The 72089-nt window shown below is 38.5% G+C and overlaps 1 protein-coding gene across 1 annotated transcript; it reads left to right on the forward strand.

Annotated features, from left to right (window-relative positions):
* The first annotated feature begins 14715 nt into the window (after positions 1-14715).
* Positions 14716-58008, forward strand: MTPN (myotrophin). Its single transcript, XM_076340416.1, has 4 exons — positions 14716-14915; positions 39971-40084; positions 41271-41354; positions 54761-58008. Exons 1-4 carry the CDS (start codon positions 14844-14846, stop codon positions 54845-54847), a joined length of 357 nt encoding a protein of 118 aa, XP_076196531.1. The 5' UTR covers positions 14716-14843; the 3' UTR covers positions 54848-58008.
* Positions 58009-72089: the final 14081 nt, after the last annotated feature.

Here is a 72089-nt window from a genome sequence, read left to right on the forward strand (position 1 = left end):
TGACTTGAAATACTAGTTAGTGCTCTTATTTTTATGTCAGATGATCACAGAGTAAAATTCCCCTAACCATAAGCAAATGGAACCATTACTTGCTGGTGGAATATTGTGAAATAGTACACAGGACTTTCAGTTCTGCTCCAAAACCGCAGTTTACTAAGTCAATGCTTCATATACCATAGCTGGGTCAGTGACCACACAAGGTGCAATAACAGCAAATTTAATTTAAAATGTAATTTATTAAAGCAGTAGTTAGGTACAACAGTGACAGGCTCCAGAGAAAAGCAAAAAAAAAAAAAAAAAAAGAAAAAATATCAGTTTACTGTTACTCAGAGTACATTCCCACACTTTCTCCTATTTGCACTTGCCACTTGCAGAGAAAGCATTATTTCCCTCTCAGGTGTTCAGACATTGGTGCACTGAGATTTTATATCATTACCCAGCCTGGTGGGTCTTTTAACCAGAAACCCCTTCTCAAATACAGGAAGGCCTCTCCTACAAATTTTAGTATCTGTAATATAGACAGGAAACATTAATAGCAGGCTAAAAAAAAAATCTGTAATGTCAACATTTTGAAGCAGAACTGCTTACGTTAAAATCATTACCAGGAGAAATTGATGTATGCGCTGACATTAAACATTCTAAAGCCACATTCATTCTTCTAGGAGAAAAACTATATATAGTGAATCATTTTTTTAGAAGTAGATGCACATTTAACAGCAAGACTGTTTTTCTATTAGCATAGTAAAGGTAGCCAAAAAGATTCTGGATGGAAAACTGCAGCAGCATCTGGGAATTTGGTGGGGTTGATCTGCTGAGATACAAGTCACTGGAACAGCAGTGTGAATACACGCCCATTCATTTATCAGGTACCTGTTGGTTATTTCCAGGTTGGTTATGTCTGTTCTGGTGATTATGAATCATTTATGCTTCATCCATAGTTGGTTATAGCAATTCTTAAGTAAGCAGACAGTTATGAAATGTTTAAATGTATAGAATCGAAACATGACTAATGCACAAAGGCAAAACAGGTTTTGGGACATCAGACTGATTTGCACACACTGAAACAGGATTACAGCATACGGAAATCTGCATGCAGATTCAGCATACAGAAACATGTACACACACATACATATTTGCATAATCTACGCTTACATGCATGCATATAGGTATGCTTCATAATTACCTGCAAAGAGGCAAGATATGTAACTACAATGATGTCTTCATTTGATTTTACAAGCAATAGAGATAACCTTTGAGTATATAGGCACTGGTATATGATGAATACGTACAGAACAATGCACTAAGAGTACACACACCCTTACATAGATCCAGAAGATGTCATTGCTGCTTTATAACATCAGGTCAGGATAGCTTCTCTTTTGTGCCCTACCTCTTTATCACTGGTAAATCAAGTATACCTAAATTAATGAAAAACTTATCCACAGATCTCAAGGCACTTTATAAAGACGGCTAGGTATTATTTCTACTCACAGATGTGTAGAAGATAGGCCTAAACTCATACAGTGAGCTTAAAGTCTTTAACCACATGCAACTAAACACGCCACCCTTCGTGCAACAACCCTAATTGAGATCGGGTCCTGAAATCCCATTTAGTGGCTCTTTGTGTTGCACCCTCCTACACCTGAGGTAGTCTTAAATCTGTGCTCGCCCCTTTCCTGACTGCCAAAGGTAAGAAGTGAACTTGGTCACTCCGTACGCAGGAGGAGACTCAATTCACGACGACAACCACTAGAGGTCAGGCAGGATATAATTCATGGCCACAAAGAGGCGGGAGATTTTTCTGAGAGTGCCGTTAGCAAGAGAAATGAGTGACCAGAGTGACACTTGAGTGACCAGAGTGACACTGACATAAGAAGATTTAAATATTCGCTACTTTTCATGTCAGAAAGCAAAACTGCGCTCTTGAAAACTGATATAGTCAAGGCAGATCACATGCACTGGTATGAAGGTAATGGTGAGGAAATAGTTTTATTAGATAGAAAACAGGTGTGCAGTTACATATGGACATTCTATATAAATAGAAGTTAGTCACAGTAACTATCTCACTCAGCAAGTGTTCAAATCTACCCAAAGTTTACTTGTTTACTGGATCTTCAGTTGCTACCTGAAGCAGTTTTTCCACATTGCTTTCATTATACAAAGGTGTGTGTGGGGAGGAGAATATGAAGTAGAAAAACACTATAATACTCTCTTTTTCTTGGCTGAATGAGAAATGCAGTCCCAGCCTTAGAATACATGCAAAATATCATACTGAAATAGACAAAATAGTTCAGCAGCTACTTCCCTGAATCACCCACTCAATTGTCACTGTTTTGGTGAGCTCCTCAGGGACATCAGTTCCTTCAGTGAAAATCATAGAAACATAGAATCATAGAACAGTTTGGGTTGGAAGGCATCTTTAAAGGTCATCTAGTCCAACCCCCCTCCCGTGGGCAGGGACATCTTCAACTCGATCAGGTTGCTCAGAGCCCCCTCCAACCTGACCTTGAAGGTTTCCAGGGATGGGGCATCCACCTCCTCTCTGGGCAACCTGTGCCAGTGTTTCACCACCCTCAGCGTAAAAAATGTCTTCCTTCTATCTAGTCTAAATCTACTCCCCTTTAGTTTAAAGCCATTCCCCCTTGTCCTGTCGCAACAGGCCCTGCTAAAAAGTTGGCCGCCATCTTTTTTATAAGCCCCCTTTAAGTACTGATAGGCTGCAAGAAGGTCTCCCCAAAGCCTTCTCTTCTCTAGGCTGAACAACCCCAACTCTCTCAGCCTTCCTTCACAGGAGAGGTGTTCCATCCCCCTGATCATTTTCGTGGCCCTCCTCTGGACCCGCTCCAACAGGTCCGTGTCTTTCTTATGCTGAGGGCTCCAGAGCTGGATGCAGTACTCCAGGTGGGGTCTCACCAGAGCAGAGTAGAGGGGCAGAATCACCTCCCTCGACCTGCTGGCCACGCTTCTTTGGATGCAGCCCAGGATACGATTGGCCTTCTGGGCTGCGAGCGCACATTGCTGGCTCATGTCCAGCTTTTCATCCACCAGCACCCCCAAGTCCTTCTCGGCAGGGCTGCTCTCAATCCCTTCATCCCCCAGCCTGGATTGATACCGGGGGTTGCCCGGACCCAGGTGCAGGACCTGGGTGCACGGATGATGACTTCTTGTCACAAAACCAGTAGCACCGCTCAATGGGAGAGCCGATCTGCAGCTGCCAGGGCCTCCCTTGCCTCACAGGCTTTTCCTGTCCACAAAAGTGCTACTTCTGATCAAAATGCCTCTCCCCTCTAATATACATGCCCATATTCCCTTTCAGCCTATGTAGGGCTATAAGCTCAAAGGTTAGGCAGCAATTTCTACTTCACAGAGTATGTTTTAGAGAACTTCCTCATACAATCATGTTTCTTTTTCCCATATACCACTTCATTACCTGGTGCACTCATCATCCTGCCTGATTTGCAGCTGAGTGCTCTGATGGCACTTCTATATTTCTTGGAAGCTCATTTTCTTGGAAGCACTTAAAATAATTCCACCAACACTGACATTAAGGTAGGCTCTGTAATCCAAAAAAGGCTACAGTGACTTTGGTTAGCTTGCTTACTTGCAAATAGCTATGTTTTATCAGATACCATACCCAGAGTGAACGGAAGAAATGATCGAAAATTTGGTAACGTTTACTAAGCTTCACATCTAACTGTATCTTACATTCCTAATTTGGTATAGATCTGTAAATCTATACTTAGATACCTGTTTCTGATCGCTCTGTCAAAAACAGCACATCCACCAGGAATATAATTTTATTCAGGTTAGCCAAAATCTGTATAGGTACTTGCCATCTACTGGACTGTGAGATAGTTAAGTATGTAAGTCCTTAGTAGTATTAGGCAAAAAGTTATACAGTAAGTTTAGACCTACTTGCCACAATAGGAAAAGAAATAAAAAAGGGAAGACATGCATAATATGTTACTAGTTAAAAAAGAATCTGCTAATCTTTTAATACTTGTTGATTTCCAATAAGCCTTTTACTCCTACAACAGCTGATGTCATCTTTAACAGATATTAAAAAATAAGTCCTGCATCTTCTATGCAGCTGCTTCAATGTCAGAATTAGCCTCACACAAAGTGGGGAAAACCAGGAACTGGGAACCTTTCTGTTCTGGATTCATATCTGAAGAGATAAACAAAAATTAAGGTCTAATTGCTACCTGTAGTGGTGCAAACTTGTTTCTGCAACTGTGGCTTATACTGATTTGCTTATTTATAGTAGGAGTGATCTACCTCTGATCACTATGAGTAGGGACTACAGAAGTAAACTGAAAGTTGGTACAAAAGTCTGTTCTGGTTCCTGTGTCCCTATACATTTTATATATGTGACACCGCTGTTTTAATAAGTCTATACCACATGCATAGACAAATACCCATGTATCCTTCAGTTTCCTTAGATTCCTCCAAAAAAATGAAAACAGAGAGGGCCACACACTCATCAGTTTCCATGGAGAGGAACAAGGAAATATAAAGACACAGTAAAATTCACTATTTCTCTCTTGTTTTTATTTCCATCTCCACTGCAAAGCCCTGAATTTCACATCGCACAGCAGTTAGAAATTGGAGAGTCACACCCAGTGGATGGAGAGAGAAATAAATGTCACAGTTTTGTGCACAGGACAGTACAAGCTTTATTATTAGCATGTACACAATGTAATCTACAATTGCATTTCCAATGGGAATTGTGAGAAAACACTCCCAGTACTTAATAAGAAGCTATTAGTGATTCTGCAAGTTAATAAAGACCATATCAGAAACAGAGGACAGATGTGGAATGACACATACACAGTATGTGGTCAGTAGGTGTCGAATTATCCAGATAGGCTGTATTGATACGCTGCTTCTATATTCGATCCCCTTTGGTGGAAACAGAGTATGTATCTTCAGAAGAATAGTGACAGAGCTTCTGAGCATATTGACTGAATGGAGCGAAGCATGGGTAACAAGTGTCTATGCAAACTCATGGTGGATGAGCACAAAGCTTTACAAATAGCTACAGCTGCAGAAATACTCCGGGCATAGGACTCCCTCTCCTTTTCTGTGTTATTTGAGACTTTATAATCTCATGAATCTGCTAAGAAATTAAACAAAGGTGTTCGTTAGCACATGCAGGGTTAATTAAAAGTACAAATAAACTGTACATGGCAGAATCAGGAGGGGCTACGATGCACAGCCTTTTCCATTATCAAGGGTAATGCAGACACTTTGGGGGGCACTGGGTAGCATGGTGCAGAGGCACCTGAGCTGGTTCCACTGCTCCAGCAAAGCATCTCCCAGGATGAGAAAGAGCAATGCAGATGTTTATATGTATAGGGTATATGAGTAATGGAAGAGTTACAGTCTGTTAATAGTACTGATGGCTGTACACTTTGTCACTGTACCTATCACCACAAACATTAGCAGCTATGTTTCTGAAGTGTGACATATACAGAACATAAGCAATCTGACAGAATACACTGAGCGTCACTTAGCTGCCCTGTTGAGACTACTGTAAGGGTCCTGCAGTATTCCCACTCACTGTGTTGCAATAGTGCATGTTACAGGTTTGCAAGGGCCTTCAGTAACTACGCTATTAAAGTGAAAGATATCATTTTAAGCTGTTTTTAGAATGTCATTTATTCCTCCCACCCCCTGCTAAGACCATGGAGAATACAGCTAAAACATACCTTGGGAGGATGGAAGGGGCAGCATTGCAATACAACACTGGTCCAGACTGTACGGTACTGGAGATCCTCACCAAATTGAGAGCAAAATATTTCATAATCCATACAATCCATGTAACAAGAAGTTACACCCACTCAAGGAAGCTACTCCCTTTTGCAAAAGGAGAACCTAGCCCAAACTGTTGCATAAATAGATTATGGTAAGAGCATTACCACAGTTCTGCCTCTGTTAATATGAAGGGATAGTCCATGTATTAAATAGCAAATGGACAAGAGAAAGAGAAAAATATGGGAAGAAAGAAATAAATAAAGAATGAAAAGGACAAAGCTAAAAAAAAAAAAAGTTGTTGCTTTAAACTAAGGAAAAGGTTGCTGATTAAAACTGAACACCAAGTCACATTGGTATCTGAAAAACACTGAAAAGAGATCTCAAGCACAGCATTTTTAGTTGATATATCCTGTCCATATTTTTACAAGAAAGACACAACTGGAGACATGATTGCAATATAAATGATGTAAGAATATGGATAATTATTGTGAAAGAAGAATATTTTTATTAATGTAGAAAACTGAACTTCTTCAGTGCTGTACCAGGAACAAGTATCTGCATTGCGGCTAAGGCCTTTCTTACATCCATTTCCAAACATATTTATTTTTTGACACAAACAGTCTGCAAAAGCAAGCTATGTTCCATTTTTGTGAAGAAATCTGCCTTTCAACAAAGTATGCTAATTCTTTTTTTTTTTTTTTTTTTAAATTCTGCTCCAAAGATGAGTAGTAACAATCATAACTGATTCCTCACACTTTCTATCCTGCATCTTGGCATATGGTTGTCAGGAACAACCCCATCAACCATATAATATTTTTTTCACTGCTATAGCATCCTTCATCTGAGATTCCCAAGGCTCTTCACAATTGTAGAAAAGTATCAGATTATGGATGGGAAAATGAAGACATAGGAAATGATGGTTTGGACAACAGCGTCTCCCTGTGGCACCGTGACTGTTACTGTTATTGCTTGCTGTTTGTTAAACCTCACTAGTGAAAACTTCAAAACCCAAGAAAAAAAAGGAAGTTATTGTCCTTGCCCTTTGATTTATAAGCAGAGACTCAGTTTATTAAACACATTGCAATAAACAAAATATTCCTCAAAATATTAGAGTGTTTAAATCAGCACAAGTATACATAACTGGATGGGTTTTGGTATATTATATCGAAGGTCTTTGGTTTATCCTCTGATGCTCATGGGACAACCAGTGTACTAGCAAACAATCTGCATAAAGCCAGGACCATACTGGTCTGAAATGGTACATCTCGGGGTGGAACCAAAGGTCCAGATTTTATTATGGTATTGAATGGAACATTAACATACATGTTTTATCAGTGTTTCCAAATGTTCATTCAATAAATTCCCCGTATATAATGTGTATGATTAATCTGGACATTCTAAACTTGAAAACTGTGGTTTTGATTAAAGAAGATTTGTTCCATACTTCGTAATTGCAAGCTATGTACTTCCTAGAACAATTATAGCTTACAGTAAACACACAGACTATATACACTGTAAAATCTGTGTACAGTACTCAGGCAGTTGCATTTGCTTCTACTGCTCACAGCTAGATCCATAAATACTGTTCCATAAAACATTCAAAGGGCAGAAATACAGCATATTTCAGCTTTTTTTATGTGGGTGATATAAATACTCATGTTTAAGTTTCATTTTGTAACTGGGGATGCTGAACTAAGGCTGTTCGTTTTGTGATTTGGGTTGAAAGTGGAGGGTTTCAGACAGTGCTTAAATCACTAAAAAAATGATGAGACTGTTCCAAAATGAACAAGATTTGGAAGGCAGCAGTCAATGTCTGTCCTGGTTGCAAAATCTTGCCACCATGAAAAAAAGGGGGTCCCAGGAAATTCTCAGCTTAATAAGGGTAAAGAAACCCTAACACATGCTGAAGTAAACAGTCCATGAGTGGAAAATTGCAGGTCTAACAAGCAAAAGCTCCAGAGGCAGTTTTCTCTGCTGTGTAGAAACTCAAAGGGTTCAGCAACATCTTTGTAGGTTTTTCAGACACAGCTATTCCCTACTAAAAGCAGACCTATGACTATTCTCCAAATAAAAGACTGGAAGATTGCACACAACTGTCTGCTATCTCAAGGCACTGATGTGGATGGAAATGCAAATGGCAGCAAACAAAGGTTTAAGTGTAAAATGCTTTATTCTGGCTTATCTTGAAACTTTTAAACATTGTTTTGTTTGTTTGTTCTACTTCTGGTATTACCCAACCTCTCCAGTTGTTCATTCACCCAACATATAAGTGACACCAACTTACACTTTCTTTCCAAACTGTAACTTTCACACAGACGCCTTCTCTGAATTAGTACAAAAATGCATGAGAAGATGTCATTTTTTTTCCTCAATGGCTGTCCTTTTTTAAAAAAGCAAAATTTTGCTATCTGCAATTCTTCTCTATAGAGCCAAGCAATTTCACTTTTCTAACTTTTTCTAAAATCCTAGAATTTCACCTACAGTATTAGAATTTAGAATTATCTCCATGCAGCTGAGCAAGTTCATAACCATTTATTTTCATTTAACTAGAAAATCACATTGGTATCACTTTTAGCAGTCAGTTGTTTGTTGCTTTAACAACGAGTACTGTGAGAAAAATGATGTTGCTTATGTTTTCTCTTTGTTAGTATCAGTCCCTAATGCACCCAACTCTCATTTGCTTACTAGCAAAAGATTTCACCTTTGTCAGCACTGCAAAGCCCATACTGTTGTGAAAAAGCAAACTGCAACCTATTCAGACTCTTGCACCATCAGCAAAGCTTTGGGCTAAGTTCTCCTGATTGTGATGCTCAGCTATACTGAACAGTCCCTTGCTTTGGAACAGAGGCTGTGTTGTCACTCATGCCAGCGTGAGCTCTCCGGTGTTTAACCCTTCATTGCAACGGTTCTCTTGAAGGCAATTTCAGCCTTCAAAGGAATAACCTGTAATGAGTGATTGATCCTTTCTAGTCATCACTTGTGAGGCTGCAGATGGAGTACTGCTTCCAGTTTTGGGCTCCCCAGAGTAAAAGAGACATTGACATACTGGAGTGAGTCCATCAGAAGACGACCAAGATGATAAGCTGACTTAAGCACATGACATATGACAAAAAGCTGAAAGAAATTGGCTGTTCAGCCCTGAGATGACAAGGTTAAGGTGGGGGAGGGGGATCTTACTGCTGTCTTCAACTACCTCATGAGAATATAGAGAGAAGACAGAGCCAAACTCTTCTTGAAGAGGTAGGTATAGGATAAGAGGTAACAAATACAAAGCTACAACAGGGAATTTTTTATTAGATATAAGATTTTTTTGTTTGTTTTGTGAAAGCAGTCAAACATTGGAACAAGTTGCCAGGAAAAGTTGTGGCTTTGTCATACTTTGAGATATTCAGAAATTGACTGCAAAAGGCCCTGAGCAACCTCATCTAAGTTAGCCCTGCTTTGAGCGGGGATTAAATCAGATGACCTCCAGAGGTTCCTTCCAACCTAAATTATTCTGTGTTTCTACAATTTTATGAATTTAATTTAGAGAAATAACTGAGATTATCAAGAGATTATTTCTTGAACTTCCATTTCCTATGAACTGCTCCTGAAAAGAGAAACAAGGTTATAGAAAAAAAAGTATCTTCTCTTGCGTGAAGGCATAAAGATTTTAGTTCGTTTTAGTCATGGAGACAGTAATAATGACTTACACCCATACTCTTGCAAATAAAAGAACAGAAGGTACAGTACTTAAATGTGAAATAAACAAAGAAAACTATAAAAACCTACTGGCATCTACAAATGATACTGAAAGAGAGAAGGCCTACAGCCAAAAGGAGATTTGTACTCTGTGTTAATAAATAAGCTCAGTCTGGTTATACGTAGGTCATTATTCACCTTCTGATCTTGCTGAGAGTAATTGTCAACACTGATACACTCCTTGCCTCAGTTTTCAGAGCCAGCCCCTTGTTTAGCAATTGCCAAACTGACCGCTAGGTTGTGTTTACTAAATAGTGTCCAAGGAAAAGGCGGTTGCACTCCATGGGAAGAAGCATTTCCACAGAATGACGCCCTTCCTCACTACCAAAGGCTGGTACCCAAGTTACTGCATTACTTTCCAAGGTCCAGCCTCACTGGGATTCATGAACAAGTACCACCAAAGAACTGGAGCTATATGTCTGACTCTGTCTGCTTCCCCTGTTATTTCAAGTACCACAACGAGTACATTCAACAATTGTTGGGTTTCCCTGGCTGCAAGCCTTGCTTGACCTCGGGAGAGAAAAAATAACTCTTATTTCCTTTTCCTTTCCACTCCCTCTTCCTTCAGGCACTTCATATCACAGATGGGCAAAGCAAAACCTGGCCCTATATATAAATTTACTTTTCAAATATTTACACAGATTTTCTAAAGGTTAGGAAGAAATTTATTTGCAGTAATGTCAGCAAATACTAAACTATTTCACCAAAGATTCACACAGCTAAAGAAAGAACTCAGGGAGACAGGAGATACTTGTGTTTCATATCCTGTGCAATAAGGTTTGAGATGCATGGACCAAAATCCCAAACTTTTTTGGCTAAGATGAAGTAAAACTGTTGCTGGATTCAAAAAGTAAGGGGAAGATATTAGCGTTTCTTCTCTGGTAATCTCCATGGCAGACAAAGTGCAACAAATAGTATAAATATGACCAACTAATAAACAGAAAGCTGATCAATTGTCCAATTTTCATCTGTCATTCCTAGATCTCTTGTGTCAGTTCCATAACTTTATCTAGTCTGCTATCTTTATTTTCTCCTCAATAGAATGCGTTCTATGTGATGATATTTTATATTACTGCTTGGCTATTGTTGCTGAACAACATTAGCTGTCGTGTATTAATTGTTTGGCATTACACAAAGGGAATATAGTAAATATGAAATCAAACATGCGTTTTTAAATAAAACCTGCAGGGGTACCAGTATGTATTCCAGTCTCTTTCTTGGGTTTCTATGTTGTTCTTTTTTTTAATTTGGATAGCTAAATTCATTGGATTGTCTTGTATTCTAGACAACTTGTGTACTGCATTTATGATTTATACAAGCATATGCATTATATAATAGTAACTGAATACAACAATGAATTACGATTTCTTTGTTGAAACAGATAAATGCAAAACTACATTTATATGCAAAAGTATATGGGCAAATATATGAAGATATATGCAAAAAATAATGATGTTTATATTCCGTAAGTGAGATGCACTTACAGAAGTGAAGCTCTGGTCAGCAGAGCAGGATGAGTCTATGGGACAGTTTAGCAGTTATGTAAGCCTTCGAAACAGGGCTTAACCAGTAAGCAGATAGATGAATTTCACCTCAACGGGAATAACTGGGCTAGAGAAGGCACAGTTCATTGCTCTCGCAGTCTTCCTACACCTTAACTCATTATCACTTCCTCTCTCCTCCAGCCACTCAATGCATCTCGTGCTTCTTCTCAAATTTTCTGGGGGATGCAGAATAGAAATAACCAGATTTTAATCAGAAAATGAAGCACAGATTCATAAAGGACTTACAAAGATATGTGTCGTGGTTTAACCCCAGCTGGCAACTAAGCACCACACAGCCGCTCGCTCACTCCCCCGCAGCGGGAAGGGGGAAGAGAATCAGAAGAGTAAAAGTGAGAAAACTTGTGGGTTGAGACAAAGACAGTTTAATAGCTAAAGCAAAAGCCGCGCACGCACAAGCAAAGCAAAACAAGGAATTCATTCACTCCTTCCCATCGGCAGGCAGGTGTTCAGCCATCTCCAGGAAAGAAGGGCTCCATCACGCGTAACCGTTACTTGGGAAGACAAACACCATCACTCCAAACGTCCCCCCCTTCCTTCTTCTTCCCCCAGCTTTACATGCTGAGCATGGTGTCATATGGTGTGGGATATCCCTTTGGTCAGTTGGGGTCAGCTGTCCCGGCTGTGTCCCCTCCCAACTTCTTGTGCACCCCCAGCCTGCTCGCTGGTGGGGTGGTGTGGGAAGCAGAAAAGGCCTTGACTCTGTGTCAGTGCTGCTCAGCAGTGACTAAAACATCCCTGTGTTAACAACACTGTTTTCAGCACAAATTCAAAACATAGCCCCATCCTAGCTACTGTGAAGAAAATGAACTCTACCCCAGCCAAAACCAGCACAATATGGTATGCTGACGGGGTTAATGTTTGTTCTTGCTTGTAATACATTTGGCTTATATCTCTATCAAAATACAAATGGCACTTTGTTCAGGGGTCTCCTTAATACTGTAGCTCTTCTGACTTGCATGTTGTGTTGAAACTTCTGCCGATGACACTAAAAAACTATTTTGAAGTGGGGAATGTCATCAAGTAAAGGCTTGTACCCGAGAAGCCAATGTAAACCCTACAGCTAACAGTTATGACTCTCTCAGTGATGAACTAATTCTCCAACCAGTGAACTTGCAGCTGGCCTAGAGCTTTGGCTAGTATGGTTGAAGACAGTACAAAGAGGAGATCCTTTTCACAGACGGAAAGTGATTCTGCTACTGCTTACAATACAGACAAGGTAAGTAGAGATGTGTAAAAGCATCTAGTTTAAGGATTATAATCAAACCAAGTCTCACAGACTTTCTATGTTTAGTACTGCATTTCTTTTCAAATAACTGTAACTTTATAGTGCTTTCAAGAGAAAAAAATTCTGTTTAAGAAATTACTTTGCTAAACGCATATTCACTGCATTTCTTTCACTTTTTTGCTGATTAATATGTCTAAGAACCGAAGTTCCTACATGCACATAGACTTCTAGGACTTGGAACTAAACTTAAAAAAAGTAAAAGAGGGCTGAGGGAGTGCATGCAGCTTTTAAGGCATATATGACAGCATCCCACAGTTAGAAAAAGGTATCAGGTATGGGTTTTTATTTCTGGATGCATGCCTGAGAGATCCAGTATTAGTCACTAAGTAGACAAAAGCCATTTAGAATTTGGGCCTGAAGCTAACCAATGAGTGTACCTCTAGAAAAGGCATGTATCAGGTAGAAGGGGAGAAATGTCCGACTAAACCAAGTACTTTAGGTAACAGAACTTGTAGAGAAAGAGGGAAGTGTGAAAATTTTTCTGCTTCAGCGGTGAGATAGGAGTAAGGATAACATTGGCAAATTGTTGGTAAAAATTGAAAGATTGGATTCACAAGCTAGTGACTACAAATATGGCAAGAGAAGTGCCCAGCAACGTTTTAAAAAATGTGGTCACAACTTGGCTCCTTGATGCATATTCAAATATCTAAGTAATTATCCAGAATTTCAAATAAGTATCCAGAATTTTAAATATGTTTTCACCAGACTTATTAGCTCAGGATTATTTAGTCTTCCTAAAAAAGGAAGAAATTGGATTTAGCTTATTAAAAAAATCCAAACTTGCTTACCATTTCTGCAGACTGTAAAATTAAGCACTGAAAAATTCATATTTATGCATGTACTGGGAGCATTTACAAAACAATGCAAGGACACTTGACGATTTGCCTTTCAGTCTTTTGTTTTCTTTTTCTTTAATGATATTAGGTAAAGGAACAAGGACAAAATCATGTGTTCCAAAACTTCTCAGTTTATAAGTGAAATCAGTAATTAATCCAACTTGAAAGGGTATAGATTTTTATTTCATTGCAAGTAACATTCTAGCTACTTCAACTGAATACCATTTAATCCCTGACAAGAATCTGCAAAGCCCTACATATTTAACATTTCTGTGGTTCAGAAATACAAAGAAAACACAGAAAAATCACGAGCTGTATGGCACCACCACCACCACACCCCCCGTACAAATTTTCTTTGGCTGTATGGTGGAGTGCCCCCTCCTTCTCATTAATAAGAGCATTGCTGCCCTTAAATGGTATCTGTACATTTTCATACTGTTGCCAGACTGGGTACAGTCACAGCAGAGCAGCTCTAGCTCCAAGGGTGTTCAGGATGATGCTTGCCAGAGGGGGTTAGGAAGAGCGGCTGCCTGTTAGCAGTCAAGCGTGATTCACACAACAGGCTGCATGTTCCATACGCAAAACATGCGGTTTCAGAAAACAGATGGAACCACCAAGTGCCAACATATTAATTAATTATCATATACTTCCTTTTCTGTCTCCCCGCTCATGTTTTGGAAGCATTATGATAATTATTCACAGCATGTTCAGTGCCTCGGGTGTTGTAGAACAGCTATTTAGACACCGAGTTCCTCACTGGGAACAGGTACTTAAACACGCAGCTCCTGGAGGCAGGAGCCAGCGGCCCGCCGCCCCCTGGAGCTCAGCGCGGCCTGCTGCGCCCCCGGCATGCCGCAGCGTCCCGGGCAGAGACGCAACGCCCCACGCACATCTTCCGCAGGGTCCCGGGCACAGGGTGAGGCAAGCGTAGGGTTGCCCAGGGCTGAGTTTCACAGGGCTCACCTCCCAGCCCGCGGAAGGCCCAGCGGCCCCGCCGGCGAGCTGGCGAGACGGTTGGCGGGGCCCGGCGGAGGCCGCGGCACCATGGCAACCCCCAGGCAACCGGGGGCGGGGCCGCCGACGAGGCGAGGCCGCGGGAACTTAGAGCGCGTGCGCCGCGCCGCTTCCCCCCCCCCCCCCCGGCAACCGTCATCTCCCCCCCCCCCCCCCCCCCCCCCGCGGTATCTCCGGGAGCAGAGGGACGCTTACGGGGGGGGGGGGGCGCATGCGCACAGTGGATTCGGCGGCAGTCTCCGGGCTGCGCATGCGCTCCGCGCCCCCCTCTCCCGTGTGGGTGTCTCGGTGGGGTGGGTAGGGGACCGCGGGGGACGGGGGAGGGGAGCCGAATGGAAACCGGAAGCGGAAGCGCTGCGCGCAAGTAAGCCGCTTTTCCCTTCAGTCAGGCGGATTCTCCCGTGCTTCCCTCTGTCCGCGTGCCCGGCCTCGCTCCGCGGCGCCGAGCCCCAACCGCCCTAACTGCCGCCGGCCCGCGGCCCCGCCCCGCCCAACCGCCCGCCGGCAGGCAGCGAGCGAGCGAGCGAGCGAGCGGCCGCCAGCCGGAGGAGGGGCTCCTGCCCTCCGCGCCGCCGCCCTCGCTCCGTGGAGGTGCTGCCGGCCCCTCGCCGCCTCGCCCGCCCGCGTCTCTGCTAGGCGGCCGCGATGTCTGACAAGGAATTCATGTGGGCCCTCAAAAATGGAGACTTGGATGAGGTGAAGGACTATGTGGCCAAGGTAGGAGGCGGCGGCGAGGGCTTGGGGTGGGCGAGGCGGCGCTGTGGGCTGAGGAGGGAGGGATGTGCTCGGAGCCTTCAGGGCCCTCCGTCCGGGGGTCGGCCGGGTGGGGCTGGGGGGGTGGCAGGAACCGCGGCCTGCCTGGGGACAGACTCTTGGAGAGCTTTCCGCGGTGGTGAGGGTCCAGGCGGTAGGGTGCGCTTCCCCTCCCCCTTCGCGGCCCTCTCGGTTCCTGTGCGTCCTCCTTTTCTCACCGGCCGCCCTGCTCCCCTCCTGCCCCCCAGTCGACCCTCGTCCATGCAGCTGAAGTTATTATATGTCAGTACGTGAAACTTTCTGGGTTGACAGCCAATATCCTAGTCCTGCCTCGCCGATGTTATGTGTATATGCATATGTGTGGCCTCGGTTTGGTTATCCTTCCTCTCTGTGCCTCAGGGCTCATCCTTAATAGGGTGATGCTAAGCTACCGGGTGTGTTGAGGCTTAATTCATTAGCCTTCTGTGAAGTGTTGTGATGTGATATCTAGTTAGGGCGAGTGCTACAGGAACAGTAGACACCTGTGTAAGGGGTGAAAAGTCTTCAGGTACATTGTAGTATTTGGAGGCTGGATTCTGTCCTCATTTGCTTTCACTTGTCAATTAGGTTTGTGGGAAAAGTGCATGTACATAAGGGCAAGATTCTGCTTCTGTGAATCCTTAGTGTTCAGGGATATCGTCTAGAAACTGTTACATCAGAGCAGAGGCTTACATGTAATTTAGCTATAATTACTTAGATCTCTGAACAAGTTAATGATTGTCTTTGGGAGGTTAACACATGCTGACATATCTTGCTGTGATGACTTAAGTTCTTCCTACTCCAGTTGTCAACTTTGGTTGAAAGTTACCCAAATTTGTAGTGCTCTTGGCAAAAAGAAATGTGTGCAAGTACTTCCAGCTGCTTTAGTACAAAGTCCAACAGCTTAGCTTGAATAGTCTTCTCTGACAGTTTCAGCTAAGCTACTGGACTTTGCATCAAAGTGGCTGTGCACTCACATGCTCTGCTCTGTCTGTAAAGTGCTAGAGGTAATAACTGGGAATAATATAGTTGTCCCACTTCAGCTGTTTAAGTGTCGTGTACCTATGTCTATGTAATAAAGTTGGATACTACATTGATATGTCTTATTTGTTCTCAGCTTTGGGGGCCTCCAGAGTGTTTCAGCAGCAGATTTGGATGCTTGCTACAGCTTTTACAGGAATTCCATATATGTCTAGAGAACTCACTGCACACTAGTGATTAATGGATCCTTGTGTATCTGTTGCTGAGGCAAAAACTTCGGCAGTAACCATCTTGAGTCGGTTTATATCTAAAAGATCACTGCAGTACTAATTACAAAGCTTTTTTTTATATTCCCACTCTTCCCGAGTGGCACTACAACTTATGTAGCAAATGTATTTATGCGATCACTCTTCATCTGCTTCAGCGCAAAGTCAAATACTTAGTTCCATCTGCTACTGAAAGAGGCTTGAGCCAGCCTGGATGATGCTATAGTAAAGAGGCTGAAGGGCATAATCTAACTGCACTAATGAGGTAAAAATCCTTAAAAGAGAGATACTGTCTGTGGTTAGAGGATTACAATAAAAGAAGCCTTGAACAATCTTACATTTTAGAAATGCTTCTAATGTAGAAGGTGAATAGACTGTGGGAATTTTCTGCTTATTTGTGACCTAATCTTGTTCATTCTTTTCCCCCCACTTGCAAATATGCTTTCTATCATCAGCTGTTAAGCATCCTACTTACCAGTAACACAAGAAGACTGATGTTTTCTTTTCAGTCCATGATGTTTTCGTGACAGATTGTGGGCTAGTAAACTCTTATCCTGGTTTCCTGTGGAAACAAAGTTTATATGAGCAAGTTTTGACTGACTCTTCCTTCCTGATGGTTTGTTAATTTTTTGGCTAATTTTTTGTAAGTTTACAGGGGTACAGGTAGATACTGGTGGGTTTTGTGAAACTAAATGAAGTAGAGGGAGGTACATTCAGGGAAGATGAGCACAAGAATGAGCTTATGTTTTACTGCACAACAGGAAACGTGCATTGAGGAGGAGCAAGAGAACTCTATAAATCCTCTGACTGTAGGAGAAGCCTCAGTTGGAACTTCACATTCTTGGCTCCTAAACTAATGAAATCTGTGAGGGCAAATCATGCTTTGATAGTCACAGTTCTCAGAAAAGTATCTATTCCATGCTGCATGTTTTCTTTTGACTGTCTTCCTTATCAGTTATATGGCTTCTGCTCCCTGCTGCTTTCCTGTTCTAAGTATGATTTCATGTTCAGGAATTTTACTTATATAAACTTTGCAGTAGTAGAAATTCCCTCTCCCTGTAGTGTGGGAGGCAGTCATATATCTTCCAGTCTGCATCTTCATAAAATTCTTACTTGTCTGTTTTCCTGAAACTTTTGATTTCCAAATTCTCATTTGTGTTGTTTCTTGTTCTAGTCTTGTTTCCTCATTAGTTGATTGGAAACAATACAGCTTTTAGCTATAATCTTGCAGTTTTGCTGCCAATTACAACATAAAGGGTTTGACCTTGGATTTTGTTTCATATGTGAATGGCAGGGCTTGAAATGCTAACTAGACCCTGGGCACTTCAAAAATAATGGTATAAATGGATGTCATCAGTGAGGCTATAAGAGTTGAGCTCTGATAATCATTCATGGCTTTTCTTCACTTGTGTGTAATAAGCTGTGGAGGTTCTGTCTTTGAAGTCATTAGTATATCTTTTTTTTTTTCATCTCGGATCTGGTTAGTAGGTACCAAGAGGAAGGTAGCTTAATGGCTCTCAGACTTTGATTCAAACAGCAGGTGAAACTTAAAGTATAGTGTGAAAACCTTTCTTTTCAATGACATGGTTTATCCTCTTTAAGTAGAGAAAGTTTGTGCCACTTCAACAGTTCTTGGACAAAGAAAGGATACAGAGGCAGAACGAAGAGTCTCCATTTGCATTTTATGTATTTCTATGTAAAGACATCTTACATTCTCCTAAAGATACTTTCTTCAGAAAGAATCTTTTACAGAAAGAGTAGTTCTGAGGGGTGGCAATGAAACAGACAAATGCCAAATGATATTGCTTTGTTGCTTAGCAAAAGAGATCTTAGTGCTGCCAGTAAGTGCATTTGGAAGACATTGTTGGCTTCTACTTGATAAAAATTTGAAAGATTCTTTGTATAGTTTGAATAGTCCTGTAAGACTTTCTTTTTTGTAAGAAACATCTTATTAGTCTCAGCATTTCTTGACTTGTAATCGTGTCAACTTTCTCTTTATGATAAATGTTAATTTCTACTGAAGTACTATAGTTAGTGTGTTATGCTAGCAGTTAAGTATGGTGTCATCTATTTTTATGATGACTAGATTAAAAAGTAGTTTTTACTGTTTGCTTTCTTTGATGTCTTCCTTTTGAATATAGCCAGCATATGTTGGCTTCAGAGGTGTCTTTGCAGGAATTGAAGGAATTCTGCACTCTTCCCACGTACATCCACTCAAATTTTTAAAATTCCCCAAGAAAGCAGAAGCTTTCATGGGAACAGATGAATCAAATGGCAGTTAAATGGGTGAGGAAGACCCACGCAGATTAGAGAAATTTGCTTCCCCCAAGGGAGGGAACAGGGGGTTAAAAAGTACTAGTTAGAAGAAGAGCAGGGTATATTAAGCCTGCAGAACTTCTTAACGTGAATGGTGTTTGCTGCTCTTCCTTTTCTTTATCCTCCTTCCCCAGTGGAATGAGAAGCTGTACAATTACTTAAAAAGACTTCTCTATCGACATGTATGTGTAATGTTTCCAATCAGCAGTAGATTTCTCAGGCTAAGTATAATTCCTGTTCAGTCACTAGGCACAAAGTTTTTGGCAAGATAAACTTGGATTTGTAAGAAAGAGGTTACAATAAATGTTTGTTCTAAAGTAATTTAATCTCCCATATCTTAACTGAGAAGACCTCACTCCATGAGCTGCTGTAATTCCCTACATCATTGCTTCCTAAACATACCACTGCTTACAGTTATGTTTGGTAAATCAACTAACCTAATGGAATAAGAAGATAAGACAGTCAACCAAACTGGAAGCACCAGATTTTTACTGCTGAGAGGACTGTGAGGTTGAGCTGATGGTAGGCTGTTGTCATGATTTAACTCTCGCTGGCAACTAAGCACCACACAGCCGCTCGCTCACTCCCCCCTGATGGGATGGGGGAGAGAGTTGGAAGAGTAAAAGTGAGAAAACTCATGGGTTGAGATAAAGACAGTTTAATAGGTAAAGCAAAAGCCACGCATGCAGGCAAAGCAAAACAAGGAATTCATTCACTCCTTCCCATTGGCAGGCAGGTGTTCAGCCATCTCCAGCCAGGAAAGCAGGGCTCTATCACGCGTGACTGTTACTTGGGAAGACAAATGCCACCACTCCGAACGTCCCCCCCTTCCTTCTTCTTCCCCCAGCTTTATATGCTGAGCATGACGTCATATGGTATGGAATATCCCTTTGGTCAGTTGGGGTCAGCTGTCCCACCTGTGTCCCCTCCCAACTTCTTGTGCACCCCCAGCCTCCTTGCTGGTGGGGCGGTGTGAGAAGCAGAACGGGCCTTGACTCTGTGTCAGCACTGCTCAGCAGTGACTAAAACATCCCTGTGTTATCAACACTCTTTCCAGCACAAATCCAAAACATAGCCCCATACTAGCTACTGTGAAGAAAATTAACTCTACCCCAGCCAAAACCAGCACAGCTGTGAAATGAATGTTTTTAGAAGGTATGTACGTGCTGTGCTTGCCTAGTAGGCATTTCTGGTGTGGAATCTTGTGTTTTAAAAAATAAATCAACCAACCAAAACAAAATCCCTAGAGGATCTTCAATAACGCAGCTAGAAAACAGCAACTACCTATGCATCCTACACAAAACTGTGGTACTACAAACAGTCTTGCAGTTCTTTGGGATATAATGTTTGAATACATGTCTTGAGAAATGTGGAAGACTTGACTACTGCAAAACTAACTGGAGAGACAAACAAAAACTTTGTTTAGAAATAACCATTTTGAAAAAGAGGTAGCAGTCAGGGGTATAGTTAAAGTCTAAGTGTTGTGAAAAAGAGTAGAGACTTAAATATGTCTGCGAGAAAAATGATTAGAATGGGGAAATAAATAGCTTTTAACTTTTGAGGGGTAACCTCTGTTCTTTCAAGTGTTCATTGAAATGACTTCTACACCTTCAGGAACAAACTAAATGAAAATGAACACTTAAATGGTCATTATATATGGGTGGATTACTTGAGTTACAGATTAACCATACCATGGATACACTGAAATTCACCTTGTCTCACTGTGTTGAATGCTGAAGTGCACTTCATTATTGTGGCTACATTGATATCTGGATTGCCTCTGGTTTGGAAACAGTTTTCTTCCTGTTAAGTGACAGGGAGCCTGAAAGCCTTGCTGATTACAGTGCAATGTAAGTATATCTCAGTAGCTTGTCCAGGAGCGTATCAGGGCTAGCACTGACCTGGGAGCTGCTGGACTGAGTTTATCCTCTGTGGAGCCTCTTGGATATCTCTGTCTGGTAACTCCTCATTGTTTTGCCAATACTTGTACTATGTGGGGTTTTTCTTTGTGGGGTTTTTCTTTATCTGGAGTATTGTAGCCTCCTGTTATTTTCCTCTTGATTACTGTTGAATGTGCTGGAGTGTGATTGCTAAAGATACAGTATTGTTTTACTGCTTAGTTCGACTGAAACTTGGAGTTCAATTTACACTTGTAAATTTGAACATGATGATCTAAACCTTTCTTTTATATAACAAGACAGTTGCTTGCTACTGTAACCTGCTGTTAGCAGGTTCCATATTCATGGTAGAGTTACTCTTAACTAAAATGCCATGAATGTACTAGAACAACTTTCAGAAGAACCCAGCATGGCACTACTTTTTAGTAGTGGGTACAATAAGACTTAATGAGGCTGATGAAAAACACCTTTTCAGGACGGCTAATTAATTTCCCCAGTCTGATCCGAAAAATGTGGTAAAGAATTGCTCACAAATATTAATAGTTTGTGCATCAGCTCTTTAAGTAGTTTATAGGAACAGAATGGAGTAACAAACTCACCTGTAAACCTGTCATTGTGGTGGAATGTATGACTCGCTGACTGAATGAACATCCCAGAATTGTCAAATCTGTCCTTTTTGTGAAGGTACAGATATAACTGATTCTGAAGCCATTTCCATCTGAAATGTAAATGGAGTTCATGGTAAGACTGATCACAAATCTGTAACTGCTAAATGTAGTAGTATCTTTGAGACGTTGATGTCAGGCCTATGATCATTTTGTTCATTCAGTTGGTATCTGTGCTCTGAAACTCTTGGTGGCTTTAAGAGATTGTCTAAGTATGTGACTCATGTTTGACTTGTATGCTTAAATAAAAAATTAAGTACTTCCTTATTTGTTTCTGTTTAGGCTGTTCTCATTATGCTGACTTGTCCTGTGTCTAATTGCTGTTTGCTGCAAAAAGTAAAGAAGTGATCAAAATCAGATTTTAATAAGACATTGAATTTAAATTTTTGTTGCTGAAAGTTTTACTAATGTATTCTATTCCCTAAATTGAAAGCGAATGTTCTCTCTGCTGTGAATATGTCCTGTTTTGTCCGAGTTTGTGGTCTTTAGCATATGCGTTACTAAGTATGACAGTACAAAGTTAGGAATAGGTTATGAATAACAAGCAGAGAATTCAGTGGTGTGAGGAAAATATTTACTTCTAATACTGCTCCTTTTCTTCCCACCCTCCCTTATTCTAACCTCAGTTTTTCCTCTTGTATCAGTTTTATCTTTACTAAATCCTTGTTTTTCAAGCCTAGCTCTTGTCTTCCAATTTGGTTAGTTAATTTTGATTTCAACAGGAAGGCATACAGAAGATGATCTAAGCTTTCTAAAAGTCCAAGAGAACAGTTCTGCAGTGGTTTGTATTCTGTTTCCATTTGGAATAATATGCGGAAAGTTGTGTTAGTTATAAAGGTTATGCATTGAATGCTGACTTGGGTACCATGGAATTGGTGAGTCATGCAGGCCACATAAGTAAAAATACTGAATGAATGGATCTTGCAGCAGTGTCAAAATGCATAAATAAGGAATCCCCTGGACAGTTCACAATAGACCAAACAATTTCTATATGCTTATTCTGAAGGAACATATGCTTAGCTGTTAAGATATCAGGACTTGAAAGTCAATTATTCTACCCAAGTTTAAGCAGAACATAGTGGACTCAGAAATGCAGGATTCTCAAGTCCAAGAATTTTTGAGGCTGAAAGGCACTTTAAAGGTGTAGATGAAAGGTCAGAAGAGAAAATTTAGGAAAGATACAGAAAAGCCAGGGGATGTATAAAATTGTATTGCTTAAGTCACATATTCATTTTTTATATGCGTTCCCAGGCGAGTGTTCTTAGCAGGTTTTTAATGGCTTAATGTTTATGCTTGTTTGAACTTCTGAATATGCATCCAGACAAAAGTGTGAACAGTTACTTCTTTGTACTTGCACACTTCCGAAGTTGAAGGTTTGTATTAAGTTACTCTTAATTATTCTTTTCCTCCCACCCCACAAAAGCTCCACCTTGAATGTTGTATTTACCAGCCAATACAGTTCTGTGGAAAGAGGCAGTTGTCATTTGTGTAGACTGATCTCCTATTACTAGGACAAAAGCATTAGCTGGAATTAAGAAGTGCCAATAACTGACCAGTCGGTTATACAACAATTGTTTTTCTTACAAGTTGCAGTTTCAGCAGTTTTGAACAATTAGATGTTTTTATGCTTTAGCTCGTTATGTGGAGGGGTAAGTACAAATCGGCACAGCTCATATTAAAAAATTTGAAATCTTTATTGGTTGCTGGATATGCTATTGGCTCTTTTTACTGCAAATTGATCCTAAAGCCTATGTTGATTGCGACCACCAATGGCAAATTCTGCAATCACATGCCAGAGATGGAGAGGGAAACAATAGTTTCCTTTAAATGTGTAAGGGACTAGTATCTGTGTTGCTCTTTCACACACTGAAGATCTGTAGCTCTCTGACTTGGAAAGCAATCAGTATTAGTAAGTCCTATTGAACAAGCTATGGTTCTTGTCTTAATTCTCAGTTTGACTGGAATGTACTTGTGTGTGTTTTGTTTTTTTGTTGTGATGTTGGTTTTTTTTAAGTAAAGGACAGCAAATAACTTGATGTTATCCTGAAAGCGGTTGAAACCCTGATGAGAGAGAGTAGGAAGGGAAAGACAAATATAGTCTTGTAAACTCATAATGCATATGCACATGAATGTGGCTTTGAAGTAGCTTGGGGGACTTGGGTTTTGGTGCTTTTTAGTACTTTGCCTGTTTTTACAGTCTTTATCAGTCTTTTGTATACAGTGTAATTCTGTAGTTCAGTCAGATACATAATATGCCAAGGGTTATTGCATTTCTCCAAAGAAAGAATTTTTGTAACTTTCTTGCTGCAACAAGAATTAGAGTATGGTCTAGATTTTTGTCTTTGCTTATATACGCTGCTGCCTTCTTCACCGGTTATAGGCCAAAAGGGAAACAGTGAAATCATTTTACTTAGCCTTCAGCTACACTTTGAAAATCAAATAGAGGAATTGCATGCAGTGGCTAATAAGCTGAACAGACCAAAACATCACTAGAAAGGTATTCTGGAGATTTGCCTGTCATACTTCCAGCCAAAGTTCAAAGAATACTCTAAAGCGTATCTAATTATGGAGTCAGTTTATAAAACAGACTTGTGTGCTCAAAGCTTCTTATGAGCTAAGATCAAGTCTTGATAATTATTGTCGAATGACTGATACTTTCTTTCCCCAAACTCCAGTAATTTATGAACCTGCTTTTTAACACACTTGTAGCCTATAAATTAGTGATTAGCTTCAAGGAGGAAAGGTGAGCTGGAAGGCCATTTGAGACAAAAGATAGAGAGCTGTCCCATAGAACAGTTACCATCAGCATATCTCTTCTAAACTGATTTGTTAATGATGCTATGATTGCAAATACCATAGGCAAGAAATGTTTAAAAAAGATTTTTGTTTGTTCAAAAACACTTCCAGTACTTGATTCAGGTAATTGGATTCAGGCAATTGGGAGGAGGAGGTTTCAAGTCTTTTATATAAAACAGATGAGTCAAGAGAGTTCCTGTGAGGCGAGATCTGCATTTCTATGTATGCCCTGTATAAAAAATTTCACAGGATCCTTTGTATTCAAGTAAGGCATTTGGGAGAATCTTTATTTCTTGGATTGCTAACTTCTCAGTAACTTCAATAATAGTATTAACTCTTCTTTGGCTAAAGGGGTGGATATTTAGCATGGTTTAAAAAAGTTGAATTTGGCCTGTAATAAAGCACTAATTATCTGTTACTTAAATTTATCTTGGAGATAGTAACTCAACAGTAAATATATTTAATTTCAAAGTATATTCCTTTAACTAGAGTATAACATGAAATACAGTCTTCAGTTCTTGTGACAAGTTAGTAGACTGTATTTACTAAAGCATTTTCAACAGTAATTCCTGGTGAAGTCTGAAGAAAATAGCTTAACTTTTGTAGATGGATTATTTAAATTATAAAAGTGCAATATCAATATCATTAAGTTTTAATGGAAGTATTACAGTGAAGCTGAATAACTCCAAGTGTATATAATTGGTTTACAGAGCCATTCTGTTGATGTTAATGCGTATGTTTCTTTAAGTATATACTGCTTAGAAAGCAGCATTTATTTTATGGATTTAAAAATAGCTTTTCTGATCAAGTTTTTTTTACTTCTGTGTTTTGTTTTTGCATGATTCCAATTATCAACTGCTTCAGCATGTCAACAAAGATCTGCATTAAGGCACAAAACTTCTAGAACTCATTAATACTGCTTTTGATATTTCATATCTTTTTATGCATGGCTGTGTGAAGAAAATGTAAACTCAATGTGCACAGGAGAATAAGGCTTGTTAATCTTATATGAAAACACTTAGACGCTAAGCTTCATTGCTTTGGGTTTGACAGAACACTTGATCTTGCCTTGGACATATCCTTTTGTTCAGATTCTAGAGAAGTAAGTCATGCTTTTGATGCTAAGTCCCAATTATAACATTTAAAGTCAGTATTTTTTTAAACTATAGCAGTAATTTTTGGAAGATATACTCATCTTCCTGTTTATCCTTTCATATCTTCATGATGGATTACAACCTTAACTTTGAGAACTCATATTTATTGTTGGGGGGGGGGGGGGTTTATTATTGTTAGTTTTTTAGATCACGCATAGAAGTCAAAATATCAAGCTGGCACCTATTGAAACTGAAACCCAATAGCTGGTGCCTACTGTTCTCCTAGAAGGAAAACAGTGACTTCCTCTGCATTCTTTGGACAACGTGTACTGAGGATTTTAATACAGAAGTTGATCTTGAGGCTTTTACAGTACTAAAAATGCTTTAATTCAGAGCTAGCAACTAAGTGCAGTTTGGATGGTAATGGCTTTTATTCTTTGCTCAGCTGGTTAACTTTTGGAGCAATGATCTAATGATGGAAATAGCCTGAATCCTATTACTATACCTTTGGATTGCTTTATCCTTGAACTTAAAATTTTACTCTAATACAAACTTAGTGGCACCAAGGAAGTGAAGCATGGTACAGTGTATTTTTATCTGTCCAAACTTGCTTTCAGAATTCCATGGCTAGATGATCTGACATGTTAAGCTTGAGTTTGTGTAAAACTACATGAACAGGTGTTCTGTAGATTTTTTTTTTTCTGTTTTGGTAGTGTCATCTGTTGTCAGTCTGCTGATGGTACAGTACTGAATTATTGAGACCTCATGTGATTTCTGGTTTAAGTATGGTTGATGTCTGCTGTTGAGCAATCATCTGGCACCTATGTGGGCTGGAATATTTTCTGCTTAGTATACCCTTAGAGTGGGTATCATCCAGATCAGATCATCCGAATTGGGTCAAAATGCAGCAGTGTTAAAACATGTAGTCTGGCCAATCACTTATGGAGGAAAAACCCTTTTAGGCCAGCTCAGTGTTGCCTGTGAAAATGGACACTGCACTGTGTTCAATGGATACAGTACTTAACACATCTCTTTAGAGCGAACATTAGTTTTATGTCAAGTTAATGTATACAGTCATTAGATCTGGCTGTGATTCCTTAAGAATTAGTGGTTAAATGGCTTTATTTTTGGTTGTGCCCACTGTATCATGTCTGATAGACAAGCCCTGGTGCTATAACTAAAGCATTTTAACTTTAATTCCAAATTCTAACAATTCTTCGAAGCAGAGGTAGCTTAGAAAGTGTGTCTGACCATCGGCTGTTTCAGTTCATGATCTAGAATGTTTAGCGCCCTAACATTCATCAGTTAAAGTAGTACTCTGGACAGAGTGTCTCTTGTTAGAAGTAATAATACCCTTGTCTGCAACAGCTTATTCTGTCAGAACTGGTTGCTGCCATTATTCTGAGCTACTGCCTAACTAAGAGGCGAAGTGCTTTTGGACAAAACTTTTAAATAGGAATTCTTAAGAGCTAGGAGAAGCTGCAAAACTGGTCCCTTCATTCCTGTTTCATCACTTGGTAATGCAAATAGTGAGTCATTTCCACGATTTCTCACTCAAGTCTTAGATTATGGATTTGGGGCAGGGGGAGAACAACTGTTTTCAATAATGCACATACTTGACACATCTCTGAAGCTGGGATCGTAGCACAAGTTTCTAGAAGCTGTAGCTAGGAAACAGTAGGTTTATTACTGTTCTACAGAACGACTCGTGTATCAAGTTTGTTTGTCTCTAAAAATGCTGATACAACAACTGAAGCACAGATGGCTCAGTAGTTCGGTTTATTTAGCAGTTGTTTCTGGAATCGTATTCTTTTGACTGTGAGACAAAGGACTTCAGATTGCATTTGATTATGGTGGATAAGCTAGATACTTGTTTACCACTAACAAATAAAACCTGAAAAGTATGCTTGTTAAGTATCTTTTTGTTGGCTTAAGCCAAAATAAGTGTAGGGGTGCTTATAAAAGCTTTTCAGAGTACTTTAAATACCATATCAAGACAGGTAAAATCCAGCATCGGGTTCATAATTCATTTTCTTAACTTGTGTAGACCAAGTATTAGTGTTATCATTAACAGCTGAGGCTTCTATCAAAGTAGAGAATTGCAAAATAGAGACCCATTTTAAACATATATGGACATCTACATCTGTCTGCTCTGGTTGTAGAACTTGCTGCAAAATGCCAACTGGAGAGACTCATGCTATCATCAGAACAAATATCTCTTTTTGATAAACCGGTGAGGGTCTTTTAGTGGGAATGTTATGCTGAAATTCTTTGAGTAGCTTTTTTTCAGCTTTTTAAATACTGAAGCTCAGATGGATGTGGCAAGCAAAACTAATAGCAAAGACTATTATCCACTAAATGTGGATCCAGAACAGCAATGAAAACTTACTACTGATGTCTGCAACCTGTTCCACAGAGATTTAACTTTCTGTATTCAAGAATTTCCCTTCTCAACATCTGTTAACTTGATTTTGCTTTTTGATCATCATCTACAGGATTTCTTGTGGACGTTTTTGCTATTTCTGCTTGTTTCAGTAAGATGCAATATGAAGAAGGTGTAAAGACAGCTTGTCCCAAATATCCCCCAAAGCATACAGGGTAGAAAGAAGACAGCTGGGAGAAAATTCCTTGTTGCTCCAGGTTATGAAATTTAGAGGACGGGGGATAAAAAACCTGGCAGTGTCAAAAAGGCGTTATTAAATATCTCTTACTGTGAACACAAAGATAATCAGTAGAAAGGCTTAGCTAATGCAGTTGCTTGCAGCCATTAAACAAAACCCAAAGCACTTCTAGATCTTCTGAAATTGTCTAAGTGGAAAGTGGTTATCCCATACAATAAATCTAGGTAATTTGCTTCTGTTCAGTTGTCCACAGACAACTGTGGTCTACTCAGGCTGCAGTTGGAAAACTACTGGAATGCTCAGAATTTGCTGAACCACTGAGCAACAGCAGCAATAGTCTCTGCAGCAGGCTGAATTAGACAGGGTTACGTTAACTTATTTAGTGGACTGAAAATAAGTAATTTTTGAAAATATAGAGGATTTAAATGAAAACTTGGATCCCGCACAAAACTTTTGCAGTTGCCATGGGAAACTGCCTACTTGCAGTTACAGTGAGTTGATTTCTCAGCTTTGGCAGGAACTTATTGCTAGTTTTTAACTGAAGAAATCTGCTTCAAAATCATAAACAATTCACAAGTTACAACACTTAATCTTTTTCCTTCCCTTTCTGCTCTTTGGACTTAACCCTGCGTTTGAGTTATTAGTTACTTTACCGTGTTCCACTCTTGCTCATAGGTTGAATATTGACCAAGGGCAACAGGGTCATTTTTCTTGTGAATCAGAAGATAGAGACAAGAAACCTGAGACTCAATCTTGCTGAGCAGAATATATGTAAAACCGTTGCTTCTCCTTAGGCTGCCTGCATTGCTTGAGTAGTTTTTTCAACACATCAGGTTGAAAATGTGGAACTTATCTTTTTTTCATCTGCTCTGCCCAATTCTTAGTTCTGCAATCCCTGAAGCATCATGTGTCAAGAGTTTTTTCCCTCTTACAGGAAGAAAAAAGTGTACAAAAGTTTAAATAATATGCTGTACTGACTTGTGTTAAGAGCTGGTAATTTGAATTGTTCTTGTTTCTAATTAATAAAAATGGACAGAAATGTGAAAATAGCATGTTAGTCTAGGGTTATGATGAAATACCCAGAAGCTGACAAAAATGGTTTCCTTGTCTAAAGTACTAGACTAGTGGTTCAGTTATCTTCAGGTTTGTATTAAGACAGCTGATGTAAGGGTATGTCTACTGTAGCAATTTAAAACTGAGTCAGTTTCATTAATGGATGCAGATATTTAACCTCTCTGCTCTACCCAGCAGAAACTGCTTCAGGCTAGTGCTCCATTTCAGTTACCATGACAATTTCTAGAGAAAATTGTATAACCAGCTTGGAAGAAGAGATTAATTTATTGTCCCTGCTATGTGAAGGTATTTTGAGTAGTGTTAATTTTAACACTTGGAAACTAGAAATAAGTTTTTTAGGAAAAGCCATTAGGCCTGAATTACTGAATTCATTTTAAGGGTGTTTCTATCAGTAATCTCCAAGGACCTGTGAAAGTGCTAGTGTGGATTTTGGTTGGCTAAATGAATTTATATTTTGGCAGGAATGAAAACTATTTCTTCAAAGTCAATGCTGCTTTTTAGACCCTGGGACTATTCTATAGGGGCGAAAAACTCAGTTGAACTACACCACCACTTTGAAAAACTGGATTATTGTGGGATCATTGAACTGAAGGCCCAAGGTGCAGACCAGGTGAATACTTCATATAGTGAGCTGTGTTGTTAAGAACTGGTGTTCTATGATGCTGTCGGATTTCTTCAACGCATTTTACAGAAATACCTATATTGGAACAAAAGACACCTACAAATCCAGCTTTGAGTTAAGGTTAATAGTACCTGAATCAGCTCTTTGGCATACATATGGAACCACTCCAGAGGCAGACTGAGGAGGATGAAAGCACTCTCCATCGGGTCATATGAGGAATCTGGGCTCTCTGCACGTAAGCCCAAGGAATGTTTCAATAGTGAGAAAATTTCAATAGTAAGAAAACTGAGGTAGTAGCACTTGACCTTTCAGTGGTAAACCTCAGCTTAGTTTTTTGTTCTGGCAAAAGTAAAAAATGAGAACTTATTTGTGTTTGAACTCATAGCGTTCAATTTTAGTTCTCCTTGAGTTTTTAAAGAAAGTTAATTGAAAACCAGGGTATTTGGGGCTCCAGTTCTGTGTTTAAGCAACTGATTGGTGGAAGAAGAATTCAGCGAAGGCGAGCTATAAAATTCTGTTTCTGTCATGGAAGATCAGATTGCCTTTTTTTTGGTGTTATTTGAATATAGGTGAGATTATCCTGCAGCCTGTCTAAAGTAAAGAAGGTTAAGATTCTTCAGGGGCTTTTCTTTGCATTCTGGGACTCGCTCATGACAGCATGAGAAATGTTGAGTTGAAAGAGTGCTTTTCAAGGCTATTACTTGGACGTACAACTTATGTCCGTCGTCACATATTTTGAGGAATCTGTAACTTAGAGTTACACAGAAGGTGAAAGCAAAATGGTCCACTGGAAGGAATGTAAAACATTGCACAAATGTGCAGGGGCAGAGGTATGATAGCCAAAGTTCAGTTGAAGTTGAAACTAGCAAGGAATCTCAAGGGCAGTAGAAGGGGCTAGTGCATTGATAATGAAAGGAAGGCAAAGGAAGAAAGGGGAATGTTCCTGATGAATCTGAGAAAGCAACCACCACGCTCATTCAAGAACAGTGAGAAGGAAGATCTGGGGAACTGTGGGTAGGTCAGCTTAGCCTTAGTCTCTGGGAAGTCTATGGAGCAAATCCTCCTCCTTCTCGAACCATTTGACACTGTCAGGATACAGTGAGAGACCAAGTTGAAGTTTGTGGTATATGGACTGGGTAGGTGGACTGTCAGGTTGGTGGAAAATTGGCTGGGCTGTTGGACTCAAAGGGTTGTGATCAGCAGTATTGCTTTTAAGTGGTGCCTGGTTACCAGTGGCATCTATCAGGGGTTGGTATTGGTAGTATTGCTTAATATTTTTATTGGTGGCCTAGACAATGGGATGCCTTTACCAGTCAGGACAATAGGATAGAACGAAGTAAACCCATGCACCTGTACAAGCTGGGGACTAATTGGCTAGGTAGCAGCTTTTTAGAAAAGGACTTCAGGGTCCTGGTGGACATCAAGCTGCAGACGAGTCTGCAGTGTGCCTTTGCATTATGGAAGGCCAGCAGCATACTGGGCTGTATTAGCAAGAAAACAGCCAGCAGGTTGAAGGAATTTTTTCCCTTCTTACCAATTCTGAGGCTGCATATGAGTACTGTGTCCAGTTCTGGGCTTCCTAGTACAAGAAAGGTATTGACAGACTGTAACATGTTCAGAGTCAAGAGTTTGGGGGCCATCAGGATTCCTGAGGACATATACAAGGAGATGCTGTTAGAATTGTGGTGGTTTGGGGTTTTTTTGCCTGAAGAAAAGATAAAGAGAAGATTTTATTGTTGTCTTTCTGTACCGAGGGCGGGATATAGAGAAGTTTGCTTAGAGGTGCACAGTGAAAGTGTAAGAGGCAACAGTTCCAGTTGGAATGTAAGAAATTCCAGTTAGGTATAAGAGAAAAATATTTTACCGTGAGGATGATCAAACCTTGGGAAGGGCTTTTGCCTAGACAGCCTGCAGAATCCTCCATCCTTGGAGGTCTATGGAACTCAGCTGGGCAATGTCCTGAGCAGCCTGATCTGATTGGACCTACTTCGGGCAGATGTTAGACTGGATAACCTCCAGAGTTCCCGTTTAGCCTTAAATAGTCTGTGATTCCATGAGTCAGTAGACTTACAAGCTTGTAGAATTAAACTGTCCTTATATTTTCAGATTATTAGTCAGGTCTCGGGAAGCATGGTATTTGAGTTTTCCCTCATTACCGCCAGTGTTTATGACCCATGGATTAGTTATGTAAAAAGATCATCTTATGTTTTTACTCTTACAGCAAGTAGAATAAAGGTAGAAGTTTTTGTTTGACTTACAGTATTCTTAGCTCACAATCATTTTAGAAACTGTAGAATGATTGACCTTGAAGAATAAAAGTATGTAGAAAATAGGGGTTTTTTCAGTTGTTTCTGCTGTATTGTTTTTAAGGATTCTCAGTCAAGGTGTTTAGATCTGCAGTGTTAGAGAGGTAACTTTTGAATTAGGTAAGACCCAGAGCTGACATGTGACAGCAGTAAACAGTTGAAAAGTCTGTGAACATACAACTGAAACACAGGTTAAGCAGTGAACTTTGGCTTAAATACTTAAAATACAACCATTTTGAGAATACAAGTAGAATGACAAAGATAGCTAAATGTATTATCTTCAGAGTACTTACATGTTGTTTGTTTTTTGTTGGTTTTTTTTTAGTCTTTCCAGAGATGGATGAATCTGGAAAAAGTTATACTGGGGAATGATTGAAGGGGTGTGAGCTGACTCAAACGTTGAGCAAAGGAAGGAGAGTATTAGGGGAAGATTAATATACACTACTTCCTCCATACCCCCCACATCCCCATTGTGGGAGTGCAAGATTGTCTGCTAAACCCTGTTTGAGTATATGGCTAATAATTTTTTCAAGGTGTGGTTTGTCCAAGCTTGCTCTCCCTTCAGATGGCTCTTAAGTGATTTCAAAGTTCAGGTTATCTATGTTCCACTTAAAAACATGAAACTTACTCTTTCAGGCAAATAGTTAGGTGTAAAAAACTAAAAATGAGTTAGACTGGAAGGAAAGATTTCATTCAGTGGATACCAATATAGTTTCTATTATGGCAAAATATGTCTTCAGATTGTATCCAACAGCATAAATTAGTTTACTTCTGCCAGTTTCATTTTATAAAGTTAAATTAAATTGGGACCATGGTATTTTCAATCGGGGGGGATCTCTGGATTTACAATATCACAATGTAAGAAAGATTTTACATTTCATTTACACCTCCATCATTGCTGTTGGGTGTATCAAAGCTTACCTAGCTATCTACTAGGAATTTCTTTAAAAAAAAAAAAAGACATCTCATGAGGATGAACACAGAAAGCAGATGCTACACTGAATTTCACCTGTTTGTTTTCAAATGTTTCTTCTGGCATAAAATCCCAGGAGGATTTTTTTTGTTACACCATGTGCTTTAAAGTGAAGAATGTTGCTAACGTTGCATAAAGGAATATTACACATGTGATCCTTCTGATACAAAGGCCATGCACTGTGATGTGACAAAGAAACAAAAAGATACAATACCTAAATTTTACTTTTCTTTCATCCACACATATTTGCCTATTGTTCCTACACCTGAGGAATATAAATGCTCAAAACCCGAGACGCTCCTGCTTTCTGCGAGTTGAATTCTTAACATCTTATGCTATAGATCTGTATAATGAGATTGGTTGAAAATACTTCTGATGAACTATCTCACTTAATCTCTTTGTTGAATTTTTAAAAACAAATACAACCAGTGTGAACAAAGGTCTGGGGGGGAGATAGTAAAATATGAAGTGTTCGGAAGTAGTATTCTCAATATGCAGTAAGATATTCCAAATATCTCATCCATAGGACTTAAACCTTTCTTTATAGAAAGAGGATTTTTCACTCTTCCTTTTTCCCACTCAGACAACAACAATAAAGTTATTGCTATATTTAAAATGTCAGAGTTATCTAATACTCTATAAGAATGGCTGTCCTTTATATGTGAAGAGATGGAAGTAATGCAGCAGACTGTACAGTGAGTTCATCTTTTTCCAGAATAATGGAGACAGGAATTACTCAGTAGTGTAGCTCTTGTACGATGCTTCCCTGTGCTCTAAGGACATCTGACTGCATGGAATGTGGTTTCCTTCATTAAAACTGGAATGAAAGGAGTGCATGAAATGGGGAGATGAAGTTATTTCTGCATGACAGAATAAGTACAGATGGGGATATGGAGTTCTTTCTGAATCTGAAAGAGCATTTTAATGCCACCAGTATTACAGATTCTGCTCTACTAATACAGTTAACCTATGCAATAGGACTTAACGAGGTCACAATTTTCAGTTTCTATTCCTGTGGCAGAACTGCAGTGTAAATCCTAGCTACTTATTTCTGGTGTGTTCAGGTGCCAAGTGGTGAATCAGATGATGGAACATATTCAGCTGGGAAGAAGAAAATGATCAAGTTAATTCTCAGACTGATTAGTTCCCTCATTGGATTCATTGTTCAGCCACTAATTCTGATGCAGAGGTGGGAAGGATCAAACTGTGGCTAGGAGTAGTGGTACTGTAACTGCTACACAAGAGAAAATCGGTGCTAAACTGATGGGTGAGCTGTGACATTAATAGCACGGCACTAGTGTTCTAGAGCAACATTACTGTCAAACCACAGTGCCCGAGTGAATAGCTGGCTCAGATTTGGTTTCAGTTGGTGTGCCACTGCAAAGTATGCCTGTGATTGAAGCATATGGAGTGTGCTGTAGGGATGCTAGAGCGGCACTAGATGAGTTTAGTTTAGCTCATTTGGCTTTAAGTGTTGATGCTTTTGAAACTGGCAGGAACTGGGAAAGGAGGGAGTTAGCAGGTAAAGCTAGACCAAGGGAGGCATGGAATATAGTCTGTGTAATAGAGCCTACAGAAAAGGTGGGGGCTGTTCAAGGACAGTGTCAGTTTGGTGTGGTTAAATCATCTGCCTGGAAAATAATGAGCTTTAGAACTTGTAATTTATGACTAAACTTGTTCATTCAACATTTTCAATGAGCTGATGTCATAATGTGCATTAGGGACAAAGTCAGTGAAATCTGATTCATTCTTTTAACTAGGACTGCAAAAGAGAATTTGGCAGAACTTATTCAAGGCAGCTGTTAAGGTGCAGATCCTTCCAAATTACTCTGGGACATCCAGCAGGCTTGACAGGAGGGTAGCTTGGCTGTCAGGGAACTCCTCTCTGAGCTCAGATACAAAGAGGGGGAACATGAAAAGTGGAATTGAGGGTGGGTACCCAGGAAGAACGTAGGCCCTCTCCCAGGGTGTGCAGGGATGGAACTAAAAAAGCTAAAGCTTGACTGGAGTTAAACTGGAAAAGGATATGAGACACAACCAGGGTTTTTGTGTAGGTATATTGGCAAGAAAAGGCAGAGCAAGGAAAATGTGTGTGGTGGAGTGTAGTGGAAGAATTAAGTTCAAGAGTAACTTAAGTACTCAAGACATTAGTTAGAACAGATCTTTTTATGGATTGAATTGCTCCATTATAGAAAGTGGGTGATAGCTGCATTCGGAGGACGCTATAATGAACCCTACTATTAGTTATTTAAAAAGCAGAGAAAACTCTTGAAAGTATTTAGAACTGAGCTTCAAGTTTTTATTTTCCTGTCCTTAAGTGAAAAGTTGATACCCAGCTTTCAAATGCAGCTGATACTTAAAGTCCTTCTAAATGGATATTCTGCTGTTACCCATGTATGTGAGTTTTCCGAGTAGGACATAAGATCAACATGTTATAAAAATCTTCTTTCATGCTGTCTTGTTTAGTAATTGGAGATTCACGGAAAGGCTTTTCTTTACCTGTAATCAGATTTTAATAGGGGAGATTAAAGCAGATACCTGCTAACTGCTGGTTCTGATGTTTCATGTGTTGAACCGATTTTTAATGTTATTGCATAGCTGGTGCTCTAGGTCTTTGATCTGCAAAGAAAAACATTACTGATGTGCCAGACTTAGCCTTAAATGTCTGACTAGGTAAACTCAATGTATTCTGGAAGGGCGTTAAAGAGGTGATCGTGTCTCTTCTTTTGCAAGGGCAAATTCTTTTCTGAGGCTTTGCACAAACATTTGCACAATTGTTAGTGAATTTGTAGGTCCACTCTAGAAAGTGAAAATAAATAATCTTCTTTCAGGAGAGGTGTGGCCTTTGACTGAAGGTATATTTTATTTTGAAGTTGATATGATTCTTTGATTCTGACTTAATTACGTCTCCTTCGAAGTACCTTCATAACTATTAATGTTGTTGCTGCTCTGTTAGACTCTAGAAGATGGCAAAAGTCCCATAAAACTTCCTGGGAGAATTGTTCTGTCACTTTGTCTAATATACATAAGATTTTATTCCTGCTGGCGTAAAGGAAAAATGCTGCTCTTTGGCAGTTCATGTGGGTTCTGACCATATGCCTATGCAGAGTATGGTCTTTTTTTAAAGAAAAACTTTAGCAGCTATTTAGTACAGTCTTAGTTTCAGCCTACCAAAATATTGGTTACTTTGCGGTCTCAGAGGTCAGTATTGAGAATCGTCACCTGATAAGATTGCTGATACCAAAGTCCATAATATTCAGTATGATGTCTTTGGCCAATATTATTCAAAAGCACAGTAATTTCAGAAAACTTTACATAGAGATAACTTTTCTTTGAATCTTTACTTCCTGTGCTGTTTCTTGCCTCAGCCTGTTAGAGGGCTTGAGAGACTTTGTCTCATTCTGTTGGCATAATTAGCCACACCTTCACCAGAGCTGCCTTATTTATGAGAGGGGGCTCAAATCTTATGCTTAGATTTTCTTTTATCGTATGAAGATGTGACTTGGCATTTGGAGCTTGTTGCTATAGCTACAGTATATAATTTCTTTGCTAATGTGAATCCTTGAATTCTCTAGTCATTCGCTTTTTAGATGCTACCATATAGAGAAGATGCATTTCCTATATAAAATGTGATCTGTTATGGCTGGCCAGTCTATCAAAACTGAGAACCCGACTGCCCATGTAAGTCAACACCTGTCCTGGCTTAGCTGAACGGGATACTTAAAGTGGAAGAGCAAGAGAATCCAACTTGGAGTGCTCATCCAGTGAAGACAAGAATCGAACACCCACAGGATTGTATTATCCTAAGCTTAAAAGAGAACAGCAGCTTGTTTACATAATCTTTGACAACCTTATCTAGGATGTTAGATGTGTTTCACATCACTGTCTAGCCAGGTAAAAGATTTATTGTTGCAGCTGTAGTAACTACTGTCTTTGGTAGTACCAGTGTACTACCAGTTTGGATCATGAGGGTTCAAGCAGTTTTCTGACTTTCCCATTTTATAGGTGATTTTATATGCAACTTGTATCTTGGAGACTTAATTAAGCACATAAATGGCAGCTGGTGTAGATAAAGATTGAAACTTTATATCTTTAATTGAAATTCTATTAAAAGTTGGTATTTCCATGCCTAAAGGCGCTTTCTCTTTGCAAAAGTGTAACTCTAAGTATATTCTTGTGAGTTTTATAACAGCTTGTCTTTAATCTGAAAAATTTGTGTGTAGGTGTGAGGCTTAGGGGTTTTTTAGTTGACCTATAAAATTTCCACTGAAACAGTTTAGTCTTCCAGCATGAAACTCCCTCTGAAAAAGAATTAATTTGTTTCCATGGATACAGATAGACCTCTAGACCAGTGGTCTCCAAACCCTTTTGATCGTGCACCCCGTCAGTAAAAAAATTAGAGCATGCACCACCGATATCTGTATATTTATTTATAAATTATATACATGTACTACTGTACTATTACGTACATTATAAAACATACCCAAAAATGAAAATTAAAGATGAGATAAAGATTAAATAAATACTATTTCTGCAGTGAAAAAAATAGTTTCTTCTCACACCTCAATGGATTATCTTGCACACCTCTCCAGGTTTTCACACTCCACTTTGGAGACCACTGCTCTTCCTATGGGGGAGATGCCCCAGGCAATATAAATAGGAGATCTAAAGGCCAGAGAGAAATTACCTATGAAGAGTCCTGCGAGTTTTCTGACATGTGTGTTAGAGACTGCATTTAAAGCAGGTGCTTGTGCCAGAGTTTGATCCCTGTATATGGAATGGATTGATTTGTCTTCCCTTCCTACTTCTATATGTCTTAGACTGGGAGTAGGAAAGGCCAAATGAAGTTTTATAACATTCAGTGATCTCTTTTACAGTGGCTTTTCACACCCATGAAACAATTAGATATTTGACTTTGTTTATTGCAGAACCTAGGAGTACTTGGGTTTTTTTTATTTTTTGTAACTTATCGGATATCTTTGTTAATTTGGACTAAAACATTCTGATGTTTGACTTTGAATGCTGTTGATATATTTTCTCAGTGCTAGTATTCAAATCCATGTAGTCTGTGTTTGGGACATCTTTGCAGATGTTTTTGCTAGGTAGTCCCCTATAAACAAGCTTTCATCATCTTTAAGGGAAACTTAGAAAACTTGGTATTTGGGTATTGTGTGTGGTTTTTGGTTTTGTGTTGGTTTTTTTTTTCATTCCAAAAGTTCACTGTCCAGCAGGAATTTATTCCACAACTAGCTTAGGAGAGAACAGAGGGATCTGTGGTATAGTCTTCAAAAAGAAGGAGAAAAAAAAAAATCCTGTAATGTAAGCCAATAAGCCAAATAATATTTATAAGCTAAAGGAAGGGGAGCTTTGTTGGACTGTCTTAATCTTAAGACATGATGATTCTAAATTCCTTTTTGAATGTGAACTTTGTAGCTTTACTTTGTGCTATCCCAGGACTTAGCTTTCTTGTCCTTCTCCTTTACCCCCTTATTTACCATGTCTTGGCATGCATCAGACATTACAAGACTTCTTAGAGCCTGTTTCGAGGTAGTGATTGCGTGGCTTTTACATGGTTGACTTCCTGAACTTATGAATCCCAATCCTTATGGATCTGCAAACATCATGTGTTATTTAAATGCCAGTTGTTTTTAAATTGACGGGAAGTGGCAAGGTGTGAATAAGAATATGGGTAGAGCTTAACTTCCTAGATAAGCTAAGTATATGCTGTTAGTGTGCTGTGATCTGGATGATTTTTTTTTTTTTTGGAACACAGTTGTTAACATAGCCTCACCAACATTTTGTACTGAAATTCAGCAAAAGAGAAGTTACATCACAGTACTGTTTACCAGTAAAGTTGTTGCAGATAAAGAGTTAGACATTCAGTTAGTCGTATTGGAATTTTACTTTATAAACTATTGTACAGTGTTGGTAGTCCACGTAGCTAAAGCTGGACTTTGTTTAGAAGTGCAACTTGTTGCTGTTCTGAAAATCATAGATAAAAGTAAAGCTATCTTTTTCCTGATGTCCAACACGCTTCAGAAGCCATAGCCATATTTCAGGGTCAGTAACAGCAGTTGCAGTTTTTCTCATTGTGTTACTTGCTGCTACTTCATGCTACTTTGAAGCCAGAACCTTCAATGGTGTGAGAACCAGGTTCTGACCTCTGAGACCACAGAATGCATGGTGTTTCAACTTTAAACACCTGAAGTTTAAACACTGTTGTGTTGCTTTGACTTTCAGCAGAGTATATTAGGAGAAGAATTGAATATTGTATTGATAGGAGAGGAGAATTCTGAGGTCATCTTGTTATTTGGCTGGTAGTATGAAACTGATAATATAGAACATCAAATGCAGAATAAGATTTCCTTCTGATAATCTCCTCTTCCGTTCTTAGAAGCGAGGTGATATCTGGAAGATATATGTCAAGCTGTCTATTCTGTGAACTTTCCTAGAGATTTGGGGCAGGAGTGAGGGAACTGCAGGGGCTCAGTAGAGAAGTATGAATTGGTGTTGCAGCTGAAATTCTTCTGATTGTTTTTCTGTAGAGATGCAGGACTTGAGGTACGATGCTAAATTTAGCCACTACCTAAAATACTAACATTACTTGCACATATGAACAAGAAGTCACTTACCACATAGCTTGTCAGTATTTGGTTTCCAGTGACTTCTCATCATTACTGAAGTGCAGCAAATGAGTTTATCCTTAGTTGCACAACCCAAGGTGAAGAAACAAAGCTGATTAGGCACTCACTAAATTAAATTTTGTTTACGCCTTAAGAGATGTCTCAATCCACTAGTACGAGTGGCATTAGAATACAACTTCCTGTGTCCTGATTTGGTTGACTGTCTTCAGACTTTTTTGTCATGTAGAATTGGCAGGTGCTATTTATAAAACAGAATGGACAGTTTCATATTTGGGTTTTAAGTTATGAATAGTCTGTACTCACTTGCTAGTAGCTATGATGCTGACTTATTTCTATGCGTCTGGTTTCTCAGTGTGCAAAACTTCAATGTGTAGAAGCAGGTAAAGTAACTTAGCCAGATAACTAGGATCCCAGTTGGGGGAAGGAGAAGCAAAATGAGCAAATGTGAGCATTTTTTTACAAGCTCTAATGATTTTTTTTTAATCACATGAGTTACCTAGTGCACTTGGGTACTCACTACACTTGAGATGCAGTGTGGAAGGAAGGGCCAAGGTTGTCTTACGGTCTTAAATGCATAGATAAGGGAAAGGAAATCGAGCAACTTAATTTTCATTTTCCTTGGGCAATTACTTAAATATTTGGATGGAACATTCTTCAGCAGATTTGAAGGCGTTGGATTTTTTTCAAGCTGCTCTTGGTGTGTTAGCTCTAAAATTTTGCTTATTAGATTATGTTTACATTGAAGGGTGAAGATGTCAACCGGACACTTGAAGGTGGGAGGAAGCCTCTTCACTATGCAGCAGACTGTGGACAGCTTGAGATTCTGGAATTTCTGCTATTGAAAGGAGCTGATATTAATGTATGTACATCAATTTGCAAACAGATGTTAGGGTCTTAGGGTCTTCTCCTCCCCCCACCTCCCCCAACACACACACATATAAAGGATTGGTATAAGTGCCTAAATGGTTACTGAAAGACTTAGATCAAACTAAACAATTTGATGCATTTAAAAATATTTTAGAGGTGGTCTCCTAGAGGTTAGAAGCTTAAAATTATGTTTATTAAATGTTTCTGTTCTTTTTGGACACACTAGGAAAAGTTGTTTGTAGCTATAAAAAAGTTTTAGTTTGACCATGATTAGAAAAATAAATCCAGTAATCACATCTAAAGAAAGTTTGCATGAAATACATATTACATCTGTTGGAAGGGACTTCAGAAGACAGTGCAATGCATCCTGGGCCAGGGCAGGATCGACTGTTTAAATCGGTGTGCTTCTCTCTTTTTGGGAGACATTCTTACTTGTACAAACTTAGTCATTTTGTTGTAGCTTGAAATGCATGGCTTTTTGTCATGAAAAGACTTGGCTGGGCTGTATTGGCACTTCAAAACAGTGTAGTTCTCCATAAAGTGAAGTTTCTAAATACTTTAACCATACACCCCAAATGCTGTGCTTTAGAATGCTTGTCTTGAAAGTTAATGTACAACACAGCTTTACTCCTTAACAAAATGGCTTGGATTTTTTCCTTGGTGCCTGGAAAGATTATCTCTTCCTCAGGAGTTCTAACTGGAGAGGAAGAAAAAATGGAGGAAAAAATAAGAACATTTCAGTTGCTCCATTTCTTATTTTTTCCGGGACTATAGTTTAGAGAGGAGAAGACAGCCCAAACAATGTTTCAGCCAAAACTGGTTTCTGAAGTCAGGCTGGCTGAGAAATGTGAGAGTTAGGAGTACTGTTTTTACACTGGGCAAAATTTGTCAGCTGCAACCCTGCAATTTCTGTCATTGGCCTTAAAAAAAATAAATAAACATTAGGATACCTGGAAGTCTTATGGAAGAAATATCTTGCTGTTACCTGACTGTTTTTTAAACAATGACTTTTCTTTTTAAAAAGGAGAGTAAAAAACTTCTGAGGGAATGCATTTCTGGATAATATTCTTAAATCCTTACCTTCACACTACTGTTGACAAAACAAAATTAAAAAGTTAAGTGAAACCTTTTAATGCTGTGTGAAATTGTGCTTCAAGTAACTGTGTCTCAATTTACAGGCTCCAGACAAACATAATATCACACCACTCCTATCAGCAGTCTATGAGGGCCATGTTTCCTGTGTGAAATTGCTTCTGTCAAAGGTGAGATACCAATAGCGAAGTGTATTACTATGATTTTTCTTAAGATTATGATGCTCCAGGTAAGTTCAGGACTTCAAACAAATGCTGTTTGTGGCTAAACCAGAGAGGGTACTCTGATTATGAAGATAGTTGAAGGAGAAAGTTCCAGGACTTTTGCAGTGTAGCAAAAGTAATAGTGTGACCACTAAGAGTATTGTGAGCTCCAGCTAGAGAGCAATTAACAGCAAATCAGGCAAGAAAAAAAATGCATCCTTCAGCAGATGTGAGGAGTGGGATTTAGCTTTGGCAGCTGCTTAAGTGTTTCATGTGATGGAATCTCCACTGTGAAGCTGCTCAGAGGTGCAGCTTCCCTCTGCTTTTGCCAGATGACTGAAAACCCATCTGGGCTGGCAGAGTGAGGGGAAGTAAAATAGGAAGACAAGCTTTATCTGTTACAGAGCTTGTAAATTTTGTCCTGGGGAGAATAAGCTTAATCTGTTTCTGTTCTCCCTTTGATTCATATTACAAAGGTGATCCATTTTACAAAGCAGTAGTTAATTCAAGCATTCATATGTGCCCGTTCTTGTTACACCTCACTTACTTTGAAAAAAGGAGGTTAACAGTGCATTTTCAGTATATGAACCCACTTAAATCATTTGGCCAAAGGATTTCATGCTGTGTAATGTTTTCATATGCCACTTTCAAGGTAAAATAGTTTTCCTTAACTGCCTTAATGCTGCATGAATTTCACTTTTTTTTCACTTCTCTGATCCTGCCTAATGTTAGTTATGCCTATCTGAAGAAATGCTGTGACTGTTAATTTAGGATTCAAATGGTGCATCTGACTTGCTTAAATTTGTTGTGAGGACTGATCCTTCATTTAGGATCATTATATAGCCATTACAAAAAAAGGTATCCTTTATCCCATGTTGTATTTCTTTCCATTTCTGTTTTGATGTGTTTTGCATTCTAAATAAGTTCTCAAATAGTAAATAAGATGCCTCAAAACTTGAGTTGACACATGAATTGTCTGGCAATAGACAATTGGGTTGTGCATTCATTGTAGTCTCTGTCTTGAGAAAATGTATTAATCTCTATACTTGATACAATTTGAATGGAATTGGTTAAGTTCAATAGCCATAAAGATGAGGCAATCTTACAAAGATGTGCAGAATGTTATAAGAACTTGGACTAGGGGATGAGGTTAGAAAAATGTTACTGCAACTGGATAGTTTGGGAAAGCTTATATTTTCAGATTTCTTCATGCAGAGCTAAATGTTGTACCACATCTGCTTCCATTCACATGGCCTAGCTGATGAAATATTTATGAACTGGAACTTTGCTCATCAGCTCATTCTGTTTGAGGCAGATCTATTACGAGGTTGTTCTTTCTCTTAATACAGTTATAACCCTTGTTTGAACATCTGCTGTCACATCTTTTTTGTAACGTAGTCTGATTTCATATGTTCTCTGATAGCAGATACCTGGGAGATCAGGTAGTTCAACCCTTATTGAAAGTTCTAAAAATTACTGACTGTTTCACTTTGACTGTTTAATGTTCTTCCTAGTTATTTTTGGAGTGGGGTGTATTTATTGTTACTCCAAATGCAGGACAAATATTGAATGTCTGATGTTAGTGTATGTAAATAGTGGAACTGCAAATGCAAATGATAGACCAATATATTTAAGATTTTTCTTCAAAGCTGTTCTTTGTTGCTTTTGTAAATACTACACTTCTACTTACTGCTAAGAAGCTTCATTATTTTACATGTATCTACTTTCAACTACCTTCATTTACCCTGTTAGTTGATCTCTTGCATATGTGGCCTCTGTCATAGAATATTCCTTAAGCTGTTGGACTAGAAGTCAATAACCTCCTTAATGTATTTTTTTTAAACAGGAAAACAAAAATAATTAATATTTTTTTGTACTTTCACAAGTTTTGAGAACCGATGAACAGTGGTGCATGTCTCCTTAGTCTGCTTGCATACCACAAATATAAAAAAAGTTAGCAGTTTGATCAAGTTAAAATTATGTAAGGAATAAGATTGTTCCTCTTCACCTGCTAAGATTAGATTTAATATAAATAATTCCATGTTGGATGCAGCTGTTGATTTGGAAATTGAATTGTTTTAAGCTGACATTCTGTACTGCCTTCTACAGTATATGAATTGTGGGGATGTTCGTAAACCTTTCATGTGAGACTTTTGAGCTCTTGAGAGGAGGAGGGGTGTTCAAAAAAAGTTTCACATGTTAATTGGACATAAAATACAAAAAATGTACCTTAATAAAAGTACCAAATACAAAAAATCCAGGATTTTTGTAAACTTCCTGATACTGTGGAAGATTCATTCATCTGATGAAAGTAAGCTGGTTACTCTTTCGTGTAGTGTGACCACAGAGCCATTGTTCTTTAAACAATCTTCCACTGAAAGCAGTAAAAGCATTAAAAGTATTTGGGCATAATTCACTTTCAGAGGATAATAAATACATGTAAATAGTAGAGACACTGAATCAAGATTCTAAGTTCTTAAACTGACTAGAATGATTAGAGTGGCCCCTTGGTCTTAAGCTGAAGTAGCCTGGGCTGCTGCAAACCTGTGCTTTCTGTTGTTGATACTGGTGATCATGCAGTTGCACAGTGAAACACAGCCAAGCTTCTTCTAAGCTCATATTAGAAAGAGTTTATACTCCTAAGAGCTTAACTTGAAAAGTACTGGGGGACCTATGCTGGCTCTTATTGGTTCAGTCTCTACAAAAGTTTTTAATGTACATGTCACATGACTAATACAATTTTCTGTAGATGATACTAATAGTTTCAAGTCGTTACACCAACTGTTGTCCCTTAAAGCAGCAATTTGTTTTATGCAATTTCAAGTAACTTTCAACAAGGCTTTCCGATGATAAAGCACGGTTTGTTACTCTTGTTATTCCTCAGAAAGGACTGTTTTGGGGTTCTTAGCTAATGCTTATCACACGTGGAAGTTGAATGTTGTGATGACACTGTGTCTAAAATACAAATGACTTTTTGGAATAGTGAAGGCTGGTGGTTTATCTGGGAATCACTGGCAGCCCGTATACAGCTGAACTGATAGAATTGTAGAATCATTTATGTTGGAAAAGACCCTTAAGATCCAGTGCAACCGTAAACCTAACACTACCAAGTCCACCACTAAACCATGTCCCTAAGCACCACATCTACACGTCTTTTAAATACCTCCAGGGATGGTGACTCCACCACTTCCCTGGGCAGCCTGTTCCTGTGCTTGACAATCCTTTTGGTGAAGAAATTTTTCCTAATATCCAATCTAAACCTCCCCTGGTGCAACTTGAGGCCATTTCCTCTCGTGCTATCACTTGTTACTTGGGAGAAGAGACTGACACCCACCTCGCTACAACCTCCTTTCAGGTAGTTGTAGAGTGTGATAAGGTCTCCCCTGAGCCTCCTTTTCTCCAGGCTAAACAACCCCAGTTCCCTCAGCTGCTCCTCATAAGACTTGTTCTCCAGACCCTTCACCAGCTTCATTGCTGCTCTTTGGACATGCTCCAGCACCTGTGATGGCTTTACACAGATCTGCATTTGAAATGTGGTGGAATATTTAAGGTCATAAAAAGAAAGAGTTGAGGATTAGGATTTTTTAGGCATGTAGTTATGACAACTGGGCTACAAAGCTTTTAATAATCCATTGAAATCTGGCTGATCCACTGGGTGTGATGTGTCAGGCTTTGTCCTTCATATACATTGCTCTTTTACTGGTAAGTTGGGGGGAAATTTCCAAGGTTAGCATAGGGTGCTAGGATGACTTGAAATAGTTCTAATTCTGTTCCTTATTACCCTTTTCAGCATAAGAGTTCAGAATGGACACTGTAAAGACAAGTTCAAAGATAGTTCTTTCATTGGTCTGGAGATAAGATGCTTCTTTTCTCAGAAGCTCAGTTATTAATTATAAAGCTGATGGACCAATTTAGTTTTTTCTTATATTAAAGCAAGAATTGTTATGCTAATTATATTCATTTATTGGACACACAGGTAACACTAACTGTATTTTCCTTTCTTATGGTAAACTTAACTGTTACACTACATTTGGAGTGACTACAGGAACAAAACTAAAGATGTTGCTCTTAGTCCTAAACTACTAGCTCTTTGTCATTTTGATATCTTCTGAGAAGTGGTAGAAAGCCAATTCTAACTTCCAAGTAGTGCTCCCAGCCATTCTTGCTATTGCCCCAACCAGATAACCAGTTCTCGTTCACTGGAGTTAGCAATGTGTCAGAAGCAAATGGTTTCACAGCTTCTGAGGAAGCAGGCTTCCTCTGGGAGCTGTGCACATGTGAAGTTTTATGTGAAGACAGTGGAGGGAGAGAGATGTTTCAAATTTTCAAGAGCTCCCTGAAGCACCAATCTGGTTTGGCAGTACCATAGCAGGGTGATACCTTGGACAAGCCCTCTGTCTCAAAAGCAGAACTTTCTACTTTTATTCTGCAGTATTTGTAGGAACATGTTGGGGAAAAGTATAGATAAATCAGGTTGGACTACATCTAACATGCAGATTAAATAATTTTTAAAAAGTCTAGAAGGGACCCCAAGAGGTTATCTTCAAGTCATTTTTAAGAATGCCGCTGTTCTAGTAGATGACTGTCTGACTTGTTCTCGAAGACCTTCCATCAGCCAACTTCAGTGTCTGCCATTCCTTAATATATTCAACTTTCCATCATGCTGGAGTTCAAGTCTCTGGAATAGAACTGTACATTGTTTGTCATGTTGTAGTATCACCGCCATTATGGAAGCTGTGGCTAGGTTTGGTCAGCTTCTGAATAAAATTACTGTTGGTGGGAGAGTTGTGTTGCATTGCATACCCTGTATCTAAATCTCATGGCTCTCAGGAGCTTGAATGTATATAAAATAAACTCCTTTCTGAAAATCAAAGGATCTTACTAGCAACCTTAACTCTTAACTTGAATAACTGTTTTGGGCATTCATAACTGTAGGGAGATATAATTTAATATACTGCTTTCTGAAGAAACAAAGTGGAAAATTGTGGTATATGATCTGTAAATGGTCCTTTCCTTGGGCAATTTGAAATATTCTAGTGTTAAAGCAGTTTTTGAGGCTGTAGTTTGACAAGACAAAACATTCAATGGTATAAGGAGTCTCTACACTATCACCAGTCCCCTAAAATGGATTTTTGTATTGCAGCATTTGGAAATGAGTGAGGAATCCAGCAAGACCTTACAAAAAACAACCTCATCAGTAACCTTGTCAGGATTGACATGGGTCTGTGGAGATGGGGGGGGGGGCTAATTAAGCAGGCATTTCCACTGGATGCTTTGTAACATACAGCCAATGTGCAGTCACGTTTAAATCTCCCCAGCCAGATACTTGAGTTGTCTTCAGAAGTTTCATTTGTGGTGGTCTGCAGCAGTTTTAATCACATAAGAGTGAAAGAGTGCTTGTACGCAGTCTTTCTTGCCATACTGTCCCATCAGTGAGTGAGATGAGCACGTTGTCTACCAATGTTAGGCTGCAGTCCCATGTTGCAGCTAAGCCAATGCAAAGGTTAGTTGCCTGCAGAACAGGTGATACTGTTCAGTCTCTTAATACTCTTACCTGCATATTCCTACTGCTTCCTTGCAACAGGCCTGGCATTTGCCCTGTTCATTTGTCCCTGTTGCAAGTTAATTTTCTGTAGTTAGTTTCCTGCCAGTTGAGGCCTCCAAATTAAAGTTCTGTTGCGGATTTAGTGCCTTGTGTTAGTTTATGGAATTGGAGAAACACTGGTGGCAAATCAAGAGACAGAACTGAGGTATCTTCAGCTTCACTTCAGCTGCTGCCTTAGAAATTCTTTCAGTGCTTTTGCAGTGTGACCTACCTGTTCCAGAGGGTGGTCTTCTGGGTTTGATTACAGTTTTTGTAGATGTACAATAGAACCCAGTTTCTCTGTTTTACTATTCACCTAGTCTGTGTTGTTCCTTTGTAAATGGCAGATGGTGTTTGCTTGTTGCCGCATACTAAATGCTTGCTCAGCTGTCTCTGTGGCACTGTTTTTGTAAGGGATGGATGAATTTCAGATGAAATTTGAGGATAAGAGATATGGAACAGGTGGGAAGAATGAAGCTGAAGTCCCTTTAGTTAGCCCTGTAGTGTCCCTTATACCCACACTTGCCTTATACTATTAGTTGCAAAGGCACATGTAGTCTTTCTTTCCATTACCAAACTTCATGTTTATTCCTGATGAACTGTGGGGAAAATATTTTTGGAAGCCTATTTGTCATCATCATTTTGAAAGCCTGGTTTGATTTTTACGGGTTTTGGTAAGTTAAAGAAACACCAGCTATTGTAGTTTCACAGCAGGTACCTGGGATATTGTCGTATCTGAAGGATTAATGCATCCTTACAACTTCTTTTCTGGAAAAAAAAAAGTCAAGGCTAAAGGTTATCTAGCCCTTGCATAACTTTTGCCACAGCTGTATTCCTTTTTTTGTTTCCATGCAAGTCTGTATTCCTTAACTGTGCAGTATAAGATCTGTGGAAATTTAAATTTGACTAGAAGCTTATGTTGGGAGGCCTCTGTTTGGAAGTACTTGATCACAGGAAATCATGTTGTTTGCATGCACAGTTTCATTGCCTGGGAAATGTATTTGTAATTAAACATATGCATTTTCTAAGAAAAGAAAGCTTCTCATTGCTTTATTTTAGCAATGAAAATAAATACTAAAAATCTTTATGTAGAAATGGGCTGGGCAAAATCCAAATACCAATTTGGGTTAATAACAATGGGTTTGATCTTTGTATGGAAAGTAACATTCAGCTATAACTTTAGGTGGGATGAGACTTTAAGGAGGTGAGAAGTGAAGTGAAATAGATGCTTGAAAAAGGAGCTGTAGCTGCATGCTCAATGAGAAGGGGTTTCACAGGTAGAAGTACGAAAGCCTAGAATATTATGCCTGCCGAAACAGAGTATACCATGTTCCTATGTATCCTGTGCATTTTCAGGGAACTGGAACTGATTACTTCTGGATAAGTTTAGACTTCATAGATCTTATTTCCTGCCTCTTCCCTCCCCCCCCCCCCCCCCCCCCCCCAAGAATGCATTAAATTCTGTCTTGAGTCAACCATGGCTCCAAATTATGACATAGTTAACATTTTCTAAAGTACCTGGTGATCCTGTAGCATTTGGCTACACATTAAAACTGGAGCGATATGAAAACTGCAAGAGTTCCTTCCTTAATCTTGTCTGTGTTATAACACTTACTCTAGCTTTTCAAACTGCTGTCTCTAGAGGGGTATTAAGAGCTCCCTAAACAGAGTGATTTAGCTCTAAGTTTCTTCTTGGAATCCCTGCAAGTGTTTAAAGTGTGATCTTCTGTGAAAGGCAGGTAATCCCATAACATTTGGTTTGACCTTGGAAAGTACATTCATCAAAAATGGTGAATTAAGTACTGTGAAGAATGATTTGATGGAATTTCCTGGTGTGTTTTACAGGAAGTATTTGAAATGTGATTTTAATATTCATTAGTGGTCGCAAATGAGTACTCCAACAGGTTTAAGTAGCCATTTTGCAGCTTTAGAAAGCAAACAGCTCTATAATGCTGTTTTTACTCTTTGGTAAATCCTTCGTTCAATATTGAAGTTGTTGACAACGTTTTAGGTTTAGTTTTTTTGGTGGTGGTTTTTTTCCCAAGTGTTGACCTATTGTAATGGTTGCATGGATTTAACCCCCAATATTTTGGTTTTATTTGTGGTTTTTTTTATTTGTGAAGCATAGCAAAAAAAACATTTTGAATTGAATGATGGGTTTATGATTAAAGTACTTTGAACTGTAGCTTCACACATTACCATAATTTGTGTTGGTATTCAAGTTCAGACATTTCTTCCAATTCAAAAAACCAGATATAACCAACATACAGTTATTTTGCATAAATAAAACAATTTGCATTGTTTAAAACAAAATGAAATAGTTATGACTTTGCTCTCATAATTACAGTGCGTACATAGGATTACTGATAAACACCTAACATGACTTAAGGGTAGATATATTATACTCGTACAAAGGTAGTTTCTCAAAAGGGCCATTATTACACACTCTCTTTTGAAGTTAGCATTTCAGTGAGGACTTCCTGATGCCTTGTTCAGATGTTTTAATTTTGGAATCAGCAATGCTCGGTTCAATTTATTACACTATAAGAAACTTAGATGCAGTTTGAAAACTTCAAAAGTTGAGATTACAAATGATTGAGTGTTTTCAAGCACTGCTGTTGTGCTAATCATAGTGATCAGCCATAATCAATTGCTATCATGATTTTGACAGATTGGATTCATTAAATGGTTTTCACTATGGCACAGTTGTGTTCATCTCTGATGGTTCAGGCCTGCCCAATATCAACTGAACCAAAATATTGATAATGTGGTAAATTAAACTTAAAGGTCAAAACCAAAGTTTTTGTTGGCATGTTTAAAATATTCAAATAGTGTCACTCCTTCCACACCTATAGGGATTAAAGCCCCAATGTTGTCCTGCGAGGAGCAGGGAGTTGGACTCAATGGTCCTTATGAGTCCCTTCCAACTTGAGATACTCTATGAACCTGTGAAATCGCACATACATTATAAAACTGTAAAACATACTTGAGTGGGGAAAAGAAAAAAAAAAAAGTGAGGTTTTATACTTGAAACTTTTCTGTATGTTAGGAAAGACTTTACCTTCCATTTGGGCACAAGATTTTAATGTTTAGATTAACAAACAGCTGCTACATGCATGCTAGATCAGCCTCCAAAAAACTTACCTACTGGTAATAGTAGGTTAAGTAATAATACAGCATCATATCAATGCTCAAAAATTGAAAGATCCCAAGTACTGAAATACACAATGGGTGAAGATGGTTTTTACTGCCCTCAGCAAGGGATGGGTGAATTTACTAAAGTAGAATGGATTCAGTCGTAAGGTGCTATGGCTACCAGCAGTAGCGTAAACCTTCTAGGTCAGAGTTGAGACATGCTTTTCTAATACATGCTTTTTTGGTCAGGCTAGAGATCAGGGTACTGTATCCTTAAAACATATCTTTTGAAGAATTCATTTTGCATATTCCTACAAAACTGCCCTTTTTTATAATCTTTTTTAAACTATCAAGCCTTACTTACACAGTATATAGCCTAGAAATACTTTTGGGAAATCTTAGTATATATTTCAAATTTATGAAAATGTGTGGAATATCATACCGTAGGCATCCTCAAGAATAGACCTATAGAGGTTTGCAGAGTGATACCTAAAACTGCTCTATCAGCATCTGAGTTTCAGTTGAAAATGTTGTTTTGCTCTGACTTACTGTAATACATGAAAGTAATTAGCTTTAGTCTAAAAAGCACTTCCTGCTTAACGTTCAAAGGTAGGGCTTCTTGTCTTACTACTACATTAACAGTAGTTAATTCTTCTTATTAATCTTAAAATATTTTTCCAGGAATTTGAGGCATATTAAAATAGCCTTTGTAATTTTAAACAGTAAAGTGGTTTGCAGCATGTTGTGACTTCAAGTGAAGCAGAAATGTCATATCTTGTGTTCATTTTTTCACTTCTGCCTTTTCAGTATTACTAAAAATGTTAAATGATGTAATAATATTGGAAGATATTCTACCTCTGGGGAGGAAATGAATTTTTAGTAGCTTTTGACAAAGTCAGAACTGAATTGTCTTCCAAAATACCAGGTTTTTATTTTGCTTGTGTTATGTACCAGCCTTCTACAAAACAAAATAACAGAAAAGTAATGAGTACTAAGAACTGGACTGAAGCAACATCAGTTGCTGTATTTCATTTTGCTTTTATTTTTTTCAGGGATAGTGGATTTAAGGGATACCTATTTGAAAAGCAGAAAGATATATATATATATATATATATATAAAAAAAAATTTAAATTGCTCGGTGTTTTTTTCTTTAAGAATCTTTGATTTTGTAATTTTAAAAGATTTTTTTTTAGTGTAGTAACCAATACAATGTTACAAAAGACAGTTAAACCATTTTGAATGGTTCTAATGGAGGATGAAGTTTGTCGCAAAAGATGTGACAAATCTCATCCATTTGTTCATCTTTCAAAGTAGTTCTGCTTTTTGTAAAGTATCTAATGCAATTTGATCTCTGCTTTTTACTAAAAGTGCGTTATAAGAAATATCTTATTGAGTTAGGCAATTTAGCACTGTGTTTTTTCTCCTCTGATGGTGGCAAAAGGGATGCCATTTGGGAATAGTTGTGAGTTTGACCACTTCTGCCCATTTATTCCTCTCATTCATAGTTGTTGTATTGGGGATTTTAGAGGTACACACATCTATCCCCTTTAAGAAGTGTTTATAGACTTGTTGTCCATGAATTCATCCATATCCTTTTTGAACAAGCTGACATCTGCCTCCATAACTTCATTTGGCAACTTGTTTTGGAAGTTTGCTGCTTGCTGTATAAACCAGTCATCTACCAGCTTCATTAAGTGCCCCCAGTTCCAGTTTCACAGGGTTTGGCGACAGCTCTGCATTGCTTTTATCTGCTGCCTTCATGTTTTTGTTTTCCTGAACTGCAACTGTACCTTAGTAGCCATTGTGCTGCTTTCAGAGCATGTTTAACATTTGTGCTTTGCCCAGTGGCTTAAGAGGGCAAATGTTCTTGTTTGTTATTACCCTGCCAAAGAAAGAGTTTATATATATTTTTGTGTGTGTATTTTAAGAAAAGAACATAACACAAACATAAAATATTAATAGCTTTTACTCTGGGAAAGTAGAGAATACTGTGGAATCATTTTACTTTTATGCACTTTTCATTAAACTCACTTCCAGGCAGTGTTGTACTTCTGAAAATTAAAGTCCTTTTGACCTGAACTTTATTATTTCCTTTTCGTTTTATTGAATGCAGGCAGGAATCTTTCTGCTTAGCTAAGGGGCCATTTTCCTAATTTATTAACACTGAGTTTATTAAACAGTGTCCTCCTTAGGTAGTCATGACCCTTGTATCCTACATTAGGTGAAGCTGGTTTAGAAACTCAGGTCTTGCGAGTCTAACTTTTCTGAAGTATAAATGTGCATGAGGGTGGAAAGCAGTCCTACATCTAAACAAAAAGTTCTCTTTATACTTTAAAGTTACTTCAGTTAACAGTTACATCTTTTATACTCTAAATGCTGATACATTGGTGGAGAGTTTTATAAGTTGAAGTTCTTTAAACTATGATTCAAGATGAATACTGGTAGGTCAGTTACTGCATAGTTCCATTTTTCTTCAGGCCTAAGTTCCTTCAGGTTTTCTGAGTTTAACATCAAAGAACATCTTTCTTTGAAGCCCTTTTGATTTCCACATGGACCCTAGCATGAGAGTATTATCTAGCTAGCAGTAGAAATAAACACCTGCAAAAGAAGCCTTTTTTCTCCCAGGCCAACTAAGATGATAACTGTCGAATACCTGTTAAATCTCTCCGTTTTTTTTAGGGGAAAAATGTTTTGTAAGCAGTGGGTTTCAGTGGTTTCAGTCTAAGTGTGTGTTTGCAATGACCAATTAATCATTTCTTGGGAAGAGACCGATTCAGCTCACCTTCATACCCAACAGAACAGTGATACTGCAGCATACTGCATACTGTTTGGGCCAAGGATGTTACATAGTGACAGGAGAGAGGTAAATGTTATGATTGTTCCTGTCACTGGAGTGAATTTATTGCATATGCACAAAATGTATGCCTGTATTCTGCTACCTGAAAGGTACTAGATAAAGTAAGCTGCCTGGAAAGAATTATTGCAATTATAAGTATCCCTCTCTGAATTCTTTACTGGAGTTCTCAAGACAATTTTCTTTTCCCAGGCTCTTTCCCTAGAAGCCTGTCTCCCTGTCCCACAGCTGACTGCCACCAAACAAAACAGTCTGTTCAGCTCATGTCTTGCACTGAGGGTCTCTAGGGGCTGCAAGGAAGATGAATGGCTGCAACAGCGCAACAGGATCAGTTTGGCCAGTGGACCACAGGATGAGCACTGCTGCCTTAGAAACCACTGTAAAGCCATCTTTTTAGAATGACAGATTAAATATTTACAACTAAAGAGAGTAGAGGTTTCAAAGATGGAAATATTCTATGTTATGAAAATTATGATTTGCTGCCAATACTAGTAATGTCAGATCCAGTTTATTAGATGTTAGAAATAGTTACAATGGGAAGTTTAGTGTGCTGAGAGTTGTCTTGGGAACAGACATGGTATTATGTATGGAAGTTTAGTGGGGTTTTATGTGTACAATCTTTTATCAGTAAAGAAGCTCTTGAAATTCTAGGTCCGTTATGTTCTTAGAAAACTATTGGGTGTCCTTAACTATTAATCTGTGCACTTCCTTCCTTGTAATGTAATTGAGAAGAGATTTGTACTTACTCAATGGAGAGTTTATACGTAAAACTAAAGACAAACCTCTGCAGTACATGCTCTTGCCACCCACAGTGTTTTTCCTGTCACTTGATTGAGCAAATACACGTGTTTTAAAGTGAGACTTCCATATCTGCTCAAGAGGAGTTGTTCTGGAATCTAACTTATTTTCAGGAAACATCTTTCTTGATCTCTGTAGTGAGTCCTGTGTTCTCTAATAACTTTTATCCCTTTATTTAACTACCCTATTTACAATTTAGTCTTTTTTCACTTTTATGTATATGACTACACAGTACTCAAAACAAACATGACTAGTTAATTGCTCTTTGCTTCTCTTTTGCTCCTCTTCCATAATTCTGGCACTGAGGCTGTGTTTGTGCTTACTATTCTGCAGCTTGTCTAGTTGGTGCATTTCTGTTATCCTCTATCTTCCTGTTGCCTCCCTATTCTGTCTTGTTGCCTTTTACATGTAGGCATAGCTTATTCAAAACAAACTTGATCAGTTTTGGACTTGGAATGATTTGGGGTTTTTTTTCTATGTAGCAATAGGGATTTTTTCAAAATGGGAGAGAGAAGCACAGTCCTAGATGAATATAGTCTTTTATGATATAGAAGGAAAATAGTATGATTTGTTAGTAAGTAAGCTCTTCCAGAGGTTACCTGTTTAACTTAGCATGTGAAAAGCTTGCTGCACCATAGATTTCAAAGAGGTGTGTAATACTGAATTCTTGCATTCATGTGAGTAGTTGCTGGAAACAAACAAACAAAAAATCCTTCTGTTTCTATCCAAGATTAATTGATAACTTGTTGATCTTGCAACTTGCTGTGTGACAAAGGTTATGTGACTTTTTTCTAGTTCTCAAGTAAATTTTGAAATTTAGATTAGCTGCGTGCCGAATAGTTTTTGTACATAAATCTTGCCTGTTTGGTTTCTAAATGAAAACAATGCACTGCACTAAAGCTGTATGTAATCAATATAATTATCCAAGGTAAGTAACTTTTATGACACACTTAATACAGCCTGGCTTTATGAATTGACAGTCTTTCTCGATGTCTTTACAGGGTGCTGATAAGACTGTGAAAGGCCCAGATGGACTAACTGCCTTTGAAGCCACTGACAACCAGGCAATCAAAACTCTTCTTCAGTGACGGATGGACTGATATCTTAAATGTCTCTCCTGTGGCCTCACACTGCTGCCTGTCTGTCACTCTTTGCATCTTCCAGCTTCTTCAGCTAAATACTTTGGGGGGAGGGAAATTCTTATGAATCAGACTAGTTAGGGGCTTGTATCGAAGATAATCTGTTTGGAGAGGGTTGAAAACTATTATGAACAGTGTCCCTCTAGGACTTCTTTTCAGTGCACAATCTCTTCCCATTTCTAGTGAAAATGGAAGAAGGAAGACAGACCATGATCTTGAATTTTTGGCTTGCAAACCTCCTAGGTTAGTACTAAGATTTTTGTTGAAAGATTCCTTTAGATGGAAGTACTGTGCTATGTACCTGAAACTAATTGTGAAGGAGACAATAGTCCCACGCTAATAGTGTCTGCCATAATCTGAAGTGTAGTAAAGTTAGGTGGCTGGGTTGCTTTTCTCTCTTCTGTCTCAGTGGGTAGCTTTATTCTCCTGCCTAAAGCTTACGTTGCAGTTTTGAGGACTTTTGATACTAGTTATTGGAGCTGTTCTTTATATTGACTAATTGGATGTCACACTAATGTTTTTCTGACTCTTGAGTAAACCAGGAAAGATCAGCTGAGGCATGGTTGCATTACACTCCAGAATATCTGCCAAGGTACTTTTGGATGCTTGAATTTGAGGTTTTTCTTTCCCATGTTTGTTCTAGTCCAGGACAGACGTTTTAAGCAACTGGTTTTGAGAGAGTTCAAAATGTCACTGTAGTTATATCCAAAAGGATTGTAAGACGAAATTTCTTTACTCACCATGTCAGCATAAAATTTATAGACACGTGCAAAAGCTATAGGCTGTTTGGTATGCAAGGATAATCAAGTCAAATGTGAAAAATGAACAGTAATTATTTAGACATTCCTATCAGGTGAATATTGTTGCTAAACTTTTCTGTAAACTTTTAAAATACATGTAAGCTTTCTAAGTTCAGGTGTTAGGAACAGGAAGACGTACAAGTAGAAGTCTTAACTTGCTCTTACTACTGGAGGAAAAAAAAACTTTTAATTGTGCATATCTCTGAATCGGTGTTTCATTGTTGGCTGAATGAACCTCTTGAATTTCATTAAGATGTGGGGCTTGTTCTGAAAGTTCCCAGTGCAACCATACCACATTAACCATCGACTTTTAGATAAGATTTACTATACCAGTAACTATGACAGTACTATGACAGCCTTGATGATTCATGGGAAGATATTTAATGATGTTGTAGGGATTCCCGTCATGTCTTATGGTCCTCAGGAATGTCTGAGCTTCTGGTTTCATCTTGAAAATTTTCATTAGACTGCTGATTCACCCAAAACCGAGTAACAGGTTTTATAACAGAAAAATGTGTACCACAAACTATACATCTTCCTCTTTTTTGGAATACAGATTTCAAACTTTCTGATAACATACACAATACAGAAAACAAATGTATATAATGTCTCATGCTGAATTCTTAAACAAAAGTAGCTGATATTATTTTGATATCACTGTTGAAATTGAGAGGATATGTAGAAGTAGGCTGGTGACTACCACTCATATTTAATGGAGACTTAGTTTTACTTGAATCATGTTGCATATTATGATTGAATGTCTCAGCTATAAAAAGCCTTGCATTTAGACTGTAAAAGGAGAGCAGAAACTGATTTACATGTACACATCCCATAAGAAAAGCAATGGAGCAAACAATCAACTCTGGCTGTAAACTGTACAGTGCAATTACTCTTTGCTTCTTGGAGATGTGTGGCAAGGAAGAGCAGAAGGGTTGGAAATTGGTGATAAATCAGTTGATGAGCTGCTGATGAAAGAACAAGCATTTTTGGTGAACAGTGCTTTTAATGACTATTTAAAGAGAACTCTTTTATCTCTGATCAGTGCTGGATTGTCATGTCATTGTAATAGTGTGAACACAGACTATAGGTTTAACTCTTTATTCAGCTATGAAAGTAACCATCTTTGGCATAAATTTGCCTCCATATTATGCTATTAAATACTTAGCTATTAAAATACTAGTCTAGAAAACTGCAATCTGTTTTCATGTGAAAAACTTGATTATTCAAGTTTTTTGTGTTGATTAGTGTCAAGTTGTCTGGCCATAGTGTTTTTGGTTTTTTTCTCTGTATTCTTTCCTGCCCTTCCCTTCAACTCTCATTTAAGTGAGCATTATTAAAGTAAAGAAACATCATCTTTGTACTAACTCTTCTGGTGATTCACTGAGGCAATTTTGCCTCCCTTTTTCTACAATTATGTGGACACCTTATTTTTTCTTACTTCACTTGAGGAAAAAAAAATGCAAACAAACTGCAGTGAGACAAGTGTTAATTTGGCTGTAATATATACCCAAGCTGCCTTTCAAGATAGTTAAAAGATGGCATTTAATGTTTGGCTCATAAAGAAGAAATACTTTTTTGCACTACATAAGAGCTGATTGATCATTTTGCCCAGGATTTAAAAAAAAAGTAATAATAAAAGCTTATGCTTCTGTAATTGTCTAGAAACTGGGCTTGTTCATTTGTTAGCTATATTGTGGAAAAAATAATGGGTGGCTGCCTGTATCTTTGAGTAGGTCCTAACTAGATGAAAATACCAAACTGTAAATTATTTTACATTCTATAAACAGAATTTAAATACTTTGTCAGACTGGAATCGCATATACGTGGAAATCCACTCTGTTCTTAAACCTCTTCCTTTGGAATTTGTGCTGAATAAGTTATAACCTTAAGTATATTTTGGATTTTGTACCCTCTGCTCCTTTTTCTTAAGGGGGAGCAAATGGGAAAAGGAGCATGATAGTTAAATGGAACTTTATCCTTGAACATAACATTGAATTATTTGTAGAAGAGGCTGGTAAGAATGGAGTGTCCTAGGTCAAGCAATTGCAGTGTTGCATGCAAAATTTCAAAATGAACTTGTCTTAATTATATTTTGTAAATGGATAAACAATCATCTTTCTACGCAGTGACGGAAGAAAATTAGTGCTCTGTGCATTTTGATATTTGACTTCCTCTTTTCACCATTGTTAACTGTTTTGACATAGTTGGGTTCATCATTATCATGGTTCATAGACATCAGAATGCTAAATGATACAGTATTTTTAAGTTTGTGTTGCAAGAATGAATGGAATAAAATTGAATTGTGCGATATGAGAATGTGGAGTGTTATTTCCTTTTCTGCTTCTGTGTTTTATTAATCTCTGGCTACAATTTTTTATTTGTCTGGAAGGCATCTAAGCTCCAGCTTACGTGCACAGTGATTAAAATCTTCAGATACTTATAAGACATAAATGTGGAATGGAAGCTGCTTTGAGAACTGAATATATCAAGTTGGTTTTGTTTTGGGTTTTCTTAATTACAACCATTTAAAAGTGTTTGATTAATTTTCTGGTCTTGTAGTCTGCATTTCCTGCTTAAATGGTAACACGTAATATTGAAGATCTCTTATTGATGTTAAATTCCGAGAGACAGTTTGTAGATAAAGGAATGTTCCTCCCATTACATGTGAAGACTAAAGCAATTTATTGTCTCCTTTACTTCATCAAAGAAACTGAAACAGTTATTTACAGAAGGCACATCTGAAATATAAATAAAATGTGTATTCATTATTTTTCTACATATTTACAGTGACTTTGTCAGAACTTCCTATTATAACTTTGCTTGTCAGTAGAGATTTAGATCCAATTGCTTGAATCATTTGATATGATTTATTTTAAAATACACACTTTTAAAGAAAAAGTACAGGAAGGTGTTGTGTCAAAGTGGGAAAACTAAGTATGGGAAAAAAATATTTCAAAAGAAACTTAATTTGCCTGTTTTTTCTGTGCTAAACTTTGAAAACAGGGACTTCTAATGCTGTGTGCACAACCTTTCAGTCCAATATTGGAAAAAAGAGGGACATGTTCGTCATTAATACCAAAGCAATTCAAACAGTGTGATAGCTAGTGGCATCTGATGTGTGTGCTTCAGTTCCTGTATTCATCTTACTGGTTTTTTGTTTGTTTTTTAATGGACAGCTTTTCTGTAGGAGTAAATACTAGCTAAAGTTCAGAACACAGATTTTCGCTCACATTCCTCAGTGCCTGGCTGACCAAATTCATCTAAACATGTAAACACTTTTCTTAATATTTGTTTATGGCTGATCTTTTGGAACAAATGGATTTCTCAGCTCCCTTCCAAAAGGAAGTTGGCCCAAGGAAGCAATTTTTTCGGTTGGATCACTTAATTGTTTCTGGTTTGAGAAGTATATTCTCAAAGCTCTCCTCAAAATATTTTTGTTCTACTTATAATCTGACATGTTGGAACAGCTTTCAACTGAGTTATGCCATAAACTTACTAGATAGATACATTGTTCGGAAAGCAGTTTGTTTCATGAAAAGCTTCAAAAGCATACAGTGTTTGTCTGCTCCGGAAGTGAATGAGCATTTTTCCTAGGAGCAGTGCTCCTCTCTCCCTGCCTTAGCAGTCGAAACAATGTTTCTATTAATTTTAAACTGAGAAAAGTTGCATTTAGATACCATTGCTTGCTAATGTTAATTTGGAGAGCCTCCTTTCAAATAGGAGAAGTCCTGGAATCTCTTGATTCTCCACTCTTCAGATTGCATTTGGAAAGCACCTGTGTGCACATCTCCACTCTCGTGTGTCCTAAATGTGTCTGTTTTCAGGCATACTGCAGGCTGCTACAGAATACAGGATTCTTTTGTACTTTTCAGCGAATTCTTGTTTTCCACAAGTATACCTTCATTTTGCAACACTTCAAAATGATGAGTAGAGGCCTTCCTTTTCATGCACTGAGGTTCATCTCATGGCCATTAAAGTTGAGAGGGAGGACAGTGTGACAAAACCACAATAGACCGCATGCCTCAATTTGTCTGTCAAACTTACAATTCATTAAAGGAAAACTTCTTTCAGTTGTCTCAAGCTGAGCACGAATTTGAAGGATCCAAAACTCAGTCTCAGAAATAATTTCTTGACCTACAATAAACTCGTTTGGTGCATATATAAAATTATTTACTTTTGAAACATTCCTTCATATGTCTCTTATTGTTTTCCTCTAATTGAAAGTAATTCCTCAGTGCATTCAGAAGAGACTTAAGTTTGTTCACCAAAGCTTTTGTTTCAAAGTAAAAGAAACCATTTTCTAGTTTGCATCAATGTTTAACTATTTTGCCTCAAAAGTGTTTGGAGGTGGGAAGCCTTGAAAAGTATGTAGCTTTTCATGGAAATGAAGTTATACTTCCTCTTCTTTTTGGAATACACTTTTAATTAAGAAATGTAGCCTTTTCTTTAATGAGTGGTGTTATACTGTGACAAAAATCCGACCACCCATTTCTCTTTTATTTATTTTCAGTGGAAAACCAACAGATTGACACAAAATGTCTTTTTTTTTCCCCCTTTCCCACTTACCAGTGCAGTCACCAAACCAGGTCAGTATTTGCATGTCCCTACGTAATGATTCAACTTGGTTTCTGTTTCGAGTGGGGATATCCCTGGGAGACCTGCATGATGCCCTAGACTTTTGTAGTGTCTTCTAATACATTAGAGCGCAGGGCAGATGTAGAAGTTTAATTAGGACTAAGATAAAGACAGATATCTGAATGGGATTTTTATTACCTAATTCAGTTTCTGCAATGCAGAAGACTTCCCAGTATCTGTCTCTTGGCATGCAGAGAGTGCAGATAGCTGGCATTGTTAAAGACTGTTAAACAGTAATTTGTCATTATACTGGATGAGCTATGGCCATCGTAAAATGGTAGTCTTCTAGAAAGAGCAAATAAATTCTAATGTTAGGTTCCAAAAGTCTTTCCCAAAGTTTATTCTTGTTACTTGTATAAATTTTATTTTGTGGTTTTTTTTGTCTTGCATGTGCTTTAGGAAGCTTCCTAAAACAAGAATGCTTTTTAGTTTTCTTTCATTGCCCTTTTGCATAAAGCAAAGCTGTAACTTTACCTTTTCCAACAGAAATGTCTCTTACATTATTTTTAAATGAAAAATGTAGCTAATGTTTGTGTGTTCTTATCTATTATATAAGAACAGTTGTGCTGAGGGATACTTCTCAACTATATTTTTGACAAATTGCTATGAAAACCTAGTCCTACACCTGATACCAATATCTACATGTAGGCAAATCCTGAACAGTAGGCATAAACAGAATATGGGAGGAAATGTTTGAGGTTTTTCTTTGAGGCATTGGATGAGATATCATTAGAACTGGGATCAATACAACAGCAACGGATTTGTTTTGTGACTATGCACAAACCTCTCTGTATTTCACTTCTCAATAGGAAAACTATTTCTTTCCTTCTTTTTTTGTCCACTTAGCCTGTAAGCTGACTGAAGGATTATTTTTCAGGACCTGATGCACCTTTAAGGTTTTTCTGTATGTTTTGCAGTCAGTGTCAATAACCTTCTCAAAAGTACAGAAGAGCTTATTTAAAGAGAGAGATGAAACAGATGGGAAGCACACTAATTTCTAGTGTCAGAGGTTTGAAATGTAAGAACAAACCCCAAGCTTATAAATTAATGAAATTTCTGAAGATAGCTATAAATTAAATATTTACAAAGCCATATTAAACAATAACTTGAAAGAAAAAAGACCCAGCCTACAGCAATAAAGCTGCATAACCTGTATACTTAATAAGGAGATGCTTCTAAGTCTGTGTTCTCACTATAAACAGTTGGATATATTAGCCATTCTTTTGTCTATTTGAAGGGGGGGGGGGGGGGGAGAAATTGGCACTTACTTAGCAGATGGTTGCTTTGGGGAAAAAAGGATTCCCTTATTCCCAATTTGCAAAGCTCAGAGGTTGGGTTTGAAGGTTTTTTTACTGTCAGAGGTGAGATTTAGAGAGATGTACAGAGAGTCAAGTGTACTATAAGTTAATGTCAAAACTTCCCTGAGTGGTTTCTAAAGATCATGTTCTGTCAACTGCATTTGTTCTCCACATGCCAGAGCTGACCTGTGACACGTGCTTCCGTTCTCTCACCTTTATCTGCCCTTCCTGAATGTACAGCTTTGAAAAGCTGTACTTTACCCCCATCACAGCTTTCTCTTTTTAATAGGTGCCTAGAAAGTAGGCAGAGAACTTGTTTGTAGATGTTACTAGAAAATACTCCATCTAAGGCTGTCTGTCATCTATAACGGGAAAGGAGGAATTAAAATCACAGGAGGAAAGACTGAGGAGAAATTAAGTAAGTTAAAGACTTTTCCATCCTATCTCCTTGCTACTACAGGCTTGTTCTCCACGTTAAATATTATGGAAATATCCTATTTCTTTTTTTTTATCAGATGCTTTATCTCCTTACTGCTTTTCTTCACATCAGGTGTACACTGAGTAGTTGTAGGATTGGAATATGATTTACTTTCTCCTTGTTTTTTTTTTCCTGAAAGCTACTGGAAGACAAAGTGGTTGCAAAATACAGTAATATCAATGGTGCCACAGAGATCCTTGGTGCTACCCTGAAATAATGTGGATGTAACACAAGTGTTTTAACCTGCACATTGTTTGAGTGCTTGACACCTTTTGACTGCTTCTCTCATAATGCTACAGGTTGGTAGGAAGAATTTGTTTCAACCTTTGGAGCAAGATAATTTTCTTAAACCTGCAAGGTACTTAATTTACGTACTGATCTGTTGTTGATGGTTAATACATCATGATGCTGCCAGAAATAGAAGACATCGTGTGTGTGGTGGTCCTACTGCTTTTTACACTGTAGCTGGCCTTGCAACTCCAATTTTCTTGTTAGTTGTGATACTGCATAATTCAAAATGTACCTGGGCAAATGCACCCCTCCAAGATTAGACATTTTAATAGCAGGATGACTCAGCAACAGGCATCTTATTTTTAATTAACTAGACAAAACGGTATGGTAAAGATCAGGATTTAAAAGACCAGCTGTAATGCAGAAGGGTGAAAAGGCAGACCTAGAAGCCAGAGAGGAGCTGGAGTAGGCTTTGCAGTATTTTAGAATTTTGCACCAACAAACAAGGCAGGCAAGTGAAGGATGTAAAAATAAGATCCCATAGTGACCGAGTAGTTTTTCATAGACCATTTTCTATTTCGAGCTCACTTCTTCACAATTACCATTGGAGACAAAACACTTTTCAATAACAATGATAAGCCATGTTCATAAACATCTGAGCTTCAGACTGGGAGGGCGGGTGGCAATAGTTGTTGAGGTGATAAGGCAAAGAAAGGTATACATTCAACAAACCAGCCTGTTTTCCCAAGCATCTGGTATTTTAATGAATAAGACTTGTGTGTACGTTTGTGAGATACAATCCATAATCCCAATGACTGAAATTTACTGGCTTTTCTTGTCATTAATATTTTGACTTCTAATGTTCTATAACACTTTTGTGTGTCCATGCTGAAGACATCGTTTATTGCCTTCCTTCTCTGAAATGATAGACGCAACATGCTCTATGAATCTTTTTATTTTTTTAATGGCTTTCAGAAAAGCTTAGGTGTCCATTGCTCCTCAGGCATTTGGACTGAGAAATGATGCTCTATTGAATTGGAGTTTTGCTATGAAGCAGAGGCCCATGTCAATGCAGAGCTGCCTGCTGCACGCACAAGCATTTTCACAGCAGAGAGCAGCTGCGTTTTTCCCACTGGTGGCTGTGAAAACCCATCAATAATTTCATGTCCCTCTAAGCAGAAAACTGTCACCTTTTAAAAAAGGTTTCAACCAGATTGTTGTTCTTTTCATGTAGTGACGACTTACCAGAGTGAGGAAGTGATGATTGGAAAGAGTTAACATGAGCTTGACCTGTCTAGTGTAAGCCTTCTACAGAAAAAGTATATTCTCTGGATCCTCTCCTAAGGAAACGTTCAAAGCGTTGCCAGGTAGTAGGTCGTGTTGACTCATCTGTTACTGAGGATTTAGAGTATTTGTTCAAATGTTCTGTGTTCTGCTGTTAAAAAGCTGATGGCTGAAACCAGCAGCCTAAAGCTGCCTTTGTCATTCTTGATGGCAGCCGTATTAAGAAAAGCAATGATACTTGCTGTGGATGCATGACTGAGAGGGTAGCAAGTTTCTTTTTAAGTTTTATTTAGTGTAAGAGCAGCAGTGATAAAGGCTAATGGCTAGTAAGGGAGTCAACCTATTAAGATATCTGACTAAATAAAAATATAAAGCTTGTCTTACAGAAGTTTTGAAATTACACTAAACTTATTTTTTGATGGGTTAATAGTAAGATACGTCACTTTAATGTGTTATTGGCAGTTAAGGTTTTTTCAGGCTTTCTTTTGTCATAATGAGAAATTCAGTCAGCTTTTTCCTTGTGTTCACAAATGCATCTACCTATAATGGTAGATGAATTGATTATTCTGTCTCTCAGTTCTCTGTTTTAAAGCTGGGATGTATGCCTTCTATGGTCTTTGATTAAAATAGAATAATCCCTTGTAGCCTGGGGGAAACTTCTGTCTATGTAAATAGGCAGAGTAACATCTAGCACAGAAGTTGATTTCTTCTTCTTTGTTTTTTTAGTTAGTTTGCTTTCTTTTCAGAGAGAGAGAGGGTAATTTATCTTACTCGTGGACCATTGATCACCAGGTAATAAGAGGTAGGAATTTCCCTGATCCCTGGACTTTGATACAATTTTGTTATTAAAAATTGATACCTTCATCAGTGTATCTTTGACAGGGTTAGTATAACAACAAGAACTGATGAAATTTTTCTGCTAGTTGAGTTCTACATAAATGGATCACTTCAGACATCTTTGTTATCACAACTGATGCCTAATGTACAAGAATTTCTTCTTGAGAATTGAAGAATTCAAGGCAATTTGTTCTGAACGCTAATAAGCAGGTATGGAAATAGTCATGGGAATCTACTTCCTTTGCAAAGGCCTGACTAGAAGTACTCCTGGAAAACTTAAACACCACCTCCCCCCCCCAAAAAAAAAAAAAGAAACCAACTCAAGCAAACCCAACCAACCAAAAATCAAAAAACCCAAACAAAAGACAAAACAAAAAAACAAACAAACAAAACAAAAACCAATGGCAAAAATGGGCTCTGTGTTCCTGCCTGAGAGAGTTGGGTGATTAATGTCTTGTCCACCAAGCTGAGAATTGCAATTTACTCAACTTCTTATCTGTGTTTTGATACAATAGTGTATAGAAGGTATCATTGTCTCCATACCTATGCCAGTACTGGTAGCATCTTAAAACTGGTTTCCCCAAAGTTATGTGACTACACCAGAGAAACATGAGATATTAGGCCTCAAAGTTTTGTGTATTGGCGACCTGCTCTCTATTTTCCACAGCGTCTTCAGGCAAATGTTTCCACATGGCATTGTTTCAATGGATAGCCGAGCCAAGTGGTTACAGGAGGCCAGGTCTTCTCAAAAATGTTAAACTTTTCTATTCTGTTTCTGTGAGATGTAGTACTTCCCTTTCTTCAGAAATATTAGGGGAAAATATCAGGGAGAGTGTTAAATAGTTTCACTGACTTCATCTGCAGTGTTTAGCTTTTGTAAAGTTAAATTTGAGCTTTGAGTGTTGTTCCTGCAAAAAGTTATTTTTGCAGTAAAGGAACTCAGGCTGATACAACATAGCTAAGAATATATGGGGGGGAGGTGAAGAATTTTGCTGTGGGTTTTTTTTTCCAACATATAAATAAACTAAATCCCCAGAAAATCTGTGCATCCTTCAGTTTCATGGTTATTTAGCAAATCGCTCCTTGAAAACATTGAGTTTGACCTTGCCAATTATAATTTCCCTCTGGAAAGAGACGATTGAAAGTAGGAAATACTGTCAAGTTTAAGCACTGTTAACCCGTGTAGTACAGCTGCCCAGGATATTGCTACCAAGTTGAAGAACTCTGAATTTGTCCCACTTGCATGCCAAGAAAGGTATTTGGCTGGAAAATAAAATGTGGTTAAACTGTGGAAGCAGTGGCAGGGAGGAATTTTCAACAAATGCAAGACAAGGCTGAAGAAGCATGCAGGATCACATGCAATGCCTGTGGCTATACTGTCAAAGTAGCTGCACTTTGTAGTTGGTGCTTAGACTGAATATCACTTTTTCATGACTTGTGACTCTTGTCACTGAGAGTATATGTCCTTCCAGAACTAAGGATTGTACTGGGGCTGCAGTCATTCGGCTGTATTCATTGTACCTGCTAATCAAGGAAGAAAAATGTAGGACTGAATGAAATTGAGTCTCACTCAGACCAGTGAGAACTGGGAATGCAGAAATAAACATGGTCACCCTGGCTTGGGGAAAGTGTCCAAACCATTTTTTTTCTTTGATTATGAATAGATGAATTTTGGAGGAAATGACATTGGAAAGTGGCAGCTGGAGAGATGATCTCTAAAGGTAACACATAAGAGGGGCAAAGCAGGAAATTTTTAATGTTATTAGGGAACGTAGAAAATCATCAGGCAACATAAAGGAAAAGCAAAAATAATGCAAAGTATGCATTGCAACAAAACTTGGAAAAAAAAAATACAGAACAGCAAAACATGGCCAGCATTCATATCCATGATTCTTACAGTATAGCTATCTTTATGGCCAGGGCAGCAGAAAGAGTTTTTACTCTGTAGGAAAGGAAAGCAATGAGTGTCTGTTGCAATGCATGTGCTAATAAACTTCAGGTTTACACAGTCCAATAGTTTCTGCTCCAGAGGGCATTAGGTCAGTATTGTAAGACAAGAGCTGAAAAAGGTTTTGGGGTTTTTTATGCTGTGATTTGGGAGAGAGCAAAAGAAATAAGTCTAAACTTGAGGATTTTAATTAGAACCTATTTTCAAATGAATTAGCTTTTTCATTTAGTTTTCCTTTTGTTTTAGTTGCGATTTTAAATACATGAAAGCTGAATAAGTGAGTGTTGCAGCTTTGAAGTTCTTTGGCTCAATATTTGCTTTCTAAATGGTGCTGCTATTTAATCTTGAACTGTAAAACTACTATATTCTGCAGGGTTGAAATAGCATTGTGAAATACGGTGTTGCAAAAAGCACAGGAAAGCAGTTGTAATGTTTATTCCTGAAATAGACAAACACAGCAGCCCTTCTAAAATGCAAAAGTGTGTTTAAAATTGGCAGTATATAAGTGAACAACAATTACCAAGCACTACTTTCCACAGGCTTTCTATACTTTCAGGCTCTGTCTTTTCTCATTGGGAATGACCAAGTTCCATTTATTTATTTATAGCTGGTTGGAAGTTGTGAAACTTTCTTCTGTTTTGATGTAGACTCCTTATACAGAAAAGTTTGAGAACCAGTCACCCAATCCAGTAATCCTTAATACAGAAATGGCAGAGATAAATGTATATTTCAACAAAATAAACAAGCACTAAATTCTTTCCGTTTTGTAATAAGCAATCCCAATAGAGGTTGGGAAGTACGAATCTATTTGGCTGAAGGTTAGCCAATCCGGTGTGACAAAGCTTTGGGTTCTCCTGCTAGGGTCCTGTCCTTGAGACAGCTCCCGGGCTTCTAGCTAGCAGTGGCAGGAGTGCCTGTGTAGGTTGGCTGCAAATGACTTCATTTTTCACAGCTGTCACCTCTGGGTTTGCTTTAAGCACTGTTAAACACCTTTTTAGTGTATAATCTTGCAGGCCTTGGTCGCTGAGCTTCTGTGAACTACGGCGGGGGAGGAAGAAAACCTCTATTCAAAGGGTAAGGTATTGGGGTCTGGTGTAAAGGGTCCTTATGCAATTGGTATGAGATACAGTGGTGTAAGCTGTCATGGCTTTTACAAGTGTGTTGCTGTCATTGCAACAGTAGTGGGAGAATACAGACCTCCACAGTACAGAAAGACACAGTGGACAGCCAGTAGATTATTGCTGTTCATTGCTTTCCCCTGCTGAGAAGAAGGATGTTCCAAATGACTAAGTGGCTGTCTCCAGATTCAGGAGAGCTGACTTCCTTATGTGACAGATTTTGTTTAATCTTCGGACAAATCATTTATGCTGCAGTTTGATGGAACAGTTAAAGTAGCAAATGCTGTGGAAAAGGCAGATTTTTTTTTTTTTCTCCCCCTGTCTTGGGCTGAGCCTCAGCCTCTTTTCCTGCATTAGCACTAATGTTCACCTGGTCCTGAAGAGAGCTGAAACAGCAGAAAATGTAGCCTAATAGCAATAACAAAAATATGATAAGCCTGAGACAATATTTTAGCTGTTCTTAGGGAGAAGAAGCAAATTTTTCTTAATTTACAGCAGTGACAAAAATTCTATACAGCTGTCTGGATTCATTGCATCTGGCACATTCCCCAGGCTTGCTAGGTCTTTCCAAAGTTTCTTGTAATCCCCACTGGTCACAAGAATCTAGAATAATCAAGGGGATTATAGTCACCTTGCTGTTCACCTTTCCTTTCAGTTCATTAATGTGTGGGTTGCATGTCCTCAGTCCAGTCCTAAGGCTGGTCCCTAGGTCACTATAGTATTAACCCCTGTCAACAGTGAGAAATAGCTACTTACGTCTAATTCTGTCTCGCTCAGGTTTTAAACTGTGCCGTGACTTTTCCCTGTGCTGGTTGCCAGGTTTCTTCAATAGCTTCTTGTGAAGGAGGTTGTAAAAAGTTTTTGGAAAGTTTAAACATTTTCTACCTAGAAGCTTCTCTATTTAAAATCGTGCTGGTTTTGACTGGGTTAGTGTTAATTTTCTTCCTAGAAGCTTGTATGGGGCTATGTTTTGGATTTGTGCTGAAAACAGTGTTGATAACACAGGGATGTTTTAGTCACTGCTGAGCAGTGCTGACACAGAGTCAAGGCCTCTTCTGCTCCTCACACCACCCCACCAGCGAGTAGGCTGGGGGTGCACAAGAAGTTGGGAGGGGACACGGCTGGGACAGCTGACCCCAACTGACCAAAGGGATGTTCCACACCATATGATGTCATGCTCAGCATATACAGCTGGGGGAAGAAGAAGGAAGGGGGGGGGGACATTTGGAGTTACGGTGTTTGTCTTCCCAAGTAACTGTTACGCATGACGGAGTCCTGCTTTCCTGGAGATGGCTGAACACCTGCCTGCCGATGGGAAGGAGTGAATGAATTCCTTGTTTTGCTCTGCTTGTGCGTGCGCGGCTTTTGCTTTACCTATTAAACTGTCTTTGTCTCAACCCATGAGTTTTCTCACTTTTACTCTTCCAACTCTCTCCCCCATCCCACTGGGCGGGGAGTGAGCGAGCAGCTGTGTGGTGCTTAGTTGCTGTCTGGAGTTAAATCATGGCAAAAATCAATTGTATATTGGGGGTGGGGGGGGGGTGACAGAGAAGAAACAATAAACAACATGGGCAATTTTTTAGAAAGCATAGTCCCTTAACAATCAGTAATTATCTTGTAACTTTACAGTCCTTCAGGGCTCTGGACTCTAACTTCAAAGGAAACAGAGCAAGCATCCTAAACATGTAAATAGACAGGCAATTAAAATCCAGCCAGAAGTTCTGTTTTTCCCCAAAGTCCTTGTGAAGCATCCTACTCTATAAACTGCTCTTTACAAAGGTAAACGTATGCTTAGGGGAGTAATCGATTCCTTTTCTGAATGAATTAATCGATCCCCTGCCCCCTGTCTTGTAACAAACAACAACTTACCAACTACTGTTAAAGCGACTTCAATACACTACTTCATCTTCATCTACACTAAGTTTGGACAGATCGTTAATAATGCAGGCCCAGGAATGGAGTGAACTTGCAGCTCTGCAATATGTTTCAGAAATCCATTGCAACTGAAAATCCAAGGTTTGCCAGCAGCCTGACAGTTCAAACAGCTTGTGACAAGCCATCAGACTGTCTTGTGTTTCAATTATTTATCGTCATTCTGTGAATATACTAGACAGTCCTTTAGAATTTGAACAAACGCTTTGAATGATGTGTAATCTTTGCTAGAGTTCACCATTACAATGATAGCATGGGCAAACAGCTGAAGAATATAATTAGTAATGCCTGGTTCTTACGCACCATTTTGCATGTGGGAGGTTTTACGGAGGAAGCAGACACTTTGAGATAAAAGTGTCATGGTCAAGGACAGAAATAGAAGAAAAATTCATGTCTCCAAATTCTCAGTCTGAAGCTCCACTGGAGCTTGCTGCTACCAAATTTATTTAATGCATGATGGTTGAGTCCAGAAGCATGGCATCTCTTTTCTTCTGTGATACAACGGGTAAAAAGGCTGTAGCAAGCTAATGTTTTACATCTACTGCTACTTCAGATAGCTCTGAGAGATCTGAAGTCCTGAATTTCAGTAAGATAAACTCTGAACATTCTTCACACAAACAGAGGAGAGCAGCAAGAATGATCTAAGGTCCAGAAAACAGACACAATAACAGACCTTCCAATATGTAAATCACTCTTGCAAAGAGGAAGGGAAGCCATCTTTCTCTGTGACTGCCGTGGGCAAGATAGAATGGGTATAAACTGTAGTGAGAAGCCTGACATCAAGAAATAGTGAAGTTCTGAAACTGACTTCAGAAAGTCTACAGAGTCTCCATCACTAAATGCTTTTAGAAACAGATATGAGGGATTTTTTTTTTTGTCAGAAATTACTTACGTAAACCTCTGGGACAAGGTGAGGTCTAGATCACTTTTTCCAAACTCCTCCTAGGCCTGCAATTTTGTGAAGTTTCATCTACTTGAGGGGTATATATATTTGATACAGATAAATATATCTAAAAAAAGCGTTAAAATACATGTCTAACAAAAAAATGCATACAAGGAATACATATGTATGCAAATTATATGGATTTAAACATTTTTAGTCATATTGAGAATGATTAGTTAGGTTGTCTTTCTGGGTGATTTAAAGGATGAATTTGGATTTGGTGTCCTCTGAAACTGAGTCATTCATAGGTATTTTCATCAGATATGATTGTTGTGCTCATTGAAGGTAACCTCTCTGTACAGCTTATTGAAAAATAATGGACTTTGGTAAGAAAAATAACAAAGGCTTGAAATTCTAAAAATAAAATTATAAAATTTTTTTTTTCTTTTTTCTGAGGACGCATCACCTGCAACTCTTTGTATTGATCCTAACACTGACTACTCTGCAAAATCTTCTGAGTCACTGAGACAGCTCAGTCTATGAAAAAGAGATTGCAAACAGCCTGAAAAATATAACAAAAAAAAAGGCTCTGAGAGCTGTGTTGGACAGTGTCAAAATTTTTTTTTTTTTTTTAAATAGATTTTAGTTTCCTTCATGATGTAGCATTGCTGATTAATGGATCTTTACTCCCAGGAAAATGGGATTTATACAAAACAAACCGCTTGTCAACTGGCTTTAGAGAGTCCCCCCCATTCATTTTAGTTAATTGAAATTATGAAAATTCTGCAGCCGCTTAATCAGAGATTTCTCTGCAGAGTACCACTTCTGGCGATGCTTCACAGCTGTATATGACTTCAGCAGATACAAATAAGATATATCAAGAAAAGTGTGTTTACAAGCCCCATTAATTTCAAATAACATGGCCTGTGGTATTGTAGTACCCCTTGATAAACACATTTGGGTTGTAATAAACTTTTTCTGTTCTGCTATGAGGCTATTGTTCCGTGACTTCCAAAAAATATCATTTCAGGATAATTCATCTTCTGTGATTTGTTTGTGCTTAAGGTACAAAGCCAATAATATTATTGTCTTTTTATTTGTAACAAATGATGAGCAAATAAAAGAAAAACATCATGATCTGCATATAAACTTTACCTTTTTCAAATGTGAAACCAGATGATAATTTTAGCTGCAGGACATGTCTACGTTACCAGGACTACTAGTGTGCTATACTAGAAAAGTGCTGCAAGAGTGAATACAGCTACAATAGGAAAGCTATCCTTTGTATCAGTCCAGCCATCACCCTGAGCAAAAAAGAAACCACAAAACCAGCAAAAGATCTGGTATGGCAAGATTTACTTCATCAGTTTCGATGTCCAAATATGTCCATTAGAGATCATATCCCTCCTAGTTGCAAAGCTGCATCTGCATCAGCTTTTAGTTTGAAGTTTCTCATGGAGGTTGGACTAGATCTCCTGAGGTCCCTTAGGCCCATAGGATAATTCCGATTATATGTTGCATTTTGAGGGAGTGTTAACATTTCATCCATTTATAGTTTGAATTCTTATGCACAGAAAAGAAATAATTCGTAAGATTCTTCCTGATTATCCTAGTTTTTCTTCATGTGTTTTAGGATGGTATACTTTCCTTTCAGGTCTTCAAGTTAAATGCAGGCTGTAATCAGATGATTAGAGAATAATCCTACTGTTACAGCTGAGAAAGCAGTCCTTTGTAAATGGGCTACAGT

The sequence above is a fragment of the Aptenodytes patagonicus genome, chromosome 1 (assembly GCF_965638725.1).
Source record: "Aptenodytes patagonicus chromosome 1, bAptPat1.pri.cur, whole genome shotgun sequence".
In the NCBI taxonomy this organism is placed as follows: domain Eukaryota; kingdom Metazoa; phylum Chordata; class Aves; order Sphenisciformes; family Spheniscidae; genus Aptenodytes; species Aptenodytes patagonicus.

Excerpts from the sequence above, each read along its gene's own strand:
- MTPN (XM_076340416.1), top strand. The coding sequence starts at position 14,844 with ATGTCTGACAAGGAATTCATGTGGGCCCTCAAAAATGGAGACTTGGAT. Across the intron at positions 14,916-39,970 it reads TGAAGGACTATGTGGCCAAG|GGTGAAGATGTCAACCGGAC; the intron begins GTAGGAGGCGGC and ends TTTACATTGAAG. Across the intron at positions 41,355-54,760 it reads TGAAATTGCTTCTGTCAAAG|GGTGCTGATAAGACTGTGAA; the intron begins GTGAGATACCAA and ends ATGTCTTTACAG.